The sequence below is a fragment of the Dendrobium catenatum genome, unplaced genomic scaffold (assembly GCF_001605985.2).
Source record: "Dendrobium catenatum unplaced genomic scaffold, ASM160598v2 fragScaff_scaffold_205, whole genome shotgun sequence".
NCBI lineage: Eukaryota > Viridiplantae > Streptophyta > Magnoliopsida > Asparagales > Orchidaceae > Dendrobium > Dendrobium catenatum.
The window spans coordinates 758,023-830,111 of NW_021318667.1; the positions used below are offsets into that span (position 1 = coordinate 758,023).

Here is a 72,089-nt window from a genome sequence, read left to right on the forward strand (position 1 = left end):
AATGTCCGTGAGTTGGGGTGGCCAAGGCGGTCATGCCAGTGGGATCGAAGTTCGCTGGAGGCTTGAAATGCAGACGGAGCAGAGCTTTTTGTTGATGGTGGCGCGAGTCGGTAGAGGCCGGAGCTACATGGACCGCGCAGAATGAGTTGATTTGTCTTCAGATCCTTAAAAGCGAAACCCATGGGATCAAATGTCACAGAAATATTATTATCTTGAACAAGATTAGAAATAGAGATAAGGTTGTGAGAAATGTTGGGAACGTGTAGAAGATTAGATAGAAATAGCTTACGGGTCGGGGTGGGAAGAATGCCCGTGCCCGAGTGAGCAATAGGGATATTCCTTCCATCCCCGATGAAGACGCCGTCAGATCCAGAGTAGGCAGTGGATTGAGCGAGATTCTCGGCGGCATTGGTCATGTGAGAGGATGCACCTGAGTCCAGGTACCAGTCGTAAGACGTTGTGTCGGAGTTAGCCACTAGAGCATTATTCGGTTTGGTTGTTGAGGATTGAGGAGTGTAATTTGCATTCATACGATGCCAGCATACGTCTGCAGTATGTCCTCTCTTGGCGCAAATTTGACACGTTGGAAGAGATTGCTGTTGAGTCGTGTTACGTCCGTTAGAAGATTGAGGCTGAGGGGGAGGACGTCCCCTGTTGCGACGACCGCGGCCCCGATTCGCATAGAGGGCCGCTTGCTGTACAACATCCGCGGAGCTTCGAGCGGCATCGGCGTTGATGTGAATTTCCTCACTGATCAACATTGCGTAGAGATTTTCCAGACGAATTTGGGTGGGAGCATTGCGGACGTACGTCTTGAATGATTGATATGCCGGCGGCAAACCATTCAAGGTATAAAGAATGATGTCCTCCGAATCGACGGTTGATCCGGCTGACGCGATCTGATCCACCAACTTCTTGATTTCAGTGAGATATTGAACCATGGAAAGATTCTTCATGGAGATGTGATGAAGCTCATTTTTGAGCTGGATGACCTTGGAACGGCTGGTGGCTTGGAATTGATTTTCAAGAAAGTGCCATATTTCGTGCGTAGTGTCCAGGTGTAGGATGTAGGGAAGAACAGGTGGAGAGATCGTCGAGCAGAGTGCGGCCTGTAGGTTCTGATCAACTATACGCCAGTTTTTGATCGAAGCGGCTGCGGAAGAATCAGATGGATCGAGAGGTGGATCCGGAGGGGCAAGAAAGTTGTCGAACTCATTGGCGCGAAGAAGTTTGATGATCTGATGACGCCAGATCGGATAGTTATCCGATGATAACTGATTTGGAACAAGAGTCTTGAGGTTGGAGACGATAAACTTAAGCGACGGCGAGATAGGTGAAATTTCCGTTGAGGTACTGGATAGTTGCTCGGCGATCGAAGGAGAGGCGGAGCTGGACGTCGGCATCTTGAGGGCAAGAAAGGAAGGAGAGGCCTGATACCATGTAGAAACTGAGAATCAAGAATTTCTCATCGCGAGCATCGCCGGAGAGAAAGAAGACGAACAGAGAAATGAGGAGAAAATGAATTGTATTTTCATATCTGTCACTGGTACAGGAGAGATAATTATATAGGTGCATAGATTAGGGAACTAGGTACACGTGTCCTATTCTAAGTGGATAAAGCTAAACAGCTAAGTAATTACATGGGATTAACTAATGAAATCGCAGATTAACTTCTCTAATACCCACATATAGAACTTAAGCATCCATTATGGTACAACTCCTTGTTGGCTTTCATTTTATTTATTACAGTTTTTTTCCATTTCAAGTCTTCAATGCACCTTCTACTCGGACTATGCAATGCTTTAGCTGTAGAGGTAGAAAGACTAATGGGGTAAAATATTGAAAGAGAGAGGGAGGAATGACTTTCCATTGTGGACGAAATGATGAAAAGAGATTTTGGTCAACAAGTTCAAGAGATCTCCTTTAATGCATTTGACTAAAGCTAAAACTGAAAGCCTAAAGGGGCTTAAGCTGATTGTTTTAGTGGCTTAACAAATCAACAAGTTCGCCAACGAGGAAGTGTGCTCTAATTTTTGTAATTCTTGCTTTTAAAATTATTTATTAATCCAAAGAAGCTACCAACATCTTTTTTTGTACACATAAAATCATCAATGGTTTGTTTTCCCCTTTGCTTCTTTCTCGCGACTCGCGACTCACAACCTCGAGCATAGCTTTTGTTTTCCCTTTCGCTCCTCTCTTGCCCTCAAACGAAGATCGCCCGTGCAGTGGTTTATGTCTTCTAAACTCCAAGGGCCATGTTATTTGTATTATCCCTCTTGGATCCGGTAATCAGACGACAAACAGAACTATTTTAATGTATTCTAATCTTCCAAATGAAATGACAAATATAAATATTTTAATTTAGATCTCTCTGAATAAAATTTCTAACTCCGCCACTGATTAAAACATTTATAAATATCATTATTATATCTAAATAGAAAATGAACCATAAACTTTTTTTTTCATATGAAATCAATATTTTTTATTAAAATTGCCATGTAATTGTTTATCACGCTTGTTACATTTTCATATGAAACCGAGAATTCCCAAACACTTTGAAGAACGCTACACATATACTTTCACTGACAATTCAACATTCACATTATAAGCTTCTTATGGCATTTAATTTTTCAATGCAAAACAAAATACTTTATAGGAAAATTCCACCAAAATTAGCGTACAAAATACGGGTGAGAAAACTTTTATGGGGAATTTTTATTTTAATTCTATTTTGAATTAAGCTTGAGATTATATTAATCAGTTGTTTACTTTCTAATCCTATTTTGTGCTGCCTAACGGTGTAGCTTTATACAATTTTTTTTTTCTATTAAACCACCATAAGACTAGAGAAATTATTATGTGTGGTGTGCGGACGTAGAGCTGCACTCGAACTCCAACAAAAGCATGACACGCATGCAGGCTTGTAGACACTGTGTATAATTATGTATAAGGTGTATACAATTGCGTACAATTTTGTATAAGGTGTGCACAAGCTTATACATAATATGTACAAGCCCACATCAGTCTTTCGTTGGAGTCTGAACCTGGTTCTAAGTACGCAATACATACGTAATAATATCTCATGAAACTGGAGCTGGTGTTGATGTGCGAGCTAGCAGGTCGTCAAGATAGAGAGGGTTTGTCACAGTCTAGATTGAGGATTCATTTGGGGTAGCTTTTTAACTTCTTTCTAAAATAGCTTCTTAGTAAAAAAAAAATTATACAAAAGATGAAAATTGTACTAATAAGCTGCTTCAGCAAGCAGTAAGAAAGACGCCCTAAATGAAGCCTAAGTAGAGGGTATTATAGAAGAGACCAAGAGCAAGGTTGGATAGGGCTAGTAGAAGATTTCCCCTTGTGATTATTTAATTTTAACATAATAGATTCATCTCCAATGAGCAAAGTTCTCATCTTCAATGAGCAGAATATGATGTTAGCTGATAAATGAATATAAATGTATCACTAGCGAAGCTATCATTTTCAATGAACAATATATGATAAATTTTTAGACTGTAGGAAACGATCAAAGAACCACAGCTAAAACTGAGGATTAGTGAATTGCAAGAAGACAAATATACAGATGAGTTTTGTTGATGTGACAAAATATCAAATAAGGAGGAATACAGTAGCACCTAAATGATTTGGTTTTGTTGATGTGACTGATTATACTTTTACTATCGTAAAACAATTATCACATGTACCATAAGGTGTGCAACTGATTAAGATTTCGTTTGGGACAACTCTTTTACTGTTTCTTAAAAAAATTGTTTTAAGAAGCAGTAAGAAAGTCATCTCAAACGAAGTCTAAATATATCTTATGTGACAAGTATAATATATATATTTATGTCTAATCTTGGGAGAGAGCGACGAATACGATATATAGATATATGTATAATCTTGGGAGAGAGCATTATAAAGATGTCAAGTTAATCTTTAGATATTTGAAAGGATCAATGAATGTCATATTGACATAAAAAAGGAAAATTGAGGCAGATAACATATTAGATGTTTTGTAAATTTTGATTCTTCAGGACATCTAAACATATATAAATTATTGACTTAATATGTCTTTATAATATAGGGGTTACATAATGAGATGGAAAGCATATCCTTAATGTATTTTAATTTTATCAAGAAGTAAAATTCATATTTGTTAATGAAACTATAAAAGAAAGCATATGGATGAAAGAGCTAAAGCTAAAGAAGAATAAAGTATTTCATGAAAAATTAAGTCTAGTGTGTAAAGATTACGGTTTTGTTTGAGACGGCTTTCTTCTTGCTTCTTAAGCAACTTTTTAGCGGAAAAATTTATAGTTGAAGAATTTTTTTAATTAAAAAATTATTTTAGAAAGCAATAAAAAACTATCCCAAAGGAAGCCTATATTTCAGAAAAAAAAAAGCTATTGGCTAAAAGAACCATTGAAGTTAAAGAAAGTGCATAAATATTATAAAAATTGTGGTTATGCTAAGTTTGGTGGTGTCTAGAACCAAATTCTAGCACTACTTGATCTTTCTTTAGGTAGGTAAACTTGTTGGTTAAGGATATATATAGTGAGAAAAAAAAAAAAAGATTGACTTATCTAAAATTTTATTTAAGTTGGAGATTGTTATTATTATCTTAATTAAGTTTTATGTTTTATTAATCTTTTAATTACTTCCTATTTCCCTTGGATTAGCTAGCTTTTTATTCTTATCAGCTAACCTTGTTTTTGTGTTTCCTTGTGTGCGGCTTCTTTCTTTTTTTCTCTAATTTATCCTCCTCTTTAAGACCAAATCTAGGAAAATATGTGATTTAATGAGGGCATCAACTTTAAGAAGGGAATCCCTATCTAATTCAAGAAAAAGATGAAAGATGAGACTAAGGTTTCGTTTGGACAGCTTTCATGCTGCTTCCTAAAACTATTTCTAATATAAAATTTTTTAATTCAAGAATTTTTTGTACTAAAAAATTGTTTTAGAAAGCGACAAAAAAACTGTCTCAAACGAGGCCTTAGATTTCGAACGTTGCTTTAGAAAACAGTAAGAAATTAAAACTATCACAAATGAAGCATAAATGTTGATTTGGGATGGATGTAGTTTTTTATGCATGTAATTATAAAGTTATTGTGGAGAAAATAACTTATTTGAAAGCTGCTATAGAAAATAATTGGGAAAATTTTAAGACTAAGCATAATTATAAATTGTATTAAGAGCTTAAGCATGTTTAAAAAAAAATTTAAAAATAGGCAAAGTCGCCCATCTAACGGGCGACTTACTAGTCTAGTCAGCATCCAGTCAGCATTCAAACAAATTAAAAGAAAATTTAATATAAAAATAAAATTACTGTAGTAAGTCGCCCGTTTAACGAGCGACTTGCTACAGTAATTTTATTTTTATATTAAACTATTTCATAAAATTTTTAATTTTTAATTTCTCACAAATATGAACGAATAAAAATATTATATGGTGTATCAAATCCATTTGACTGGATGGAGCTATGTGTGCCTCATTTAATATGACTACTGTAGAAATCAATGGCACTTTCTTCGCTAGGACGGTAAGAGTTAAGAGAAGAAGAAGAGAAACATTCCCTCGAGAAAATGCCATTGATTTCACCTGTAAGACCTTCTTTTCTTGGTTTAATTGGTTTTGTAACAAGAAATATCAAGCAAATGTCAACTTGCTAGAAGTACCCTAAAGAAAAAAAAAAAGCATCTCTCTTTCTAGCAAAGGTAAGCCTATTTCGTATGCTTTTCATGAAAATCTGACGTGCGATCGAGAAGGAAGCAGGAACTGCCAAATGCTAAGAGGGAGGGAGCGGAACTAGGGAATATTAAAAATAATATTATACTGTAGTAAGCGCAAAGAAAGAAAAAAACATCTCTCTTTCTAGCGAAGGTAAGCCTATTTCGTATGCTTTTCATGAAAATCCAACGTGCGATCGAGAAGGAAGCAGGAACTGCCAAATGCTAAGAGGGAGGGAGCGGAACTAGGGAATATTAAAAATAATATTATACTGTAGTAAGTCGCCCGTTAAACGGGCAACTTACTATAGTAATTTTTTTTTATAAAAAAAAAAATTTAATTTTTTTTTAATGCTGACTGGATGCTGACTAGACTAGTAAGTCGCCGGTTTAATGGGCGACTTTGCCTATTTTTAAATTTTTTTTTAAACATGCTTAAGCTTTTAATACAATTTATAATCATGCTTAGTCTTAAAATTTTCCCTTCTATATATGGTCTGATTTTTATAACCTTGCATAAAATTCCTAAATTCATAAGTTTAAAAATAACTAAAAAAATACACAAGATCTTAATACAAAATTATGTGCAATGACTATAATTGTGGGCATTCTAAACATCAAAATTTGTGGTGAATACAATAGGCTCCTTTTATAATAAGAGTTAGATGGAGTTTGTTATAATAGTACAGGTTAATTTAAAAGTAGTGGCTATGATTGAGCTTTTTTTTTTTCTTAGCGATGACTATAATTGCCAGTGAGTGATGATTGATTTTGTGTTAGAGTATAGTTATCACTCCTCTCAAGTTGAGAAATCCGATCATAAGTGTTAACTTGTCATAGTTTGCTTCAGCGAGCTGTGGGCAGAGCTTTGGTAAAATTATCAACGAATTTCAACAGTGATGCGACATGATGAACAATGTAAACTTGAAACTTTATGCAATAACAAATGGAGTGGCAATCAACTTTCCATGTATTTTCTGCAAGTACTAAAAATTAGATTGTTGATTGAGCAAGAGCTAAGATGTTGTCATGGTACAGAGGTATTGTTGAGGATACCAACAAGTAAAAGTCCTAAAGAAACCAACAAAGCCACATGAGGTTGATGGCTGCAATAGCTAGTGTGTGGTATTATGCTTCAATCGAAGATCAATCTATGGTCAATTGCTTCTTGACGACCAAAAGATGAGAACATGTATGAGGAAAGCATAATAGCCAGTAGTAGATTTCCTCTCTAATTGATTTCTGGTCCAATTGAAATTTGAATATGACTTAAGCTACAAACTATCATTATATATAGGGATGTCATAATTGAGACATAAAATACTTTTGAGTTGGAATAGTGTGCCAGTGGGTTATGCATGTGTTAGCAGGTTCAATTTACAGCTAGAGATATGATCGACCACATGATGGTTAAGTATTGGAGTGAGCTAACGAGATGGCGGTAGAGTGCGGATGTGTGAAAAGTCATGGTTGGGTTTTCAGTGAGCACAGGTTTAGCGGGTATAGAGTTGAGAAGTGATTTGCAATTTAGCAAGGCAGTTCGATTGAGAATGGTTAACATATATTTAGACTGGTAAAAGTAGAGGCCATATGATTAACTAGTGGCCTATATGCCAATAAAATACGATATGGGGGCCAAGTTGCGCATGTGAAACTGGGCTTGCAAATTGTGGAGAAGGTTTATGATGGTTGTAAGAGTGTTACTAATAAGAAGTATATAATCGACATAGATGAAGAAGTACACCTGAATGACCATAGTTGTATAAGTGAGGAGAGAGGAATTGTCTTTAATGAATCGAAAGTTCAAGGGTTGTAGGTGATCAAATAATGTGGTAAATCATTGGTGGGGGGCTTACCAGAGGCGCTAAATGGCTTTTTTAAGCGGTATACATGATATGGTCAATGAGGATCTTGAAACTCAAGGGCTTGAGCCATGTAAATTTTTTTAGTGGGCCTAATATGGAGGAATAAGTTGGAGACATCTATCGGATAGTTAGCAAATTATGATGATGGGCACAAAGAGAAGGACTTAAATGTTGGGCATTAGTAAAAGTAGTCGATGTAATATTACTCGTTGGGCAACAAGTGTGGCTTTGTAGCTAGTGATGGTACCATCTGAGTTGAACATGGTTCTAAACGTCCATTTGGTGTCAATGACATTTTGGTTAGAAAATGGAGTAAGGATTTAAGAGCCTTATTCGAGGATAGCATTGAATTCTTAAGACATGTCATGTCCCCATTTCTTGTCTTTCATTACGATCAAGTAGCAAGAAAGGCCTATTATGGAAGCATTGGTTTGTTGGAGGAAGAAGACAATTTTTTAATTGAGGGAGCCGCTTTTGGCAGAGTGTTCATGGGATGTCTAGGTAAAGTAGGGACAATAATTGTTTTTTTGGTGTAGGGTAGGGATTGTGAGATAGGTAACTGAATAATAGAAGCTATAGTAGTTAATAGCGGGTCTTGAGAACAAGGTTGCACGGGTGATAGTAGTTTGGTATGGGAAGATGTTTTCATGGAATAGAATATGATAAGAGAGTATGAATTTGTCAATGGTGAGATTGGACATTTGTATCATTTATGTGTACTATAAAAGAGTAGCCTAGAAAGACGCAATGAACATATTTTGGTGCAATTTGTGCAGTGAGTGAGATTGCAACCATGAAGCATTGACATCCAAATGTTTGGATGTGAGAATAATTTCACGATCTTTTGTATATGCTAAAGTGAGATTTTTTATGATAGAAGAGGGGAGTTGATTAATTAGATAAAGTAGGATTTGTAGAGAGTCAACCCATAGGGAGTTAGGGAGATTGGTGTTTAGCATAATTGTGTGAGTAGTCCCAATAATAAGTTGATGTTTCATTTTGAAAAGCCACTTGGTTTTTGGGTATATGGACAATTGTACAAATGTAATATGCCAGATTGTGTGAGTAGGATTTGGAGGTGGGAGGTTGTGCATTCATCTCCTTCATTGGATCGGAGAATGTTGATTTAGATGTGGAGCTGATGTTCAACCATTTGTTTGAATTGCATGGATTATGTAAGATTTAAGTTTCATTGTAAAAATCCAACAAAATCAAAATAAGTTTTCAATAAAAGAGATATATTTGTAGCTTTGCATAGAAAGAATGGGCGATGGTCCCCATACATCCGAATTTATAAGTTATGGAGGAGCAAATGCGTGATTTAATGATGCATAAAAAAAAGTGTGACTCTTGGTAATTTTACATAGAATACATTGAGGAAATTTGATGGAGATACATAAACTTAGGTTAATTTTCACTAGAATGGAGAGTTTCCAAGTTGAGGATGCCATGTGTTGGTGGCAGTAGACGTGGTCCAAAGCAGTAACGTCAAATTGGATGGAAATGATGAGAAGGTTGGAATCAAGTAAAGACCTTTGGAGCAGGAAACTCTAAGAAGAGATTGATTGGACTGGAAGTCAATGATTTTGTATCAAGTGACATCAAACAAGATAAGAAGATGAGTTGTCAGCAATTAATTTTTGGACAGAGATTAGGTTGTTCGGTGTAGAACATGGAGTAACTTAGAATAAATTTATAGTTAAGTGTGAGATAGATGTTGTGAACCATAGTTTAGATGGAGAGGCTTAGCCATTGTCGAGTAGAACTTATTGATCATGTTGATAAGATTTAGAGTTCTGCAGTTAAGAGTGGCCTGCAGTAAGATGAGATGTAACTCTTGAATCCAAACACCATGGCATAGAAGGTGAAGGGTTGTCGAATAGAGCATGTACGGTAGAGTTATGATTATGCTAGTTGAGATCCATGCAATGCAAACAGGTGATGATCGAGTTGTTAGGAATGCCACAAATTTGGCATTCCACTGGGTTGAAGTATCTACCTTACCAGGAGGAGGCAATGGGTTGACAGTAAAACTTGGTATTGAAGTAGTTTGGGTGACCTCTACTAGTGGAGGAAGTGGGAGAGTGACCACAGCCGCAACCCTTTACAATTGTAAGCGCAAGGTGAGGGTCCATGGATGGTGTGATTTGTAGCGCATGGTTGCTTCTTAGATAATGTTGATTTCCACACTGCAAAATAGGGAAAAGAGATCATCGAGAATGACCAATTTAGGATTCTAGGGAAGAACCAACTGTTGGACCCCATGAGCCCGGTGAGATAACTAGGATTTTAATGATCACAAATATTGTTGGTTGTAATAATTAGGCTAATGAATGTGTGTGTGTTTCTTTTTATTTAAACTAACATTTTAGGTAAACCAAAAACTAAAAATCAAATGATGTTGGACACACAATGGATAACAATCATAAAAATGTGATCGATCAAATACTGAAATGATTTTGTTGCTAAAAGAAGACAATTAAAGCAATATAAATTGTAAATTTATTTTTATATTCGAGTCTTCTTGTAATTGTGCTAGGTATATGATTTGCTAAACAACCAAGCACATATACACGAGTCAAATAGGTTAAAAAATTAAAAATAAAAATTATTTAAAACACTTAATTTATTGCAATAATTGCATTTTAAACTGATTCGTACAAAAAGATGCACATGGTATAATGATAATTTCTAAGAATCAAGTTGTCTTAATTAATAAAAAATACAAATAAAAATTATTAAAACTAGTTTTATTGTATGACTAAGGTCGGGTCGTACAATCAATTATATTTAAATTAAATCTGCCATTCACCTGTTATTTCTTTAAATAGACAAATTCAAAATTGAACACATCATATTGTATATTACATGTTGTATAATTATTTATAATATTTACTTATTTGATACCCAAGAATCCATGAGACATTAAAACTGAACCAGCAAAATTTCATATTGTACAATACATATCGTACAGGCTGAACAACAAAGAATACTTTTGTTTCATTTTTAATCGTAGAAATGGATCCAATATCTTGCTACGAGAAAAATGAACTAATCATAATGTAAGATATATATAGTACTGTCCGATAAAACTGAGAATTATTTTAGGGTTTCAGCGCAATAGAACTAATCATATTGTATAATCTTCTGATAATTAATCATAATGTATGACCATGCCGCCAATTCTAATAATAAACCTTTTTAAGGTTTCTTTTGGAGCTACTCAATAAATACATCACCTCTAAGAAACCAAACAAGTTGAGTAAGCTTCTAAGAGTTTTTGAGTGTTTTGGAGAGTTCTTAGAGCTATTGAGAATCCCTAAAATCTTTGAGAGAGAGTTTTCACATATTTGAAGATTGCAATTAGTGATCGATCATTATCTAGATGTTAATGCAAGAATCGAGGTTGAGAATATAAGGGGAAAGGAAATCCAATACAGCGGAATAAAAGGCATCTACCAGGTTCTGGTCAATAAGTGTCCAAAGATGATATTAGGCAATGAGAACAATGGTACCATTGTCGGCCACAGTTTGATGAGCTAGGCGCAATGTGGAGCCATCAATATAGCCTTTGAAATACTTGCACGAAAGAGTTTGAGGATCTATGAGTATCAGGCTGGATGGTTGTCAAGTGTGAGTTGAGTTTTTTTATTTCTTGCCCACTAAGAATTTGAGCGGCTAGGGTATGGAGATGTCGACCCGGGTAGGACAGAGACTAGATTTGGTGGTGGTTGAGGTTGAGGGGTCCATGTGTGATGTGTAGATTGAGGAGAGGGTAATTAAGGTTTAGAGAAGAGAAGAAGAGCTATCTTGAGGCTGATGCTCTAATATCATGATGAGCTCACAGTTGCAGGGTATAGAGAAACAGTGAAAAAAAATAATAGAGTAATACTCTATGTATTGTATTAATTGTCGTAGCATGAATACACTAGACTCCTCCATAATGAGATCTGTACAGAGTTTGTTATGATAGTACATGTTCGTTTGGAACTAGTGACTGTGATTGAGTGGGTTTGTTTTGTAGCAATGGTTGTGATTGCCAGTAAATGAGTAATAGTTGCTCTTGTGTTGGGAGCATTGTTATCAGTTTCAACAAACGTGTTGAAGTTAGGTTCGATCACCTCTAAAATAGATGGGTAAATTCCTTTGTAAGTTGATCTATATATCATATTGGCAGACAACCAAAATTCCAGAATACTGCCACAAAAAGCAAAAAAAGAAGAAGCATCCGACCTAATAAAATTGAACACTAAATCTAAACCAAGTTACAGAAAAATACCGAAATAAAATACCAATTATCAATATCTTGTCCAGTAGCATGAGTGCTCTATAACTACATTTCCTTTTTCTTTTACACTACAAAAACAAGGGTTGGATCTCAAAACCTAATGATCTGGAAAGCATGAGATGACCATCTACAGATGGCCTTAAAAAATTTACTTTCTCTTATCATACTCACTGATACAACAAAGAAAAAAAAAAACAAACCTGACACGTGAAAGCTCAAAGATTTAACAAAATATATTTTAGCAACTCAACGTGAATAAAAGGTATCAAAAAGAACCTGAGAATTAGAGCTAGGTTGCTGGTCCGGTATCCCAGAAGAGCTGCGGGGCATCGCAGAGAAGGGCTGGCTGAATGAGGGCGAAGGTGCAATGGAGCCTGAAGATTGCTCAGCCAAAGGGACGGAACCCCGAGGAAATCCGCCTAAGGGCTGACTAAAGGAGGGTGATGGAGAGCTGGAGCTCATTAAAGGCTGGCTAAAGTTCGACGACGAGCCGTAGGAATAGCCCAATGATGGCGACGGCCGAGCGTGATGGGGAAGGATAGCCGGGACGCCTATCGCAAGCCCACTTCTCTGGACTGAAGGGGCAGAAGACGAGGCGGAGGAGGACGTAGATTGAGTGAAAGCGGATTGCCCCAACTGGGTTTGGGATCGAGTCCGGGAGGCGACTGGCTGTCGTTGATGCAGAGATGATTGGGATTGGGGCTGCGAAGGAGAAGCGGTAGAAGAAGGCGAGGGCGAGGACAACGAAACAGAGGGCGCCGATGAAGACGGCATCGTTGTTGTTATTGAAGTTGGAGCTTCGGATGGGAGTTGTAATGTTGGTTCGTCCGGAGGCGGATCCGCCGCCGTGCGCGTCGATGGATTTGTAGATGATGGCGCATCAGTTGCTTCCATGGAACTGAAGACAAACAGCGGAGATCGGGTCGTGACCGGAAAGGCGCGACTGGACTTGAGAGGCAGATTAAATTGCTAGCGAAAGTGTGGGAGAGGCTGCAGCGGTTTGTAAGATGTTCTACATAGGGAAATATTTTTGGAAGTAGACCATCGCTTTTTAAATTTAGTAATATGGCTTTTTCTTAATGTTTTAACAAAGATAACTGGGCATTTAAAATGTATTTATTTAACAGAATATTCTAAATAGCTATTTTTTAGAAACTATAGACATGATTCATATCTAAGTTGTTTGCAATAGCTTCTATAATAGTATGTGACCTATTAATAAGGTATTATTTTATATTTGGAGTGTATGTGTTGAATAAATGTCAAATATGAGCTATGGGTCATTCAAATATCTTTTTTATGTAATTATGTGCCGCATCGTTTATCACACCCAGCACATATGTATCACCATAATGAAAATAGTAAAGGGGACAAAGCTTATTTCTTCTTACTTAAAGCTTAAGTGATTGTCATACCACGTTCCATTTACAAATCTATGATTTTTTCTCAAAATTTAACATCATGTACGTGGGCTTAAAATTTTTCTTTTTAAAATACATAAATAAATCACCAATCTAAAAAAAAAATATTTCCAACATAACATATTGAAGGTCATCAGGTATTTTCAATCTATGATGATTTTGAAAAGTCCTTCCCAACCTCAGAGATGTTATCACGGGGACTTCAATTTCTTATGATCATCATACTCATGCCGTGTATATCTCTGGATTGACTTCATTGCATTGCTTTCTCAAAATCGTATTCTTTTTGTGATCTCAAGAATTTACTAGACTACTTGAGATCATCTTCATCCCTAAACACGGATCTCACTAACCGATTATATAAGGGATCTCTGATTTGCCAATTCGCTCGATATTCTTTGAGAGCACCTCTAATTCATTATTTTTGAAATAGTTATTATACATTTATATCCTTTTTTATAGTTTGATTTATATTCATTGTTGTTATTTTGATCATTATAGCTTGAGATAATTTATTGGTAAGAGATTGGAAATAAAATATTATTCATATTCGTGAAAACGTCTTTGAAATGGAAGAAGGCGTTGGGTTATATTAAGAAATTAATCATAAACCAATGAATTGAAATGGCAAAAATTTTGAAACAAAATCAGATCTTTGGGGGTTTCATAACTCAATAATCATAACTTGGATCAATAATTTAGTCTAGACATCAATATGGATACAATTGAAAAAAAAAATTGAAATAGCTAAAGAGATTAGAGATTATTTAAAATGCACATGCACCCAGTGTAATTTTGTAAAATAATATCAATTATAGATTGGTGTTAGATCACTTCAATAAAATAATATGAGTATTCAAGATTTTATTATTTCATGGCCAATCTTTGGACCATTTGCCTTATATGTAATCCACAAATCTTCAAGGTTTACTCCTTCTGTTGTTAGTATGAATGATTGGTTCAATTTTTTATGACCCTTCATGATGATTTTGAAATATTGTGGTAATATTTCTTATGTCATACACAGCTCACCTTGGTCTACTGGTTGGGAGCTTGGGCTACCAACTAAGAGGACCTGAGTTCGAGTCTTATGTATGTGATGTGTGTGTGAGTCTGCCTTAATTGGCCTAATATATTCCTTATGTCATTCTTCTTCCCTTTATTGATAGTATAATTATATCAGCTAATGAAATACATCATCAGTTTCAAATAGAAAAAAGTGTCCTCTCCACTCCTAATCATTCATCTATTTTGGTTGACCCTACTCGCCCATCTTTTATCAGTAGAAATAAGCAAAATTTCAAAGTTTATAGCAATAGTGTTTTTTGGCAATTAAAAAAAAAACATTGTAAACTCAATGTCCAAAATTATTAAAGGAGGAGGCTCAACAAAAATTTCAATCATCTTAATTGCAATGTATGTTTATAAGCCTCTACAACATAATATGATAATTGTTGCATTTAGTAATTCCATGATAGATTCACTTATTAATTAGTTTTAGAAGTCCTTTACCATATTGTCATGTGTTATATCTACTTCAAGTTTATTAGCCACAAGTTCTTTAGACATATCTCTATGCATTTGGGTCTTAGACTCTAGTGCCTCTCATCATATGTCCCCAAACTCCTTATCATTTTTTTTATTGCCTACACATCCTACATCTATGGTGAATGCTAATGGCCTTTTTATGCCCTTAATATGTGTTGATTCTATTGCCACGTCTAAACCATCACTTATTAATATTTATTAATTTCCTCATTTTAAATTGTATTTGATTTATTTTAGTAAATTATAAGATTATATTTATTCAATCTTATTTACTTCTACTTCTTATCATAAATAAGATTTGCATCTTATAAGGGCATGTCGTAAGCAGGGAGATTTAGATGTGTAAGATTAACTAAAAGTAACTAATATAGTAACTTCCACTATTTTTTTTTCTTCTTTTTGTTTAAGTTCTTCATCGTTTATGTTTTTTTATGACATTATCATGTGGATCATATATCTCAACTTCTCATTTGAAATGTTTTGTTTATTCATGAGCACTTTCAATCACATGATATTTTATAGTATATAGATTACAAATTTATAAGGGACTATGCATAACCTTTTAATAAAAGTATTTTCTCTTCTAATGCTCCATTTGATTTAGTTCATTATAATGTATGGAGGTCTTCCTTAATTGCCATAAGAAAGGGCTCTCAATATATTTTATGTTTCCTTCATTGATGGAAACACTTGCTATTGTTCAGTAATTTATAAAGCACACACTAATTCCTTGAATATTTATAATACACTTTATAATACAATATTATGTTTATAATAATTAAATCTTATATTATATACATAAAAAATTATTAGTGTGAATGTTTATAATAATTAAATCTTATATATATATACATAAAAAATTATTATCATGAATCTCGAGTCATATCTTAATTAGCAACTTCTAAAATTAAATTCAAAATCATTCGAACACCAATTTTAGCAAACGTATAGTCAAACTAAGACGAATCCAACAATATCAAAATCAGTCAAATCTGAGCTCAAATGGGCTCAAATCAAGGAACCGAAGCATATTTGGAAGCTTCAAATCTTTAATTGGGTTACCAAGTGATATCCAAATATAGCATGCTTATAGTAAAATTGAGCGACTTGACGAGACGAATCCAACAAGCTAAAATCACTTAATACTGACATCATTAATGCGCTTAAATTCTTTATGAACACTCTAGAATTGAAGGAATTGATATGGGTCATCTGATGGAGCACTCTGAATTTGCTCTTGAACTTCTCCATAATTATAGAGCATGCCACTAAAAAAATTTATAAATAAGCACATGCTCTCTTCATGAAATCACCTTTTAGCTGAAGATTTGAGAGAGCTCTGAGGCTTCAAGGATCCTAGAATTCTACCCAAGCACAACCACCGTCGAATAACCGTCTGGCTGTCGATCATCAGACCACCACCCGTCCACCTATTATTATCGGACCATCGTCGATCCTCCAACTGTCACCAGACCTTCATCTACCACCGACTATGATCCCTCTATCGCCCGTCTGGTCAGTCCGACCACCGTCACCCACCAACTACTATCCCTCCGACATCCGTTTCCCATCGACTATGGCCCTTCTGACCACGGTCGACTAAGATCCTTCTGAACACCGTCAATTATGGTCTCTCCGACCATCGTTGTCCGCCGACTACGATGCCTCCGACCACCGTCGCACACCGAATACTTTCGCTCGCATACTATAGTCCCTCAAACCTCTGTTTCCCATTGGCTACGATCCCAACAATCTTTGTTGCCTACTGACTATGATCCATAGACCACCATTTTCTAATTATAATCCCTTTGACCACTGTTATTCGACTACGGTCTCTCGCACCACCGCGTTCTAATTGCGATCCCTCTGACCAGCATCACGCGACTTAGACCTCCATCGCCCGTAGACTACGGTCTCTTCAACCTCCATCGCACGTGGATTATGGCCCCTTCGACCACTATAACCAGCCAACTATGACCCATTTGATCACAGTCACCAAACTACAATCCCTTTGACCATCGTTGTCCAATTACAATCCATTTGACCATCGTTGTCATAATATGATCTCTCTGACCTTGATCGCCAGTGGATTACGGCCCCTCCAACTACTGTCGCCCACCAATTACATTCTCTCCGACCATCGTTGCTCGCCAACTACAGTGCCAACTACGGTCCCTCTGACCTTCGTTGTCTGCTGACTACAATCTCTTCGACCACCGACTATGGTCCCTGCAACCAAATGAACATATTAACATTCTCTTGAGAATATCTCTCATATCATAGTCTATTTATATTTTTTGAGAGAACTATTTTGATAAATTTGATCAAAATTCTTTAATACTATATTAAAGAATCCATATTAAATGTTTTGATAATTTATCATTTATATCTATACTACTATTATAAAAGTCGCTCGAGTTTTTTACCAAACAAAATCCAAGCATTTCATTTTAATTATTCAAATAGAATAATGACCTTTGATATTTTTTTCTTATTATGATTAATTGGTAATTTTAGAAAAAATTAATATATAAGTACTTTTCATTTAAGCAAATAAATGAAAAAAAAAATCTTTTGAATTACCTAATACTTTGCCAACAAACACCGTCAGCCACCACCATTATACAATTATCATCCTCTAGCATTTGTAGCTTGATTATCATTGTCTGAACACTGTTGTATGCTGTCATTGATATCTGTTGTCCAACAGTTATCACCTGACCACACCCAAACATTCATCCAACTATCATTGCCCAATTATTATCATGTGACAATTATTTCCCAACTAACATCATCTAATTGTCATCATCTTCGCTTCGCTTATTTTCTAGCAAGCTTTACTATAATTATATAAGACTAAGCTCATGTTCATTATTTAATAATATTGTATTCCCTAACAGAGGGAATAGCAAATCTATGTAATTTTAGTTATATAGTGGATATTTCATCTAAATCAGTTCCATGATTTTTTTTTTCTTTTTCAAAATTTTCATGTATAATGTTAGACTTCCGATGACTTAATTAGAAGAGTACGTAGATTATTAAAATTGACCTATGTTAAAAAAGGCACATATAGACTTAAAAAGACTTAATTAAAAAATCTTTATTTATTAATTTAAAATGAGAATTTAATTCTTAATAGAATTAAATAGAGAAAAAATACATAAAACTAAGCCTAGCGTAGTGGAATAAGGGTTCTGATATCGTTGTTATTGTTACCAAAAAAACAACGGAGATTTATATAGATACCATTTTATTTCATGTTATTTACATATTTAACATCCAGAATATTAATATTACATAACTACCATCCATATAAAACTTTAATATCAAATATACAACTTCTATAATTCATTTCTATCATTCATAGCATCCTATAAACTTTAATATTTTATTTCATGCATCCAAATTTATTTAATGAGTGTTAAGTATATAATATTAATATTTTAAATATTAGATATGTAAATAACAAGGAATAAAGAGATATGAATGTAAATCCCAAAAAAAAAATGTTTAATTAAAACGTCCGACTTAGTATAATTTCTTCTTCCATCAAATATGAAAACAGAACGACGGCTACAGCTGTAAAACTTATCCTTATTAAACTTCCTGCTACCCCCCTCTTCTCTTTCCAGGCTGGAGAACTTATTTTCCAGATCGGAACCAGGCCTAACGCTCTGCCTTCCTTTGCTTCAAGTTATTGTGGAGAGCCGAATCCACTTCTCTCTCGGATATCCAAACCTTTCTCAGTAGTCCCAACGCGCGCTAATTGCTCTTCAGTCTTCACTTTGTAAGATCTCTAATCGATTCGAAGTTTCCTTCATATTATTTCTCTTTACGAACAGATCGTCAATTCAATCTGTCCTTTTCTAATTTATCAGGCTGAGTTCAAGTAATCTCGAAAAGATGGCCGAAGAGCAGCCATGTCCTGAGGGACAGAGATGCCAGGAAGGGCTGCGGTGTGCTAACAACTGCGGCTTCTTCGGGAGCTCGGCTACTCTCAATCTCTGCTCTAAGTGCTACGGTGACCATATCAAGGCCCAGGAGGCTCTACTCGCCGTCGAGAAATCCATCATCGCTGCCTCCTCCTCTTCCTCGGAGTCGGCCTTTTGGTCATCATCTCCGTCCTCCGACGCCGCCGTGGCCGCGCCGGAGTCGGCGATGGAGGTGGCGGGGGAGGCGGAAGGGCCGATGCGGTGCTCGGCTTGCCAGAAAAAAGTGGGGCTTATTCGGTTCAAGTGTCGGTGCGGGTCGACGTACTGTGGGGCCCACCGGTACCCGGAGCAGCACGCGTGCTGCTTCGATTTCAAGTCGGCCGGCCGCGACGCCATCGCCCGCTGCAATCCTCTAATCAAGGCCAAGAAGCTTGACAAGATCTAGACCGTTCATTTCGCTGCTGGCGAGCATTGTGATGACGGTTATGATCGTGTCAAGTGATCAGGAGTCGGTCGATCGCTCTTTCTTTTCCTTAATTTCAACGATTTACTTTGAATTTGGAGTCCAGTCACTGAAATATTTAGATTTGTTGGACACGTGTAAATACATAAGTGGTCCGTTTATGCTGTTATATATTTGACGCTCAAGCTTAATCACAATGTTCTATTTTTATTTTTTTCTAATTTTTTAAATGATTTTAGAGAAAAACAACCTTTTTAAGACACCAACATAAACAAATTTTTTAAGACACCAACATACCATTTTAGCATTTATATTATCATATTTATATATCTAACACTTAAAATATTAATATTAAATATATACAATTATATATTATTTTAATATCAAATATGTCACTCATATATTTCATTTCTATCATATTTGATATAAAAATGAATTATGGTTGATAAATATGAATTATTAAAATTTTAAATGTTAAATATGTAAATAGAATAGTATATGATGGGGTGTATGTAAATTTTCCTTTTTTTTAAAAGAACTGGATGTCTACCCGCTGACACTATGAAGGAGCATTTCGTGGCGTAACTAATTCCTCAGCAGAATCTAACGAGGCCACCCACCAGCATCGAGCCCACACTTGCTTTGCCTCATTGAAAATGTGAGGTCGTAATAGTAGGATTCGAACCCGAAATGAAGGATCTCAACTGTGCTCGCCTACCAACCACCCCAAACCTCATAGATGAGCTACGTCACAACGTTTTACTTCAGTTGATTGTTGAAAGAGTAATTTCGTTTCACGCCGTTAGTGATAATTCTAAAGGTGGGTATTGTTTGGCATCATAAATGTATTATTTATCGATATTTTCTTAATTTTACATTATTAGTATGTTGTCTTAACTCTTACGTTACGTCATCTTATTTTTATAGCACTAAATTAACTGTGATTATTGAATTGACTTATTAATGTCGTTATAAATTCATTTAATTAATTATGAACGTAGATGCAATTCTAGAACTTTAAATTGCTTACTATTTTAGCAAAAAAGAATTTAAAATTAATTGTCGAATCATTTAAATAAGTGTTTCAATGGGATGAATCTAATGATATCAATGATATTTTTATTTAAAGTAAAACATGTGTAAATCAAACACTCAAAAATAAAATTAGAAATTTTATGAGATCATTAAGAGGTCAAATAATTTTTGAAGCATATATGATTTTAGAAAAATGAGTTTCTTGATGAGATAAATTTATAAAATTTAAGCTAACTCAATTTCAATGTTATAAACATACTAAAAAAAATAATAGGTGTAGGACACTACCAAGGATCAAAAAGGTTGTCGGATTGAGTGCCTTAAACTTTGGTTAAGTCATAAAAAAATGTCTGCTATAAAGATATATAAATAAGATTTATTTCAAGACATGCCAGGGTGGCACGATGAGGCTAAAATAATTCCAGTGAAGATAATCAAAGAGTTATGTTTATCAAGGCAGGCATCACCAATAAGATTATTATACACCGTGTTCAATGATTATCCAAGATGTCATTAGCACCAATACTAGTATATGTCCTCACTAATGAGGGTAATATCACCATTGCCAACAAGACCATACTTTTTAACACTAATATCGAAATGAAATATTCGCTAGTACCAGCTCTCATTGTTGTTAACAAGATCATCCCTTATCAATGACAACAATCCTGACAATATCATTACTAGTAAAGTTGACACCCATCATTAACATGAACAATGATGTTTGTCATTGCCACTACGGTTGATGCCCGTCTTTGTTAATAGCCTTAATGCTCATCATAACTAACATGCCCCACAATCTATCGTAGCCATTAATAACACCTTTATTGCAACCAAGGCCAACGTTTGTCATTACCATGATAGGTTAATGCCAATACTAGACAATAACCTTGCCACCCATCTTAGTTATTGACTTATTGTCAACACCTGCCTTCGATGCCAATAGTATTGCATCTTGTTACCGTCAAGCTTACATCCACCATCAGTCAATAACCCTAATGGCTAATGCCAATTGTCATGAATAAGCTCCATGTTTGTTATCGCCACAAAGGCAGGCACCATTAGTACAGTTGTGAATCTCCACATCTATAAGAAAAATATTTAAGTGAACCACTACTTATTTCTTGTTGACAATTATGACGCTTTAAGACTCATATTATATTCATCATGGAAGCCATATTCCACAAGTCATGCCTACCATATAATACCAAAGCCTTCTATAGTTATGAGGAATCGCTTCATTTGAATTATACAACTCATATTAGTGGAATCATTCTAACAGGATTAGAACCTATAATTTTTTGTCTTTTTAAGTTTTTTCACATAGAAAATGTTATGCTACTATGATTTATAATTATCTTATTTGTGTGATAATTTTATTTAATATTAAAATTATAAATTCAATACAAGTAATCACAGCATGTTCAGGACTAGCTCATATTTACACCATCATTTATTTGATTTAATAAATATGTTGGAGAACTTTGATTTCTACTCACATAATATTAAGCATGCTTTCTGACAGGGGCAAAAAATTATTTCAAATATGATATTGATAAGGAGGTTGTTGATGAGCCATAAAAAGCCTCCCTAAATGGCAAAAAAATGTGGAATCTATGAAGGGACCCAACTTTAATGCATGAGAGCAAATTCATCGCAAGAACTACAATAATCAGATAGAAATTAAATATTAACAATTCTTAATAGTATTTAATCAACACCTAATTTATCCTTAAATGTTTACTATCTAATAGTTTTGATTTCATTTTATAGGTTCTAAATGATTAATTCATCTAAATCGTTCTCATTCATTACATATTTTTGTCATTAATATACTTCACGATGGATTTTACCAAATATTCTTTCTTTTATTATATATGTTAGATTATTGTGATGTCATATATTGATGTTATTAAAAAATAGGAGTATTTACATACGTAACACCTAAAACATTTGTATTTATACGATTAACATCTAAATTTTATTCTTTATATCAATTAGCACTTCATTAACTTCATGAACAAATTTGTTATATGTCATCGTTGCTAGTCACGATACCCTCTCCTATTGATGCCTTCATCCGTGATGTCTTGTCGAACACCTATCAATGTTTACTCCCAGTGATTCTCTTGTTTATAATTTCACAATCATTGTTGTAACTCATCTACTCTCGTCATCACTAGGCCCCAACGATCTTGCAATCATTATTGCAACTCACTAGATCTCACAATCAATCATTAGGCCAATCTATATCATCACCTAGGAGATCCCATGTGATTTCCTTGATTTTCGGATGGTAAGTACAACTTGTGTGTGAATTAGGATGATATGAAGGCAACCATCAACACATAAAGGATAACAGAAGCAATAGTGTTAAAGGTAATAGAATCGATATTGAGTGATGAAGTGATAGAAATGGTAATATATATATATATATATATATATATATATAGGCTAAATATTTATTTTATTTTTTTAGGCTAAATATGTAACTACTAATATTTTAGGTGATATGTATGTAAATCCCCTTAAAATATCGAGATATCTTAAATGTATAATAATCTTTTCAGATATTTGAAATTTCTCTATTTGATCATTTCAATATATTTAGAATTTGCATGATTTGGTGAATTCTAAATATATTAAAATGTGAAGCTTTATCGGCAATCATGGCCAAATACCACATCTAATATCGTTAATAGTCACTGTCGTCACTGTTATCATCAAAATTGACCATTGCAGTTATCACCATCACCATCGTCAAGCCACCACTGTAACCATTATCATTGTCATTTTTGTATTTCAAATATTAGTTCTATTTGGTAAATAACCAAATAGGGAAAAAATTAATAAGCTCATAAACTTCTTTATAAGAAACTAGAAAGTCTAAATTTTTTTTTAAATATATGATTTTAATTTAAAATATATTTAAAACACTCATAAAATTCAAATTCCTCTAACCAAATAGAGTTATTGGAATTAGTTGTTGCCATATAACATTTATAACTAGAATATATAGTATTTATTCATACAATAAATTTTCATTATTGAGAATATTTTATTTTATTATATTTCCTCTATTGTTTTTTACTTTCCTTTATATATGTAGATTTGTATTAGTATGAAATCAATCAAGCAAATATTCACCCTTTTATGTTTTTTATTATTATAAGAAACAAAGGCCATTTTAATGACAAAAATTAGCAGACCAGAGCCATGGAATTTCTTGTATTCTATATTGGCAAACTCGACACCTAAATATTTTTTGGTTGTATTGCTATCAATTTTAAATCCTGATCTTCAGGTTCTAAATGATGGAATTTTTTGCTTTATTTTTTCACTAAGAAGATCAAAATCTATCCACACCAACTCAATTTCTCATTTGCAACCAAAAGGGAGCATGAAATCATATATATACATATTACATGAATTATATATTAATTATCAATCTATTATTCAAGATAAATGTGATCTAATTCATGAATAATTGCCGAGTCTTTTTATTACTCTCATTATAAAATAGATTCAAGAGATTTAAAATTTCTTTGACCATATGTTTATCTATATATCTTCACCAAATTTATTTCATTAAATTCTTTTGACCATATTATTTCAATAATTATTTTTATATTTTGATTCAGATTTGAGACTTTATCATTTTTTAAAGCTAAATCAGAAAAGCACTTTCTTATATGGTGCATACATAAATTATAATTGAATAAAAAATCACATAATATTTCAAGCTTCTCTAATTTATTGATCCATACATTCTTCTAAAACCAAGCAATTCTAATTTGAAGTAAAATGGTTGTAAAGTATTTGATATAAAGGTCAAGCAGCACTGCACGTAGACACGCTCATGGTTTCGATTTCCTGAAATTTTTGGCCTTCAGATTTCAACAATTATTGATAGGCACGTGGAATGCAAATATAATTAATTTAATAACTAAAATAACCAAACAAGTTAAATGGAAAGTGCGACTTACATTGGACTCTGCAGCAGATTTGAACCTCTTCACTTAGCGAACATATTATCATAAAATTTGGCAAACTTGTTGTTATAATCTTTCATTTTCTCCTTCAAGCTCCTATATTTTAGCTTTACATCCCTACAACAAAGTAACACCACACCAATAAGAGAATTGTTCATGACAAAAGAATTTGCTCTATTAATGCCACAATTAATACTTGACAGTGACAAAACTTGGCTCTAAAATTAAGCTAATAAATCAATCATTCCCTCTTATCAACATTGCTAATATTAATAATAAAAAAAAAACATTGCTAATATTAATGTTCCTCATGCGCGCCTACAATATTAATTAGTGTAGCCATCTTGTTGGCACATCATCTACTTTCTTCGTAAAAAGTTTTGCATATACAGAGAGAAAAGAACCATTCAATCAATTAATTTAATGTGACTCATATCATTCTTGCTTTTGAAATTAATGATCATTAATTTATAATATATCATATTAATTTATTGAAGAAAAAAAATCATAAGATAAAATTTTTATCAAATGTCAAGCCATATACAATCGTAAAACATTATTCTTAGTCACATACAAGAAGAATTGAAAACAAAAATCCCAACATTTTTACATGGAACATACCAACCAAAGAAGCACAAGTAATATAGTGCCATACATCAACAATAATGTCACTTAATTTAAAATATATGTGACTTTTAACATTCTTCATGCACATAACATAACATGCTAATAGATAAATAACCAACATGAATATTTATATTTTGTGTAAAATAGGACAGTCATTACTCTACTATCATAAATTATATATAGATGTCTGTCATATTTGATTACCATATTTGTATTTATTTAAGCTTGTTGAATCTCAAGTGGAATTACCTCGGCTAAAGGCATCTCTACAAGTCCTAATTCACCACCAACGACCGGCACACCAGATAAGCATGTTGCCGTCATAGCCACGAATCCACACATGTTACATGAAATAAATGTTCACCTCTCGCAGAAACCTCATTGCCTTATCCTCCCTCTCGTCCTCCTTATAGTCAACAAGACAAATATAACATCAAATGGCATTGACCTCTCGCGGATCCCGGCTCTTGGCTTCAGCGTAGGTGAGCGTAGGCCAGGTACTAAGCGTAGCATTGTCGATCTCAATATCGACAATGAGTTCAGGCTGAAGGGGAGGAGCAACAATAGAGTAATTCCACATTAAGTAGGTGATATAGGTGATGGTAGCAATAAGAAAAATGATGAAAATGAAGATGACGATGGAGTAGATCATTGTGGAGTGGGCAGGAATACAGAAACTTAACCATGGGAAAACAACACCATATTCACTTATTATTTATAACAAAAAAAATCTGCTAGTTAATTTTGCAATTTTATGTAAGCTAAACAATTTCAAATCTTCGAAATGAGAAATGAAAAAATAAAAAGAACAAAAAATGCAAGCATAACTTCAGCATCTTAGTACAAAAAACTAGAAAATCATGACTTTAATCCCTTTAGCATGACTACTTAGAAGAACTCAATCTCCCCCAAACAATGCAAGCAAGTTTTCGTATTCATTTTTGCATTCCAAACGTTCAGGAAAGGGAAAGGGAGAAGAGAAATAATAGAAGAAGTAGTAGCAAATAGAAGAAGAGATAGAAGAACAAGAAGGGGTTGAAGAAGAGGAAGAAGAAGAAGGGGAAGATTACCTGTACGCGAGAAAAGATCGGCTCGGCCTTCGGCTGAAAGGCTTTTTTTTTTCTTTCGTCAACCCTATGTCCCTATCACTCTTATCTAAGCACTGGTAACCAGCCGCTATAATACCTGCTTTTAGTCTCTCACTATTATTAAGAATAATATTTCACGTTTGTTAATTAATGGAAAAAAAAAGACTGTGATCAGCTAAATCAACACATCATTATAATATAAAAAGCTTTATAAAATGCAGGATAATCTATATAATATTATTATTTCAAGAATTGGGACTTATAATTTAGTCCACTAAATTAAAATGCTCAAATATAAAAAGTATATTAATAATTCCATATCACGTTATTTTTTTTTGGAAAAATTCTATATCACGTTAGTCTCTAAAACTTAAAATTGATAACCTGTGAGCACAATAAATACAGAGAAGCATGAAAATACAGATAGAAAGTAAATTGATTTTCTTGTCTTATTACACGACCAAAGGTCTTTATTTATACAACATATCTTAAGTTACATTATTTGAGTTTCTGCCTTCCGTACAATCCAGGTTAGCTCTTAACCGTTTGTTCAACGTGTCATTCGCTGATCGTTTCGGATTGGCTGACACCCCCCTGCAATCTGATGATTTAGTAGAATCAATCAGTTTGGATGAAATGTGACGAAAGCGAGCGATTGGTAACGATTTGGTGAATAAGTCAGCTAGTTGATCCTTGCTTGAAATATGGTGGACTTGAATTGTTTTATCTTTTGATGCAATTGTGTATGAAATGACAATCAACTTCAATGTGCTTTATACGCGCATGATAAAATGGGTTGTTTGCAAGAGCTATGGCTGAGGTATTGTCACTGGGGGTGTCAATATTCGACACAACACGAAAACCCGATCCGATTTCAAAATGGGTTCGGGTTCGGGTTTTCGTGTTGATTCGACTCGTTTGAAAAACGGGCCGGGTTTGGGTTGACCCGGAGGGTTGTCGAGTCAACCGGCGAACCCGTTTAACTTGAATTGCAAGTGATGCCCCGCTTGCCCATGCACCGCCCGCGGCTGCCTGGACCCTGCTCGAATGGTGTGGAAGTAATTTGTGGGCAACCTATTTCTTAAAGAAGATGTATTAGCCAAATGATTTCTGCAGCTGCTGAAGCTAAGGCCCGGTATTCCGCCTCAGTAGATGAGCGAGCTATTGTCGACTGCTTCTTTACACTCCAAGATATGAGGGAATTTCCTAAGAAATTACAGTAACCAGTAGTGGATTTGTGATCATATTGATCGTCTGCCCAATCTGAATCCATATATTATGTTAGTTGGAGTGAATCACCAGAGACAGGTAGTCCAAATTGAATTGTACCCTTGATGTACCGAAGTATTCATTTTAAAGCTTCAAAATGATTTTCTGTGGGATTATGCATGTACTGACAAACCTTGTTTACAACATAAGATATATCTGGTCTAGTTAAAGTCAAGTATTGAAGAGCTCCTACTAGTTGGCGGTATAGTAGCGGGTTCGGACAAGGTGTAGAATATGAGGTTTTTGTTGGTGTTTTAATGTGAGCTGGAGTAGCCACTGACTTGTAGTTTAGCATGCCAGCACGATCAAGAATTGTCTATGCATACTGACTTTGATTTAGTAATACTCCTGAGGAAGTATATACTATGTTTATGCTAAGAAACTGAAAAAATGTCCCAAATTACGCATATTACATGTATTGTGCAGTTTGTCCAACAAGATCTGGATTGCTTCTTTGCTATTACCCATTAACATGATATCGTCAACATAAATCAAAAAATACAATTGAGCATTGTTTTGGTTATAGATCATAAGGGAAGAATCTAATTTGCTTGTGTGAAATCCTAATGTTTGTAAATATCCTAATAATGTATCAAATCATTGACGGGGGAATTGTTTTAAGCCGTAGAGTGCCTTTTTGAGCTTACACACATAGGTCGGATGAATGTCATCTAGAAATACTGGTGGTTGCTTCATGTAGACTATATCAGTGAGCTTGTCATGCAAAAAAGCATTTGATACATCTAATTGATGTATTTGCCAATTGTAATGAAGAGCTAGTACAATGAGAACTCGCACTGTTGGTATTTTTGCAACGGGACTAAATGTCTCGTTGTAATTCAAACCAAATTCATGTTTATAGCCTAGTGCTACCAAACGAGCCTTGTATATGGCTATAGATCCATCAGAGTTGTATTTTATGCGGAACATCCACTTGCAACCAAGAAAATTTTGATTTGTGCTTGGTGGAACAAGCTCCCAAGTGCCCTGTGATTGAAGGGCTTGAAACTCTTTATACATAGCTAGCTAGGCGCCAATGTTTGTGTTTGACAGCTTTGGTATACGAAGTAGGATCTTGGGGAGCAATTTGGTGAGTGAGATTTAATACTTGTTTAGGCTTGAGATGACCGATTTGGTAGCGAGTTTTCATGGGATGTATGGATTGTATCTGAGATTTAGTGGTGTCTGGTTCTATATGTTGCATAGTATGAGTGATTTCAGGAGGAGTAGGTTGAGTGGTATTGAATGTGGTAATAGTAGGTGTAATCTGACTTGAATTTTGTGGGGTTGTAAGATATGAAGGTAGTTGTGGAGAAGAAGTTTTGGGTATTGCTGCAGTCGGTACCAATAGTAGAGGAAGTATATTAGTTTGTGAAGCTAAAGTATTGTCTGAGGGGAATTGTTTGTGATACGAGAATTCTTTTTCATTGAACAACATATGTCTAGATGTGTATATTTTATGAGTGATAGAATGAGTTTCATCTGTGGGTCTGAAGAGAGCAAATTTTGATGGTTCTTGATATGTATTATCATGCTTGTACCAACATTTAAGAGCTCAATGACCATGTTTTGTGCAGATCTGACAAACAATATTGTGGTTTGATTGTTTGTCTCCTAGTCTCGTAGAGTTTTGAGGATTGTTGTTGTTGGAAAATCGTCCATGATTGGTGCCATAACGACCGTAGCCTCGCCCGTGAGATGCGGCTAACGCCATGGTTTTGTCTGAAATTTGCAATAACTACAGATCTCGGGCCGCTTCTTGAGCTAGGGTCAGTTCTTCACTACAAAGAAGAGTATAAAGTTCATCAAGACTCAAGGGTTGGCGGCTGGTGCGAATGGCTGTCTTAAAGGCCTGATAGGTTGTAGGTAACCCATTTAACGTGTACCGAATGACATCTTCAGGATCAACTTGACATCCCGCAATTGCAATTGCATCAACTTTGGACTTAACAAGAAGCAGGTACTAAGTCATGGATTCATCACCTTTTGAGAGGGAGTGGAGTTCATTTTTTCAACTGTATAATGCGTGACCTGGTCGATGCTTGAAGGCGGTGGATGAGAGTAGCCCAAATTTCAGCACATTGGGTTAAAATACAGAACATATGGGAGTATTTATGGTGAAATAACAGACAATAATGTTGTTGCAAGGTTCTGGTCAAGAAGAACCCATGTATCGTGTGGTGATTATGTATTAGTGGTGGTAGTATTTTGTTATACGACGGACATGGACAAGAGCCGTCAAGAAATCCCTTGAATCCGTTTGATGTGAAAAATTTTTCCACTTGAGATTGCCATACATGAAAGTTGTCGGATGTTAGAGATGACGACACAAGATTCTTGATGTTACTGATCAAGAATTTGAGTTGTGAAGGTATTTGGACTGAACTGATAGAAGAAACGCTATCAACTGAAGGCGGTGAGGAGGTGGATCGATCCATTTGAGAAAACAGAGACGGAGAAAGAAAAAGAAGAAAAACAACTGTACTCTGATACCATGATAACCTATGAGCACAAGAAATGCAGAGAAGCGGGAAAATGCATATAGAAAGGAAATTGAATTTCTTGTCTTATTTCACGACCAAAGGTCTCTATTTATACAACAGATCTTAAGTTACATCATTTAAGTTTCTGCCTTCCGTACTGGCCAGGTTGGCTTTTAACCGTTTGTTCAACGTCTCATTTGTTGATCGTTCCGGATTGGCCAACTAAAATAAATAATAAAAAAGTTTAATAACGAGATTTTTTTAATTTCTTTTTAAAATTTTGAGATATTAAAATAGTTTTTTAATATAATTGATTCAACTACTATTAAAAAAATTCAAAATTTCTTTAATTCCGTATGGATTAAAGATTAAAATAATCTTCAACGTCCGAGATTAAAGACATTTTGAACATTTTTTTAATATTAGATGGGTCATACTTCTCTTACAATTTGCTGCCGCATGGATTGAAAGGAATCATATCCAATCTAAGTCATTGTTTTCCAATTCGTTACTGGAAATCATATTTATTTTCAATTAATTTGGAATATATGAATCATTTAAGTAATGAAGAGACATAACTTGAATTGTTTTTGCCTATATACCCCTTTAGTGCCCACCAACTTCGGATCAAAAATTTCAATAAATGTTCAGAGAATAATATTATAATTATAATTTGAATTTATGGAATCTATGGGACCCATGCATTTGTATGTCAAAAAAAAATAAGATTTATTTTTTTTATATTTGGATGAGAAAAATAAAAGATTGTGTTAGATAGTTGACAATCTATATAAAATTATTTGAATAATTATGACATGAATTTTTTAATTTATTGATCATATGCAATGAGATAGAGGCTTGATATTGTTGTGATTGGTTTTGCTTAAGCTTGTTCTTCATTACTTAAATGATTCATATATTCCAAATCAATTCAAAATAAATATGATTCACATTAATTAACAAGCGTGTAATATTATTCTGAATAATTATGAGAGGTTTAAAGACGATGTGATAGCGGCTGATCACTAGTGCTTAGATAAGCGTGATAATGTTGACAAAAGAAACAACAAAAAAGCATTTCAGTGTCTGTAGATCATCTCGACCCCGCTCCCACTCTTGTTATTAAAAGCAGATGGAACTCAACCTCGTTCTTCTTCCTCTACCTCACGCGACTGCAGCCGACTACTTTCTCACGAGCTTCCGGCCTACCCCTCATCCCCTTCCCGATAGCCACTTGCCCGTCGCCTTGCTCTTCCTCATCCCACCGAGCCTCCTATACTCAGACCCGGCCAAACCCGCAAGCAAGCCGCCTGCACACGAAGGCTCCGACCTCTTGCCGTGGCCGCAAGATTCACGAAGCCAACTCCCTCTCCTCCTTATCCGTCGCCAACACCTGTTCTTCCGAAGCCCCGATCTGCCCTAGGTCCAAAGCCACATGCACTCGACTGCCAACGCTGAGCTCGACATTCGCCTCTAGCCGAATCGACCCAGGCCGACGGACCGCCATTGTTCGTTCGCTATCGTGGCATTCGCCATGTACCAACTCCCTTCCCCGCTGCACGGATCCTCGCTGAAATCCCAACCATTGTTTCCAATCTTCTGCGCGATCTTCTTAAGGACTTGCGCTGCCCAAATCAGAGCAACTGTTTTCTCAACACAAACCCTTGAGCTAGAAAAGCAGAAGAAATTAAACTTGATTTCCTACCTTCGTTGCTGGAAAGAACAGCAGCCCCGTATGCTTGAACTCCCAACTCCATGGACAAGACAAGGAAGAACAGAGCAAAATGTAAAAGATTGAGAACTCCCATACCGCTTGTGCTGGATCTGAGCATTGCAATCAATCAAGTCTATAAAGATTAGAACTCGAATAGAAGATGTCGAGAAAAAGATTACGGTACCTTTTTCAACTAGTAATAAGTCAGATAAGTAATAGCGGTGGTGAATTCGCTCCTTCTTCTTCCCCTGTTTCTGGCCCGGTGTGCCCTTCTCTGCTTTCTATTGCGTCTGAAATACGATCGATGCGACCATGCATTTCATTTAAAACAAACCTTTAAATCAACATTTCATATATCTACATATATAAGAAAAACAATTTGTATTTTAAATATTAAATATAATCTTTATTTCATGTTAAATATAAATGGGAAATAAAAAAAATTAAAATTCGCAAAAAATTTATCCTCAACTTATCCGTATTTATGTCATCTAGAATACGAGTGACCGCCCTCTCCTCTCCATCGAATAAATCACCGCTCTCTGCAAATTCTTCGCAGGAATTAAAACAAATATCCTGCTTTCTTTTTTTCTTTTTCCTTTCGAAAATAAAGTTCGGTGAACATTAATTAAGTTCACCAGGGGTGATGCCAGCCTGCTGTCTCAGAAAAATTCGTTGTGGGGTGAAGTTGATAGCTACAGTTGCTGTATCTCCATGCCAGCGTCTACCTTATCCATTTAGGTACAAGGATTAAAATCAGAAGGGCCCACGGCTCGGATATTTTTTGGACGAGGGTGTATCGCTTTCTGAACTCGGGGTGTTATAATGTGTGATAGATTTCATGATTATTTTTATTTTCAAGTATTCCACTTAAAAATACTAATTATATATGTTCATTTCTTTATTTTGTATATATGTAAGATCTTCATACAAAATTAGTACATAAAAATATATTTATTTCTTAAATTTTTTTAGTATGAAATCAACAAAAACTATTAAATTTCTTATAATGCCGATTTGTCTTAGATTTTACTTCAAAGCGGACAAATTGCACGGCACAATTCCCTCTAATCCAACCGTTCATTTGATTCCGATGGATTAGCGTTTGATAACGCTGAGACGATGTTAAAATGGATAATGCCAAATAATACATAAAATAAAATGGCTATAATACCCCTCTTATCCATCTCTCAACGGCAGAATTAGGAGAAAGGCCAGGGGATATGTAGAGGAGTGGTGTTGACCATCCAGTGGATTCAGGTAAGGGAGGACTTTCTTCCACGAGAGTTAGGAAGTACTGATGTCTTCTTGGGGATAAAGTGGTTGCAAACCTTGGGGGAAACCAAGGATAATTGGGGAGCACTCACAATAGAATTAATGTTGGATGAGAGAAAGATGGTTATAATGGGAGATGCAGGGCTATCTAAAGCCATGATATCACTTAAGACCATAGTTAGAGACCTACAAGAGGTGGGGGAAGATTATCAGGTGGGACTACACAGGTTGGAGGTGGTCAGACTAGAGGAGGGAGGGGATGTTTTTCTTTCAGTGCAGCCCTTGATTCAATAATTCGGCAATGTTCTTCAGCCTAAACCCTAAACCCTAAACATGCACTCTTTTTAATGACTTAATCACCTAATATTACAGTCCCATCATCAGATCTATTACTAATACAACCTCTTAAGAATGCTAAGGTCTACTCTCTCTCCTTTGATTCCCTCAAAGAGGTCACCGGCTGCCTTCTCGAAATGAACCAGGAAGTTGTCAAGATCATTCTCGACTGCAAAAAGGATATTTGGAAAACCCCTGAGCTCTTCCAACTCGTCGAGGATTACTTCGAAAACAGCCTCCAAACCCTAGATTTCTGCAAGGCACTCGAACGCTGCCTCAATCGTGCCCGCAACTCCTAGCTCCTAATCCAATTTGCTTTTCAGCGATTCGAGGAGGAGCCTCATTATGAAAGGACATTGGAACATCTGAGGCAGTTCAAAGATGCTGGTGATCCCTTCACTAAAGAATTCTTTAAAGAGTTTCAGGCGGTTTATAAGCAATAGATATTAATGCTGGAGAAGCTCCAACTCAGGAAGCGAAAGCTTGACAAAAAGCTCAAGTCTGTCAAAGCTTGGAGGAAGATCTCCTCCAATCTTGATGATTACGGGCTCCAGCGAAGCCGTGCTGCAAACCCTAATTCCCAGGGATGGTGTTTCAGGAACGCTGACGAGGTAATATCTTTGATCCAGAGTAAGAACGTGTCCTCATCCTTGCTGGTAGATTCAATCAAATCTGAGCTTCTGAATATGGATTTGAGGTTTTTCGGAGGGAAATCGCTTCCCGAGCACTCCGCAACCAAGAAGTCCTTGTATATCCATGGTCCCAAAGTCCTACAGGCATGATCTCGTTCACGCCGCTCGCTACAGCAGGCATCCTCCCATTCCCGCGCCCGTCCATACCCGTGTAATCCTTCCCGCTCGCGCTCGCTTCTGCTCTGGCACGCGATTTCCCCTCAAATCCACTCGCGCAGTCTAGCAACCCAATCCTCGTTGTTTCCATCCCCAACGACCAGATCCATCCCATCGGACAGCTTCTCGCAAACTCGTGGATCCGCCTATCGTCTCACGTACGAGTTCGACCATGGTCCACACTCTCGTGTTACTCTTCCGCCTGTCCGACCCCATTTCCATTTTCTGACTACGTTGATACCTAGATCTCTGACTCTATTTCTGCTTCGATTAGCCGCCTCTCCAATCTGTAGACTATCTAATGCATAGCGATGCTCTTAGAATCCACATCACCCGTGCACAAAGCCGTGCTCACTCGCGACCATGCTGCCCTAAAGCAAATCCTTGCCGCTATTCCCCGCATTTCCCTGCCTTCTCAAAGCCTAACCGAGGCCGAATCCATCGCCGAGGAAGACAAGGCCAACACCATCTCATCTGTTGTAACGCCCCAAGATCTAACTTGGAAAGAATTTCGAGCAATCCATTAACAATTTACCAGAGCTATCTATAACCTCAATCAAACAGTCTAGCAAAAATCAATAACATTTAAAACATCAATGTACAAGTCGATTTATATCTCAAAAGATCATATACAATACTCAGGAACTACACTATGACCACAAGAAGTGAAATCTATCCTGTCCTGAGTACAAAAGAAACGCTATAACCAAAAGAACAAAAACCTGGAGCTTCCTGATCGACCTCAATCTCCTGCTCCCTTGCCATGACCTGAAAATATTAACCACATATAATAAACTTCAAAAAGCCCAGCAAGTCACCTAATATCTATAACTGAAATCAAAGCACGGTACTGGAAACAATATGCATGTCAGTCAATCAAATCCATAGCAGTCTATTGCACATGATCAATAAACCTATGAAAATACGGAAATCAAATCAGTAGTCAATGCAGCGGTAAAAGAATCAATAAACAGTAGAAAATCAGTCGATCAGTCAAATCAATCGTATTAAATCGAATCAATCAAAACAATACTATCAGGTCAATCGAATCGATCGAAATCAATACAATAAAGCCCACTCTATACCACCAATGAATCAAATGCAGCAGTTCAATACAGTGTAGAATAAATAGTATTAATGAATCAATTACAGTATCCATATACATACAGTATCTATAACAGTAGCAACGCACAGTGACAGAATCTAAATATCAATGAAATCGTACGATAACAGTAAGTCCATAAATCCGTTAGTAAATCCAAATCAATAAAGCAATAAATCCATCACGAGTCAATACCGTACACATGCATTTCAATACAATAGTCTTACTGAACAAGTACAGTCATTGGCTATTCGATAATCCATAGTGCTGTTGTAGAAATCCATAGTGTTGTTGTAGTTGTAGATATCCATACGTTGGTTCAATAAGAGTCGTCACTCTGTGCCCGTCGGCTGCCCATCGGCATATTAAACTTTTTATGACTCCTAATCGTTATATCAATGATCAATAGTTTAAAGGAAAGCCCGTCGGCCCACCATCCTGTACAGGTCAAGTCAATCTCCAACCAACGGTTCAACCAGGCTCCACTTGTCTTTCAGTATTCAGTATTAGAACAGTATATCAAATCATATTCACATTCATATGCATATCAATTCAAATTATCAATTTCAGAAAAAATCGGTAATCATACGAAAATCCAGCGGCATAACGGCAGTATACAGAATTTACACAAAAATCACCAAATCAGAAATTTATCAAATTAATACAGAATGTGCACAACAACATTATAAGACTTCTATTTTACTGAAGCAACATCAATCAACAACCTGATATTTATCTATTCGATCAAAATCGCACAGAACCCAAAATAACCTGTAGAATCGTTACAGAAAATACTCAAAACGTGCAGAAAAATCATATCAATAATATATCAAAAGTTGTGCGGTGAAAGTTTCGTCAATACAAAATGCAGCGCGTTTATCGGTAATGAAAACACAATTCTGTGCACAAAACGACCAAAACTCAACATCTTCGAAAACAGAAATAGGATTCGGAGTCCTTACCGCGAGATAAACAATCGTTCCAACAACGGCGTCGGATGAAAAGCACTCTGCGGCCTCCAAAATCCGGCTTTTTCCTTCGCTTTTCTTCACTTTCTCTCTCCTCAGATATTTTGTTTTATAAAAATATTTTCTCTCTCATCAAATCGAGCTGATTTCCTTATAAAACAAGTCTGATCGGCCCGGCCGATCGCCACATCGTCCAGGATGATGTGAACAAAATCCAATCGTCCAGGACGATATCTCAGGACGATACAGGACGATAATTAATGTTTTGCTCTCGGGATTTTTGTCTTATCTGATCATCCCATGACGATTCAAACATCGGCCCGGACGATCTTACTACAGAAAAATCAGCTGTTTCACTGCACTGATCGTCTTGGACGATCTCAATATCGTCCCGGACGATCCTGGGAGGAAAATCAGATCTTGGAAGGCAAATCAAAGGAATGAGTTCTCACATCTGTCATTGATCGTCGCGATGTCTACGAGCGTGAAACCCCTCTCCACCTTGCCATCAAACTCGGCGATGCCACCGCCGTTGAGATGCTCATGGCCGCCGGAGCGGATTCAAGCCTCCAAAACATGCAGGGATGGAGCCCTCTTCAAGAAGCCATTTGTGCTCGAGAGGAACAAATCGCAAAGATCATTGTTTAGTATTACCAGGCCTTAGCCTGGGTCAAGTGGTGTCGCCGAATGCCACGTATTGTGGCTGCCATGAATCGGATGAGAGATTTCTATATGGAGATCATTTTCCATTTCGAGAGCTCCGTGATCCCTTTCATATCAAAAATTGCTCCATCTGATACCTACAAGATATGGAAGCCGGGATCGAATCTGAGAGCAGATATGACGCTTTCCGGCTTCGATGGTTTGAAGATTAAGCGAGCCGAGCAGAGCGTTTTGTTTTTGGGACCAGGTTCGGTTGATGGAAAGGTAAAGCCTGCTAGGTTGTACGTAATCTCGCATAAGGATAAGGAGGTTCTCGATGCTTTGGATGGAGCAGGGGACTTGGTTTTTGATGCTGAATTGCAACAGGAGGTTGCAGCTCTGTTTAGAACCAATGTTCTTCGACCAGGGCTTGATGTTACCCGTACGGTTCTAGTTCCACTGATGAATTGGAGAAAGCAGCAAAGGTTGGAGATGGTTGGGCCATGGAAAGCTAAGGTCTACAACATGCATCATGTAGTTGCTAGTATAAGGTCACGACGGGTTCCTGGTGCCATGACTGATGATGAGATATTCGCTGTTAAGAATGATGGAGAGGATGTTGAGTTAGGGAGAGAGGAAGAAATTGGAGGCAACTTTAAAATGGAAAATTCAGATTCTGCCTATTTCACTCAGCAAAATGATCAGAGCCCGGTTGTTGATAAGAGCTCCACAATCAATGCAGTGGTGGGTGGAAAACACACTGGAGTTACTTCTACTCCTAAAAAGACAAAGCACTTTCAGACTTTGATCATTTTAGAAGAACTTTGATTTCCCTGGTTTAGTTTTTCCTTCTTTTTCCAGCTCTAGATGCACAGAGAAGGTGTGCAGGTTGTGGCTAACAATGTCCCTCGACATTTGCTTGAGAAAATCTATAATATCAAATAGCCAAAACCAAAGCTTTATGAGCTGCAATCGAGGCCACTGACAACTGTTGAACTGTTGAAGACTTGCTCAACAGTGAGGCCAGAACCTTCAGATGGAATCTTATTGCAAATGTTGCAAAGACTAATCCTCAAGGATCTTACAAGTATGGTAGCATCACGGTCCAGATCCCTGAACTTTGCAAGCTCAGGAGTTTCAACACCAAGTTTAAGTATACACAATTTTTGCCACGACCCATCTCCAGCTCTCGCCCGCATCCGTGTGTTCCATCCTGACTCCGCCCTAGCTTGGCTTTCTTCATACCGGAGGAGAATGATGTAGAGCATCTTAGCTAAATTGTTCCTTAAGCATATGTTAGTTGTTTTGTTACAAGTTTGTTATAGGATTCTAGAATATTCTTGATTTCTCTAGGTTTCTTTGCTAGCTTATAAATATAGGAGTTGTGAGAGGAAAGGGATATGAATGAATATTTTTGGATTTTAGAATAGCTTGGCTGTTTTGGTCTCTTGGAGCTGTTGAGCTCTTCTCCATCATGCTTCTTTGGTGATTCTCCCCACATCATTCCTCCCTCTTTTGCTACCACTTCTTCTACTATTTCTTCTTCTTCCTTTCCCTTTCCTGAAAGTTTCGATGGCAAAAATGAATAGGAAAACTTGCTTGCATTGTTTTGAGCTCTTCTAAGTATTCTTGCTAATGGGATTAAAGCCATGGATTTTTGGTTTTTTGTGCTAAGATGTTGAAGTTATGCTTGCATTTTTTGTTCTTTTTATTTTTTCATTTCTCATTTCAACGATTTGAAATTGTTTAGCTTACATGATTAAATTTGCAAAATTAACTAGCAGATTACCTGTTTCTATAAATAATAAGTGAATATGTTGTTATTTTCCCCAGGTTAAGTTCCTGTACGTATTACTGCCCACTCCACAATGATCTACGCCATCGTCATTTTCACTTTTATCATTGTTCTTATCACTACCATCACCTAAATCACCTACTTAATGTGGAATTACTCTTTTGTTGCCCCTCCCCTTCATCCCGAACGCAATGTCGATACTGAGACCGATAATGCTACGCTTAGTACCTGGCCTACGCTCACCTACGCTGAAGCCAAGAGTCAGGATCCGCGAGCGGTCAACGCAATTTGCTGCTATATTTGTCTTGTTGACTATGAGGAGGACGAGAGGGCGGAAAAGGCATTGGGGCTTCTGCTAAAGTGTGGACATTTATTTCAAGCAACATGTGTGGATCCGTGGCTATGGCGGCAACATACTTATCCGGTGTACTAATAGTTGGTGGTGAATCGGGACATGCAGATGTCTTTAGCCAAGGTAATTCCACTTGAGATTGAACAAACTTAAATATATACAAATATGATAATCAAATATGACATACATTTATATATAATTTATGATAGTAGAGTAATATCTTTCCTATTTTACATAAAATATAAATATTCATGTTGGTTATTTATCTATTAGCATGTTAGGTTGTGTGCATGAAGAATGTTAAAAGTCATATATATTTTAAATTAAGTGACATTATTATTGATGTTTGGCAGTATATTACTTGTGCTTCTTTGGTTGGTTTGTTCCATGTAAAAATGTTAGAATTTTTCCTTTCAATTCTCCTTGTATGTGACTAAGAATAATGTTTGACTATTGTGTATGGCTTGAGATTTGATAATAATTTTATCTTATGATTTATTTTTTGAGGAAAAAAAAACTAATGACAAGTCAACCCAAAAATTGTTTTTTGACTTGAGGTGCATAAAGCGGCAGAGGCGAATCAAAATTGATTAGTTTTAAAATCAAATTTAATCTTATATATTAATAATTATATTAATATAAATTAAAATATGTTGATTTTTAATAATGGAGCAATGTGGATCTGTGCCCCCAGCAACCCACTGTAGACATGCCCCTATAAGCTGACAATCCTTTTTTTCATTGATTAACAAACGTGTAAAGAGACTTAAAACATATATGATGACGGCTGGTCACCAGACAACACTGCAGATAAGCAAGATAATGTTGCACAAAATAAACAAAAAAAGTATTGGTTCTGCAAACGGCAAAGGTTCTTTCATCCCTGCGTAGGCAGTAGATCATCTCAACCCCGTTGGCCTGCTCCCACTCTTGTCATTAAAAGCAGACGGAACTCAACCTCATTCTTCTTCCTCTACCTCACACGACTGCAGACGACTACTTTCTCACGAGCTTCGGACCTCCCCTCATTTGACCCCTTCCCGATAGCAGCCTCCTATACTTAGACCTGACCAAACCCGCAAACAAGCCGCCTGCACACGAAGGTTCCAACCTCTTGCCCTAGCCGCAAGACTCACAAAGCAAACTCCCTCTCCTCCCTATGTGTCACCAACACCTGCTCTGTCGAGGCCCCGTCATGCCCTTGCTCTGGTCGCTAAATAAAAAATCCGACACTCAACGTTTGTGCACTACAAGAAAATCGCTTACTACTGGAAGTTTTTTCTATCAAAAATTTGTGATTTTTTTTGTGGAAATTAAGATTTTAGGTGGCTTTCCGGCGGATATTTTTTTATCGGTAAAAAGACGCGTAGGAAACGACAATCGGCAACTAATGCTGCTGGAAATTAAAAAAACCATGCCGCCCGCTACCTGCTCGCTGCCCTCCCGAGCTGCTCGCTCGCCTCTAACGTTGCATGCTGCCTTGCCTGCCAGCTTGGCTTCCCTGCTCGCCAGGCTTCCAACTGCCCACCCACCTCATGCGCCACTCACTATCCCATGCTACCTAGTCGACCGCGCTACCCGCATGCGCTGAGATTCAAAGTGAGTATGCTTTCAATGACCCAACCAGTTTTCTCGAAAGGCAAAAGTGTGTAACTATCACATTTTTTTTATTTAAAAATATAAGAAAAAAATATGACGGAAAAGCCGCTGGATAGCCGCCCAAAAAATATGTAGAAAAATTAGTCAAACATATTCCTCTGGAAATATGTTGGAAAGCCGCCGGAAAAATCTGCCAGTAATAACGGATTTTCTTGTAGTAGTGGTAGCTGGTGGGCCTCATATACGCGCTGTCGTATATTACGTTAGATTATTGTGATGTCATATATTGTTGTTATTAAAAAATAAGATTATTTACATACATAACACCTAAAGCATTATATGGTTAACATTAAAATTTTATTCTTTATATCAAGTAGCAGTTCATTAACTTCATGAACAAACTCGTTATATGTCATCATTGCTTGTCACGATGCACTCTCCTGTTGATGCCCTCATCTGTGATGTCTTGTCGAACACTTATCAATGCCTACTCCCAGTGATTCTCTTGTAATTATCCTGAAGTTAACACAACTAATGGCTCAGCTCCGGCGTCACCTACTCCCAGTGATTCTCTTGTTTATAATTTCACAATCATTGTTTGTAACTTATCTACTCTTGCCATCACTAGGCCCCAACCATCTTGCAATTATTAATTATTGCAACTCACTAGATTTCACCATCAATCATTAGTCCAATCTATATCATCACCTAGGAGATCTCATGTGATTTCCTTGCTTTTGGGGTGATAAGTACAACTTGTGTGTGAATGAGGATAATATGAAGGCAGTTATCGATGCCTAAAGGATGACAAAAACAATAGTGTTGAAGGCAATAGAATCGATATTGAGTGATGAAGTGATAGGAATGGTAATGGGATTATATATATATATATTGAAGTTTATAGGCTTAATATGTAAATACTAATATTTTAGGTACTATGTATGTAAATCCCCCTTAAAATATTGAGATATTTTATGTTATTATATTAAGATATTTTTTTTTATATTTGTTAAGACTATTTGATAAGATGTGGTATTGCTTGTGAAAATAGTTGATGTTGAGCACAAATAGTGAGAAAATATTGTAAACAATAGAACTTTGAATGTCAATGCTTTCCAGAAAGTTAGAAGATCATAATGTCTAAAGTTCCTTATCATTGATGATTTAAATCATCAATATACCAAAGGATCAAGGATGCTATTATGCATTAATTAGCACTTATATAAAATCTTGATGCTTAAAATGTCACTATATGATCAACAATATTTTTTCAAAGCACAGCTAAAATATGTTCGACACTAAAACAATTGTAAAGAATCAAAGATTTTATGCACGAGTATGCATTCAATATAATGATGCTTAAAACGTGTTATTAAATAATCAACTGACGGTTTTTCTAAGCTTTGCTAGAATAGTTTTGGCACTCAAAATTTTAGTCTTTGACTAAATATGTTTATGCAATTTTCTCATTTTTATGGGCAAAAATAGGATATGCTTTTTATTTCTATTCCTCTTATTGTCTTTGAGGAAAATACACGACCTCATTATTATTATCACTTTGAGGAGCATGATCACTCCTTGCATAGAAAATGGCCTCAATGTTGTCGTTCATAGTCTCCTATAATATAAGGGAAAGATCAACATTGTTGACCCTTACATATTTGTATGGGTTAGGGGTGCAACCGAGTCAAGCTGACTCGCGAGCCGGTTCGACTCGACTCGGTAACAGGCTCGGCAAGTCGAGCTTATCGAGCTCGCTAGTCGAGCTTGAACACAGTTTCGTGCTCGAAGGCTTATCGAGCTCGAGCTCAAACAGGCCTCAGTCTCGACTCGTCGGCTCGACAAGCAGCTCGATTGGGCGGGAACAAGATCGAGACGACGACGGATGGGCATGCTCTTGCAATTCATATCTCCTAACCTCACTTTTAATGAAGTACAAAGCATCCTTCATAAAAAAGAAAACCATTTGGATTGTTCTCGAATTATTGTCTTGGACCAACTTTTTAAATGAAAAACTTAAGTTCTAATGCGCTCACTTTTGTTTTAAGGAATTATAGTGTTTAAATATTATAAAAAAATGAATTATAGTGTCTAAATATATTTTTCTTTAAGATTTCAACTTGGGAGTTTGGTTTCTATAATTAAGATATAGTTGAATTTTTTTAGCAAATATGAATATATAAATATGTTTTTCTATTGGTATTATTCACAATAATATACTCAAACATAGCTAAAATGAAGTACAGAACCTCTGAAATATCTTATTAAAGGGATTATCCCAACAAATAACTAAAAAAGTTAAACAAAAACAAAAACCACAAAACTTATAACAACTCTATAGCTCATCATCATTGTAATGAGTTGCATAACTCTGTACAGTCATGCACGAAGCTGAGGAGCTCAAACTCTCTATCCATAGCTCATCTCCCACATCCGGATTAGAATTATTGTTACGATGCCAAGTCCAATGAGCTCGCTTCTTATCCAATACTTTAAGTCTTCCATGGCCGAAGCTTGCTTCTCTAAATACGGAGAGATTGGCAGAGCTGTGTTTTTCGTTAAAGCTTCAAAGTATCACACAATAGAGATAAGTTAAAATGATAGTGACAGCAATAGTTTTTATAATTTGGATCAATTAATGTGAGAGATATTGGGTGTGTGAAGATGGTTTTGTTACTTGCAATGTGTTATAAGGTAGAATGTTGGTCATTAAAAGAGAAGCATAAAGTTAAGTTAAAGGATGAAGATGTTCAGGTGGATGAGTGGCATTACACTTAGAGATATAATATGAAACGTTCCGTGAAAAGATTCGAGTAGCTCCAGTGATAGATAAAATTAGAAAGTGTTGTCTTAAATAATTTGATCACATAACATCTTCCTTTTGTTGACCCAATTAGGAGAATGTGTGTATTAGTTCAGACACATTAAGAAAGACAGTGGTAGACCTAAAAAAACTTGATTAGGAAATATTAAATATGACATTTTTTCATTAGAGAATTTGACTTTTAGTATGTCACAATGGATAAAAAATATTTATGTATCAGATTCTATGTAGTGGGATAAAAAATTGATATTTTCATTATTTTTGTTATTGTCCGATCAATGTGATTTTTTTTTTTTTTAATTTAGTGTTTTTGCTTACTTGTAGGCAAGGCCTTCTCTGTTTCCTCCATCCCCAATGGTTATGTATATAGGACCGCAAGGATTTGCCGCGTTGTCGTATATTCTCGTCTGTTACAATCATAAAGCAGAAAGCAATAGATAGTTGCTAGTGTTAATTGTTTATGTAAATCCCCTAAATTTAAAAATTGGTACCGTTAAAATCTTGATTACACAAGAAGTAGTTGCTAGAATTAAACAAGGCTTACAAATCGCTCGTAGGCGTGAACATGGCCGCCGAAGACAATGTCGACCTTCGCATCAAAGAGGAGCTTCTCGACATTCTTCCTCATTCCCTCTCCCTCCCTCTGGTGCGCGTCGTTCGTGTTATACCACGGCGCATGAACAATCGCCAAAAGCCAGGGCGTCTTCCTCCTGTCAAGCATTGCTAGATCTGCCTTCAACCACTTGTATTGTTGGGACTTAACGCCATATTCAGCATAGGAGCCGAGCATGAGCACGTGAGCTTCACCGCCGGCTGCATCGAAGGAGTAAAAGAGGTTGGAGGTGGAGGAGCTCTGTTCAAATGGCATGCGCCAACGGGCGTTGTAGGCGGCGAAGGGGTGGATGCGGAAGATGGGGAAAAGGGATTCGATCTCGTGGTTGCCTTGGGTGACCATCCATGGCCGGCGGGAGGCTTGCGGTTGTACGAGGAGGGCGAAGGAGTCCCAGAGTGGTTGTTGGGAGTCGGCGTAGGAGAGGTCGCCGGCGAGGAGGAGAATGTCGTAGTCTGAATAGTTTATGTGCGAGAGGGTGGAGGCTGTCCACTCGGTTTGGCCCAAGTCCCCTGTTTGCACACAAATTTAACTGTTTCAAAGATTTCTATAACTTTTTTTTTAATGATTTTACTATGAATACGAGTTATTATTGAAGAACCTATGAGCACGAACTCGATAGGAAGAGTTGAAGGCGGGGTTTTGAAGGTGAACTCCCCGCCAACGCCGCCACAGCGATAATAGTAGGTGGTGTTGGCATCCAATGGGCCGATCTCGACGTGGTGGATATTGCCGGAGGTGTAGAAGAAGAAGCGATACGAGGTGCTCTCGCCGGAGGCTGAACTATCATAAACACCTGGTGTTTTCCCGTATTCAACAAGCGAGGGAAGGTTCTTGTCTTTCGTGATCCATGAAATCCTCATTTGATCCGAATTCGCTATGGAAATACGCACCTATATGTTCATCATTGCAAAAACAGAATTTTTTTTTATAAAATAAGTGTTTTATTGACTATTAGATCATATTCGAACTCTTATTTTTTTCCTGAGTTGTTGGGAATGGATTGGCAATCTGATTAAATCGCTGAGAAAAATTAAATGAGAAAATAAAATAAAAAAATATTTTAGATGTTCACTCGATTGTGATGATTATATAAAATATAAAATTATATTAACAAAAAAAAGACCTTTTTGAAAAATATAAAAATATTTTGGTTTGTTGTCATTTTCTTAAGAAAATACAAAAAATATTCAGAGAGAGGAGAAAGAGAGAGAACGGTACTGTATGTACCTGCTGAGGTTGGGAATCGGACTCGGAACTTTTCACAGTGAGAATTCTGCCTGGCGGTGGCCTCGTGTAGGCCGACGCCCCGACGCCGGAGAAGACGATCACAGCAAAGCCGAATGCCAGTGGCCATACCTGCGTCATTTTTTCTTAAATTTTGTTGAAGGATTCTGCGACGATTTCACAAGAAAGAGATTTATCTACCGAAGTTGTTGAGCTTTTAGATCAAGAAATAAAAGTTTAATAGATTGAAGTGGATGTTATTGAAGCGTTCAAGGAATGGTTGCCGTCGAGAAACAAACAAGCAAGCCCATTGGATGTTCTATCACTGTCAGCGTTCTGAATCAACTCTACCGAGTCAGCCTTCCCTAAGCATGATGGGCTTTTGCGTTCATATTAAATTGATATCTTTTCTTGGTAGTTGAATTTACTAATACATCATACATATAAAGTAATTACCACATGACTCTTTAAGATTTTTTTTTTTGAACGGGTATCCACTGTAAGAGTTTGCCAAGAGAGGCTGGAAGGAAGAAAATGAAACAGAGAAGGAAACAGAGACCGAGAGATAGAGAAAAGTAATCCTTGCCGTAAACAGCTTAGATACAAATGTATATATATAGACTAAAGAGAGTAAAACAGTAAATACAAGTGGGAACCCGATATGTAAGAGTGAACCATATGCTCACAGCCTCCCTCAAATTAATCATTCGGGTTTGAATGATTAATTTGGAGCGAAAGTGGGTAAAACGAGTGCATGAGAACGGTTTGGTTAAGATATCAACTATTTGATCTTGAGAAGGAATATGATGAATATTAATGTCGCCGGAGGATATGTGTTGACGAATAAGATGGTAATCAATCTCAATGTGCTTTGTCCGGGCATGAAAGACGGGGTTCTTGGCTATGACAATAGTTGAGATATTGTCACAGTGAATAGTCGTAGGGGAGCTTCGTTCAAGTTGAAGTTCGACAGATAGTCGACGGAGCCAGAGGACTTCCGATGTTGATGCTGATAAGGCCCTATACTCGACTTCTGTGAAAGATTTGGCTACGGTGACTTGTTTCTTGACGGACCAAGAAAAGAGGTTTGGACCCATGAAGGTGCAGAAATCGGAGATTGATTTCCAATCAGAATTAATTGAAGCCCAGTCGACGTCCGTGTATGTTCGAAGAAAGTATCCGGGTATGATAGGAAGGTCAAAGGTCAATGTGCCTTTGATGTAGCTTAAGATGCGTTTGAGGCCTTGGAAGTCTTGAACTGTGGGTTGTTGCATATGTTGGCAAGCCCAGTTTATTGCAAAAGCTATGTTAGGTCTTGTGATGGAAAGATATTGGAGCGAGCCGACGAGACGACGGTAAAGGGACGGATCATGAAAGGGCATGATGTTGCTCGTATGGTGTGTTGATGTTGGAGCAATCTGGAGTGGGAGATGCCTTGCAGTTTTCAAATCCGGCTTCTTGAATGAGTTTGGTGCATAGTGTTCTTCAGTGAAAAAGTTGCTTTTTGTAGTTTGGAGAACTTTTATGCCGAGAAAGAGAGATATGTCCAAGCTGTTTGAGAGCGAATTGTGAGTGTAGGTCTTTGAGATGTGTCTGAATGCTACAAGAGTCGTTACCTGTGACAAGGATGTCATCTACATAAATTAGTAGATAGATATAAATGTGATGCTTTGAAATAATAAGGAGAGAGTGGTTGGAAAGATTGAATTCGAAGCCGAGTGATTGTAAGAAACTTGTGAATTTCTGGAACCATTGACGGGGCCACCTGCTTAAGACTGTATAGAGATTTATGTAATTGCAGACATAGTTAGGTTGGTGGGGATCCTTAAAGCCGGATAGTTGACGCATGTAAATATCATCAAGAAGATCGCCGTGGAGGAAGACGTTGGAAACTCTAACTGGAGCATTGGCCATTTGCGGTTGGTAGCAAGAGTGAGTTTGCGAATGGTAGGCATCTTTGCAACCATATTGGAGGTTTCGGTGTAGTTCTCGCCGAAAGTTTGGTCGTATCCTAATGCGACGAGACGAGCTTTGTGTCGATCTATTTTTCATGTGGGTAGCAATTTAGTTTTGTATGTCCATATTTGCAACTGAATATTCACTTGTTCGTCGGGATTCGAACGAGAGACCAAGTCCTTTGCTTCTGAAGTGCATTGATTTCTTCTGCCATAGCTGCTCGCCAGTGTCAAGTTTGGATGCTTGATGGTAAGTTGTAGGTGTGGGAGGAGGATTGGTGCTGCTGAGAAGGGTGAAGATGTGTTTTGGTTTGGGAATTACATATTTTGAGCGGGTTTGCATTGAATGAATAGGATGGTGAGGGAGAGACGAGTCCGTGATGGGTGGTATGGATGGGTTGTGAACTGGAGTGGGAGGATGAGAAGTTGCGGTTTGATGAGTGTGTGTGGGTTTAGTGGAAGATGTTGTTGAGGAGTTGTGTGGAGGAGGGGGAGTGAGAGACGGTGGAAGTTGGAACCAGTAGAAGGGGAGATTGAATGTGCTGAGTGAGTTAAGAGTTGGCTGTGTTTGATGAAATTTGAGAGGTGTAGGGAAAGGTACTTTCATGAAACACTACATGCCTAGATATGTGAGTTCTGTGAGTGGCCAAGTTATAGCATTTGTATCCCTTGCGATGTAGTGAGTAGCCAATGAAAACGCATTATTGAGAGCGGGGGGAGAATTTGTTGGTGGTATAAGGTTGAAGCTAAGGGTAGCAGAGGCAGCCGAATGTGCGAAAGGTGTGAATAGGTAGGGAGTTTGTTGTGGAGAGTTTGGTGAGGAGATTTGAGTGCCAGAGATGTGGAGGGAACCTGATCTATTAGGTTGTTTGCTGTCGAAAGAGCGTCGGCCCATAAGTGATCGGGAAGTTGAGAAGCATGCAAGAGCGTATGAGTAAGGTCTAGAAGAAGCCTGTGCTTACGTTCAACAAGGCTGTACTATTCTAGTGTGTGAGGACAGCTTAATAGGTGTATAATACTGTGATGCTCGAGAAAATATTCGAAGGCGGAGTTAGTGAATTCTCCACCGCCGTCGGATCGGAAAGTTTTAGGCTGGCATAGAATTGAGTTTGAACAAGACTACAAAACAATTTAAACTTGTCCGTGATAGGCGGACGGTTGCTGTATGTTCGAGCTGTCTAACGTCAAGTGTGTGGAAGCTCCGGAATTAAGGATCCATGCTTGTGGGACGGTCGGTGTCGGTTGAGCTAGCATGGCACAAGGGCCATTGGGAATGGTTGGTGCATATTTGAAACTGCATCTATGCCAACAATTGATGGCAATGTGGCCAATCCTGCCGCATATTTGGCAGGTAGGGCGAGTGTTATTTGCGGTCGAGGTGGGGAAGATTGAGTCTCATGTTTCGTATGGCCTGGACGTGCCAATCTTAATATTTGGAAAGCGTTTTTTACTGTGGTTTCGTGACTGATTGTGCGAAGTGGTGTAGAGAGCGGAAGCGAACGAAATTGCAGATTGATCTTTGTGAAGATCTTGATTGACGTGAATCTCCTCGCTGCAAAGTAGCAAGTAGAGCGTGTTGAGATCGGCGGGTAGGGAGGAGGTGCAGATGGCGGTCTTGAAGGAGTTGTAGGTTGATGGTAGGCCGTTTAGAATTTACAGAACAATGTCTTCCGGATCAATCTTCATTCCTGAAGCGGCGATGTTGTCCCCGATATTCTTGATTTGAGAAAGATATTGTTGCATAGTTATGTTGTTCATTTGAATGTGGTGTAGTTCGTTCTTGAGTTGTATAACATGAGAACGACTCAAAGATTATAGCCGGCGTTCAAGTACTGTCCAGACTTCTTGAGTAGTCGTGGACGCGATGATGTAGAGAAGGATTTCAGGTAATATGGTTGCAAAGAGAGCTGAAATGAGGTTGTTATCGTTTAGGCGCCACCGAGCTTGTTCTTGAAAGGTGGTATCGGCCAGCGAAATTGTTTTGCCGGTGAGGTGATCCGCATAGCCATTAGGAGAGAGGTGTTGAAAGATTTGGATTCGCCAAATAGCATAATTCTTAGTGGTGAGGGAATGAGGAATGAGATTCTTGATGTTTGAGATGATAAATTTGAGTGATACCAGTATGATGATGTCGGCAGACGTTCCAGCAAGCATGGAGGAGGTTATAGGGAGGAAAGAAGCAGATTCTTGATCTCCCATTTCCGACTCTTGATACCATGTGAGAGTTTGCCAAGAGAGGCTGCAAGGAAGAAAATGAAACAGAGACCAAGAGATAGAGAAAAAGTAATCCTTGGCATAAACAGCTTAGATACAAGTGTATATATAGACTAAAAAGAGTAAAACAGTAAATACAAGTGGGAACCGGATATGTAAGAGTGAACCGTATACTCACATCCACCCACTATCATCTTCGAAAGGGCACTTAGCGATGTGACTAATCTTCGGCCGACCTAGAAGAGGCACCCATCCTAGAAAATCCCTCGCTTGCATTTGATTGGGTCCCTCTTAAGATGAACTGCATTCGAGAGTAATCGAGCCCGGGTGGGGGGCCCGGGTGGGGGGTTCCCAACCGTACTTACCCACAAACCAAGCTAAGCATCGGTGGGTACTCTTTAAAATATTTCAAGCCATTTATTTATATTCTTCTGACAGTTACTCGAACCAGCTCTAATCTAATTTAGTTGATTTTTTTTAATTATTGTTTCTTTTTAATTAAAGTAGAAGCATAAAATAATCATCTTTATTTTTTTATTCATCTCTATTTAATTCAGACCTTTATATTAAAGTAAATTACGTCAATATATTATAATCAGATTTTTATTATGAGAAATTAAAAAAAAAATAGATTTTAATTTAAGAAAATTGTAATTTAAATTAAAAAAGCTTTTTCTATTATAACTATTGTAAAAAATAGACTATGAAAGACAATTAGAAATCGGCAAATAAATAATATTTTAATCACTTATATTAAAAAAATATTTAAATATAATACTAATAAAATAATCATTCAATTCTTTCATAATATTAAAAGTGGCATTATAAATTATAATTTTTTATCATCTTATATATACATATAATAGCTTTTAAAAATTGTCAACCGGTTTCAAGCACGAATGAAAAAAAAGATTCATAGGTATTTTTTAGATATTGGTCCAAAATTTAGGTAGTTTCTCTTTTTTAATTTTTCTTTAATTGTTTGAATGGCTTTTACTGTCATTGATGTAGTCATTTGTATATACACCAACACTATAGGCTGTAATAGGAGGCATGGTTAAGGAATAAGGAAAATTGTTCAGCTCTCTCCCTCTCCCCTTCCCTCTCTCTATCCTCCTCTCTCAAGATGCTCAAGAGAAAGAACTCCTTCCCCTCATTCAAGTTTCTTACAAATGATATCATAACTTGGTGGAGGTGGAGCAAGTTTTCTTGTCTAAGAAAACAATTCGTAAAAGAGGAGGCAGTTAGGAGGCCTCTTGTGGAGACCGGTAGGTGTTGGGGAGTAGGGTGGAGATGCAAACGCGTCAGTCAGGACAAAGGCATAAAACTAGCAGTGTGTGCTGGCACTTGCGGGGCACGAGGAGGTGCGAGATCGTGTGAAGCATGAGGAGGACGCACAGGGCGGAGGCGCAAGGCACGGGTGCACGAGCCAAGAGGCTAGCATCATGATAGCCATAGTGGAGTGAAGATGGAGACATATTGATGCCGTGTGAAAGTGCACGAGCAAATTGGGCTCTGATCAATTGGCTCATGAACAAAGGTCAGAGCAACGAAGTCAGGCCACGAGTATGCTATTGGACCATGATCACAACCACAAGCCCGATTCCACAGTCGAATCTCTTTCACCCGATCTTTCTCACAGCACATCTGACCTAGTTCTCAACCAGCCAACACTCTCCCTCACATCACGTGAATAAGCCTAACCATACATCCAGCCGGCCCATCTCTTCCAGGTTCCACTTACCAAAATAGCCTAATAACTTTCTCTTCTAAAGTCCGGTAACAGTCTTGGCCCGTGGATAACCTAAGCCCAGTTCATTTCCACCCTCTAACTTCCTTCAGAAGCCCATAACTCCACATCCCTCTAATCTCATTATCCTCCAAGGCCCATTCCACTTAATATCAAATAGCCCACTTCAAACACCTCTTCCAATCCACTTCCAAATCATCCCATCCAACCATCATTGTGCTCATCTCTCTCACAACTAATAGCAATATAATATGTCTTCAAGATTTATTAGTATCAAGTATTTATCATTATTATTATTGTTATTATGTATTTATGTAATATATAAGAGAAAAAAAAAATTCAAAAAAATTTGTGCAAGTTTGATCATCGCCTAGACCTCATCGTCACCATTACATTACAAAGGTATAAGTTTCTAACTCAAAAATCCCACATTGAACATTTGCGGCAAGCTGGCAGATCTCCTATATGCGCTCTCGTTTATCACGTTAGATTATTGTGATGCCATATATTGATATTTTTAAAAAAATTGGGAGTATTTACATACGTAACACTTAAAACATTTGCATTTATATGATTAACATCTAAATTTTATTCTTTATATGAAGTAGCACTTCATTAACTTCATGAACAAACTCGTTATATGTAATCATTGCTAGTCACGATGCCCTCTCGCCCTCATCCATCATGTCTTATTGAACACTTATCAATGCCTACTCCCAATGATTCTCTTGTTTATAATTTCACAATCATTGTTGTAACTCATCTACTCTCGCCATCACTAGGCCCCAACGATCTTGCAAACATTATTGCAACTCACTAGATCTCAATATCAATCATTAGGCCAATCTATATCATCACCTAGGAGATTGCATGTGATTTCCTTACTTTTCGGATGGTAAGTACAACTTGTGTGTGAATGAGGATGATATGAAGGCAACCATCGACACCTAAAGGATAACATAAGCAATAGTGTTAAAGGTAATAGAACCTATATTGAGTGATGAAGTGATAGGAATGGTAATGAGGTGTTATATATAAAATAATAATATTTTAGATGCTATGTATGTAAATCCCTCTCATTATTTTATGATTCAAGACAAGAAAAAATAAAACTATGATATTTATGTGTCTTCAAAAACCAAGAAATTAACATAGGCATAACAAAACTTCTTGTGCATATATCTCAATATACCCAATATTTTAATGGAATAATGTTCATTGGTTTCCAACACTAATCTTGCCTTCATCTTTCATTAACATTAACCATTGATAGTACGTGTCCTTCAACTATTTATTTTTAAAGGAGCATTTTTATCTTTTTTTTTTATATAAAAACTATTAAAATTATTTAGATGGTTGTCGTTTGATTGCAAGTAATTGTAGTAAAAAATAAACTAAATGAAAGTGGATTTTAATTCCTGGATATTTGATTGAAAGGAAAGTAAATGTATAATAATCTTTTCAGATATTTGAAATTTCTCATTTATTTCATTTCTATATATTTAAAATTTGCATGATTTGATGAATTCTAAATATATTATAATGTGAATCTTCTTCGGAAATTATGGCCAAATACCACCACTAATGTTGTTACTAGTTACCATCGCCACCGTTATCATCACAATTGATCATTGTAGTTGTCGTCATCATCATCGTCAGGCCATCACTGTACCCATTATCATCATCATTTTTGTACTACAAATATTAGTTCTACTTCCTAAATAATTAAACAGGAAAAAAATTAATAAGCTCATAAACTTTTCTATAAGAAACTAAAAAGTCTAATTTTTTTTTAAATATATGATTTTAATTTAAAATATATTTAAAACACTCATAAAATTCAAATTCCTCTAACCAAATAGAGTTATTGGAATTAGTTGTTGCCATATAACATTTATAATTAGAATATATAGTATTTATTCATACAATAAATTTTTATTATTGAGAATATTTTGTTTTATTATATTTCCTCTATTGTTTTTTTTTTCTTTCCTATATATATGTGCATTTGTATTAGTATGAAATCAATCAAGCAAATATTCACCCTTTCATGTTTTTTATTATTACAAGAAACAAGGGTCATTCTAACGACAAAAGTTAGCAGACCAGTGCCATGGGATTTCTTGTATTTTATATTGTCAAACTCGCCACCTAAATATTTTGTGGTTGTATTGCTACCAATTTTATACCCTAATCTTGAGGGTCTAAATGATGGAATTTTCTTCTTTATTTTTTCACTAAGAAGATCAAAATCTATCCATACCAACTCATTTTCTCATTTGCAACAAAAAGGGAGCATGAAAATGAAATCATATATATACATATTAGATGAATTATATATTAATTACCAATCTATTATTTATAGAGAAAATACATGTTGGAATATTCTAGTAAAATTTAATTAAAATAAATCTTCAAAATTTTAAATTTATTTTAAGATAAATGCAATTTAATTCATGAATATTTACCGACTTTTTTATTACTCTAATCATAAAAGAGATTCAAGAGATTTAAAATTTCTTTGACCATATGTTTATCAATAGATCTTCACCAAATTTGTTTCATTAAATACTTTTGACCATAATATCTAAATAATTATTTTTATATTTTGATTCAGCTTTGAGATTTTATCATTGTTTAAAGCTAAATCAGAAAAGCACTTTCTTATATGGTGCATACATAAATTATAATTGAGCATAAATCACATAATATTTCAAGATTCTCTAATTTATTGATCCATACATTCTTCTAAAACCAATCAATTCTAAAGTAAAACGGTTGTAAAGTATTTGAAGATATCTTCTCACAAAGTTTTCTTGTAAATTGTATCATGTGACCTAGAAGAAACGAGAGAATCTCACGGGGGGGGGGGAGAGACTGTAGGGAACGACCAAGAAGAAAGAGCTAGGAGGAAGAGTGTGGAGGTGTCAGATTATTCTCCTCATAAGAACACTAAGAGGTTGAACATGCTCGAGAGAGCTAACCCATGCAGCTTGCTGAAATAAAGAAGAAGCGTTAGAGTGAGCTTTTCTAATGTTCAGTAAAAAAAAACATCAGGAACCGGCTAAATTTCAGTATTGGAGTTCATTATAGACAATAAAAGAAAGAACCAAATAAAAGTATTTCTACAACGAATTAACACCACATTATTAAGAGAATTGTTCATAACAAAAGAATTTTCTCCATTAATGTCACAACTAATACTCGACAGACATAAAACGTGGCTCTAAACTAAGCTCAATAAATTAATCATTACCTCTTATCAGCATTGCTAATATTAGTGTTCCTCATCCATACATCATTAATTGGTGTAAAAAGTTTTCCACGCATATAGAAAAGAACCATTCAATCAATTAATTTAATGTGATTCTTATCTTTCTTGCTTTTGAAATTAACAAGGTTGTGAAAATCAGACCGGTTAACTAAACGGAAGAATGAGAGGTTCACGGTTTGGCCGATCAAACTGAATGACGTAATAAATAATAATATTATTAAATATTATAAAATGAGTGAAAATTTTTTCTCTATGCATTCACTCTACATTTCGTTCTCATATCAAACTAAAAATAGAGATAATAAATTCAAAAATTAATACTTATAAATTAAACTTAATATCAAACTCATCAATTGAACTTAAACGACACATATTGGGGACAGTTGCATACCTCAATTGGTCATAGTCTCCATTTATAATTAACCATAATCTAATATGTTTTAAAGTCTTCAAAAATCTAAAGTCTAAATGAGCTGTACACCCGATGGCAAATGAGCCAAAAGATCTTGAACTCCCGAGTCAACCCAAGAAGAGAAAAAAGATGCAACAATTAGAACAATGAAAACAACAAGAAGATACAGACTAAATAGACAATGCCACAACCCAAATAAAACGAGTTCCAACCCCTCACACCAACCCCGCGACCAAAACACACGGTTGCGGAATGCAAAGAAGATGCAAAAGCGAACTTTTTCAAGAGAAGAAGAGTGGTACTTTGGACGTCATCTATACGATGTTGACTTCATACGACACAATACAGTAAGAAAATTTTTAGTGATCGTCGGGACGAACTTGTACTTATCTAGTTTATGCTTTGGACGTCGTCTATACGAATATGACTTCATACAGTACAAATAGGACTTAGAAAATTTTCTTCATTGTTCGATTAACTGCTTTCTAGAGGAAATAACTTTATAAATCATCCCTTACAATATGAAATTATAAAATATGATTAGTTTAAAAATTTACAAATTTTTTACACTCCCCTAGTGTGTGTGCACGTGAACGGTTTCCTAATTACAATCACACTCTCTCAGACTAATTAAAAGTGTAAAATATAGAATCCAATTGTAATTAACCATAATCTAATATGTTTTAAAGTCTTCAACAATCTGAAGTATATACGATGTTGACTTCATAAGACACAATAAAGTAAGAAAATTTTTGTTTTTGCATCTTCTTTGCGTTCCACAACCATGTGTTATGGTCGCGGAGTCGGTGTGAGGGCTTGGAACTAAATTTATTTGGGCTGTGGCATTGTCTGGTTAGTCTGTATCTTCTTATTATTTTCATTATTCGTATTGTTGCATCTTTTTTCTCTTCTTGGGTTGACTCGGGAATTCAAGATCTTTTGGCCCATTTGCCATCGGGTGTACAACTCGTAGATACGTACAAGTTCGTCCCGACGATCACTAAAATCTCTGTACAGTCATGCACGAAGCTGAGGAGCTCAAACTCTCTATCCATAGCTCATCTCCCACATCTATATTTGAATTATCGTTACGATGCCAAGTCCAATGAGCTTGCTTCTCTAAATACGGAGAGATTGGCAGAGTTGTGTTTTTTGTTAAGGCTTCAAAGTATCACACAATAGAGAGAAGTTAAAATGATAATGACAACAATAATTTTTATAATTTGGATTTGGTTAATGCTGATGCCTGTTAATTCGTTGGTAGATTTGGATTTGGTTAATGCTGATGCCCCCTCGGGTTCCACTCTTTTTTATCCTTGTGCCCCTGCTGTTGTGGGGGGAGGGGATCCTTTATCTATGAAGAATAATGGTGCTCCTTGCGGTGTGAATTATGTTGGTTCTCCTTTACCTAATGTTGAGGTTGCGTCATGTGAGGCTTTTGTTGGAGGTGATGTTGTTAGAAGTGATGTTATTTCTGGTGAAGGTTTGGTTATTCTTAATTCTTTTGTGGAAGTGCCTGTGAATTTAATTGAACGCCAAACTTTGGTGTATCATGTGGGTGATAATTCTGGGGTGGATGTGCGGGTTCAACTTGATTGGCTTCCTTGTTCGTCTGATTCTGAATCTGATTCCTCTTCGGAGCATTGTGGCATGACCCAAAGTCATTAAGACCTTCAAATGCCTGCAAACGGTCCATGATCAAAATATTCAATATCAGTCATCCATCCGAACCACTCATATTTTCCCCTGATCCCTCATCTATTCATGGGCCATGCCACTTAAGAAAATCTATAAATAGACCCCTCATTTCTCTTGAGAGGTAGCCTAAGCAAGAAGAAGAGAAGAAGTAGAGAAGAGAATGATAGAAGGGAATAACTCTTCCTCGACCACTACCGGAGTTCTGCCCGACGCCCGAGTGACATCAGAATTCTACCGAATGCCCGAGTGACACTAGAATTCTGCCATACATCCGAGTGAAGCCGGAATTCCGCCCAAGTGACTCTGAAATTCTGTCTGACGCCAAAGTGACACAAGAATTCGGCCCGATACCCAAGTGACGTCGGAACTCTGCCCAATTTCCAAGTGACGTCGGAATTCTAAGTGATTCTGAATTCAGCTCGAACACACAACTTGTTTGTAATCGGATTTAAATCCGGAAGTGAAGCATTGTAATTTGATCGCCCTAAATTTTAAGGACGAGTCAGCCTCTTGTACCTCAAACAAACACTAGTGGAATTCTTTCAACTGGGCGTGACCCCCGTGGTTTTTCCCCTTTCAGGGTTTTCCACGTAAAAATTTTAGTGTTATTTTTCTCTCCTGTTTGGGTGCTGGATATCCGTACAATGCTGAGACGAAAATTTTCTAACTCTATCGCTGCGTATATTCTAGCCCGCAACAAATACGGAGGGAGAGAAACAAAGATAGTGCCATAAAATTATAATAACCTCATAATCATACATTTATTTTTTAGGCTTCATTTGGAATAATTTTCTTATCATTTTTTAAAATATATTTCTAATTTATAAATTTTTATGCTAAAAATTTTCTTTAGAAGATAGTAAAAAAATTGTCATGACTTTATTAATGCTTCTTAAAATAATTTTATAATAAAAAAATCAAAAAAGTTGTTTCAAAAATAGTAAATAAGTTATTTCAAATAAAATTTAAATCTAAATTTTTTTTCTCACTTTCTGGAACAATAGATATAATTCATAGAGCCTAAATTTTTTTTCCTTTTTATTATATTATTTCACTTATAAATTCTTCTTAATTTTATAAATAATCTGAATTTTGAACATGTAAATTATTTTAATATAATTTATATCAGGGTCACAATTTATATTACTCATTTCCTGGGCTTTGTTTTACTTGAACTAGCAGCCTATGAAAAACTATTGGGCTCTTCCGAATGGGCTTATAATTTAACTGAATAACAATTTTTTAGATGCAAGAAATTGTACAGTAATATGCAGTTCATTTACTTCTGATGGCACGTGTTGCAATTAATTACTGATCGCATCAGCACAGGCAGCAATGTCCGAAACTAAGGCTTTGTTTGGGACGGCTTTCTTACTGCTTCTTAAAGCGGGTTTTTAGTATAAAAATTTTAATTTTTATACTAAAAAGCAGTTTTAAGAAGCATGAAGAAAGCCATCCCAAACGAAGCCTAAGGCTCTTTGGGTGTTTTTCTTACTGCTTCTTCTTAAAGCTGCTTTCTAATTAAGAAGTCGTAAAAAAGTAGTCTTAAAGTTTTGTTTGGCATGACTTTTTTATTACTTTTTAAAGCAAATTTTTAGTGCAAAAATTTTAATATTGTACTAAAAGCTACTTTAAGAAATAGTAAGAAAACCCTTTAAATAAATATATAAATAAGATATTTCACTTTGTTTATAATTAAATATTATTGGATGGTGGTAATTAATTATCAATGTGAAAGTTAGATTTTTTTTTTGGTGAGAGCACAAATCAAACATTTTAAATATTGTAAGAATCTTGAATGAGAGGATGGAATTATTCCTCTTGAGCTTCTTAAGAGAGGAGGATATAGAGAGAGAAGGGGAGCGGGAGAGAGCAAAGCCAGATTATTTATTCCTTAATCATGCCTCATATTATAGTCTTTAGTGTCTATCTATAGATATAAATGACTACATCAATAGCAATATAAGCCATACAAGAAACTAAATAAAAGTACAAAAGAGAAACTACCTAAGTCTTGGACTAATATCTAACAAACTCCATATTGATCCAAGGTTTACAAAACATTTATGTCTCCATCTAATGCTTGAACTCATCTCCATTGCTCCAATCCACGCAAAATTGTGCATTCATGAAATAATCCACCTATGTGATCTTGCTACGAAAGCATACTTGCAACCTGGCTCTGTCGCTTTGACATTCGTTCATGAGTTAATTGATCTGAGCCTAATTTGCTTGTACACTTCCACATGACATCAACCTGTATCCAGCTTCACTCTGCTTCGGCTATCACGGCCTCAACCTCTCGGCTTCGAGCACCTGCGCCTTACGCCTCTGCTCGCACCCTTCGCTTCTTGTGCCCTCCACCTCTGCCAATGCCTTGGGCTCCTAAGCGAGCTCCTCGTGCACCGCATGACCTTGTACCCATGGCTTTTAAAATCGGACTGGACCGGCCGGTTCAACCAGTTGAATCGCAAACCGGTCGGCCTACCAACCGGTTACAGCTCTCTTGAGAATCGTTTTCGAGTCGAACTGGCCTCAAACTGCTGGTTTGACCGTTGAACCAAAAAACTGGCTCCGATTTTGGATAACCGGACGGTTTGCGCAATGCGTGTTATGTGCAGTTGTATTTAATCCTGTTATAATTGATGAGGCAAAGCTGATACGAAAAAAAACCCCTATTATACACATATTCGTTCGGCTTCTTCCCCCGTCTGCTCCCCTTTCGCGACTACAGCTCCCCGCCCCCTCGTCTCTTTCGTGAAGATGACAAGGAACTGAAGCTTCCCTCTCGTGCTCAAGTTATCTTCTCCAACCCACTGTGAATTCTTCACACGCTTCTCCTTCTACTTGCATTCGATAGTAAGCTGACCTATTCTCCATCTTTATTAAGCCTACGATTTTGTGGGAATATACAACAAAATGTGAAACAATTTTGCACTTTCAAAATCACTATTTAAAACTTTTGTTCAATGCCGTTCATCAAAGCTAGAATTCAAAACTCCTTCGATGATCTTTGTTGCTAGCGGAGATCGTTTATTCCGTTAGATTATTGTGATGCCATATATTGAAGTTTTTTAAAAAAATGGGAGTATTTACATACGTAACACCTAAAACATTTGCATTTGTATAGTTAACATCTAAATTTTATTCTTTATATGAAGTAGCACTTCATTAACTTCATGAACAAACTCGTTATATGTCATCATTGCTAGTCACAATGCCCTCTCCTTTTGATGCCCTCATATGTGATGTCTTGTCGAACACTTATCAATGCCTATACCTAGTGATTCTATTGTTTATAATTTCACAATCATTGTAGTAACTCATCTACTCTCGCCATCACTAGGCCCCAACGATCTTGCAATCTTTATTGCAACTCACTAAATCTCACCATCAATTATTAGGCCAATCTATCCCATGTGATTTCCTTGCTTTCCGGATGATCAGTACAACTTGTTTGTGAATGAGGATGATCTGAAGGCAACCATTGACACCTAAAGGATGATAGAAGCAATAGTGTTAAAGGCAATATAACCGATATTGAGTGATGAAGTAATAGGAATGGTAAATATTGAAGTTTATTGGCTAAATATGTAAAATATTAGATGTTGTGTATGTAAATACCCCTTAAATTATTGAGATATCATAAATAATTTTAGGTGCTATGTATTTAAATCCCTCTCGTTATTTTCTGATTGGAGATAAGAAAAAATAAAACTATGATATTTATGTGTTTTCAAAAACCAATAAATTAACATAGGCATAACAAAGCTTCTTGCGCATATATCTCAATATACCCAATATTTTAATGGAATGATGTTCATTGGTTTCCAACACTAATCTGGCCGTCATCTTTCATTAACATTAACAATTGATAGTCTGTGTCCCTCAATTATTTATTTTTAAAGCGACAGTTTTATCTTCTTTTTTTTTGTTAGAACTTTTAAAATTATTTAGACGGTTGTCGTTTGATTGCAAGTAATGGTAGTAAAAAATAAACTAAATGAAAGTGGATTTTAATTCCTGGATATTTGATTGAAAGGAAAGTAAATGTATAATAATATTTAAAGATATTTGAAATTTCTCATTTATTTCATTTCAATATATTTAGAATTTGCATGATTTGGTGAATTATAAATATATTAAAATGCGAAGCTTCATAAAAAATCATGGTCAAATACCACCACTAATGTCGTTAGCTAGTCACTATCGCCATTGTTATCATCACAATTGGCCATTGTAGTTGTCGTCATCATCATCGTCAGGCCACCACTGTACCCATTATTATCGTCATTTATGTATTTCAAATACTAGTTCTACTTCGTAAATAACCAAACATGAAAAAAAAAATAATAAGCTCATAAACTTCTTTATAAGAAACTAAAAAGTCAATTTTTTTAAATATATGATTTTAATTTAAAATTTATTTAAAACACTCATAAAATTCAAATTCCTCAAACCAAATAGAGTTATTGGAATTAGTTGTTGACATATAACATTTATAATTAGAATATATAGTATTTATTCATACAATAATTTTTCATTATTGAAAATATTTTACTTTATTATATTTCCTCTATTGTTTTTTTCTTTCCTTTATATATGTGCATTTGTATTAGTATGAAATCAATCAAGCAAATATTCACCTTTATATATATATATATATATATATATACATATTAGATGAATTATATATTAATTATCAATATATTATTTATGGAGAAAATACATGGTAGAATATTCTAAGTAAAATTTAATCAAAATAAATCTTAAAAATTTTAACTTATTTTAAGTTAAATGTGATTTAATTCATGACTAATTGCTGAGTCTTCAAAAATCACATAACATTTCAATTAAGCTTCTCTAATTTATTGATTCATAAATTCTTCTAAAACCAATCAATCCTAATTTGAAGTAAAATGGTTGTAAAGTATTTGAAGATCTCTTCTCACAATGTTTTCTTGTGAACTGTATCTTGTGACCTAGAAGAAACGAGAGAATCTCAAGGTGGGACAGTAGTGAGCGAGCCAGAAGAAAGAGCTGGGAGGAAGAGTGCGGAGGTGTCAGATTATTCTCCTCAGATGAACACTAAGAGGTTATTTGAACGTGCTCGAGAGAGCTAAACCATGTAGCTTGCTGAAATAAAGAAGAAGCGTTGGAGTGAGAGCTTTTCTAGCTTCAGTAAAAAAGCATCAAGAACCGGCTAAATTTCAGTGTTGTAGTTCAGTATAGGCAATAAAAGATAGAACCAAATAAAAGTATTCCTACAATGAAATAACACCACACCATTAAGAGAATTGTTCATAACAAAAGAATTTGCTTCATTAATGTCACAACTAATACCCGATAGATACAAAACTTAGCTCTAAAACTAAGCTCAATAAATCAATCATCCCCTCTTATCAGCATTGCTAATATTAGTGTTCCTCATGCCTGCAACATTAATTAGTATAAAAAGTTTTGCACGCATAGGGAAAAGAACCATTCAGTCAATTAATTTAATGTGATTTTTTTGAACCGTCCGGTTCTTTAAAATACAGCGGGTTCGTCGGTTCCCCGGATCAACCGGCGGTTCGCCCGATTTTTCGATCTGATGCAAGTCCAACTTTCAGGTTTGAACCGACCGGTTAGCCGGCCGGTTCCAGTTCAACTGGTTGAACCGGCCGGTCTGGTATGGTTTTAATAACATTGGAAATTAATGATCATTAATTTAAAATATATTATATTTAAAACAAAAAACAAATCATAATATAAAATTATTATCAAATCTCAATCTATACACAATAGTTAAATATTATTCTTAATCACATACAAGGAGAATTGAAAAGAAAAATCCCAACATTTTTACATGGAAAACCAACCCAAGAAGCACAAGCAATATATTATCATACATCAACAATAATGTCACTTAATTTAAAATATATATGAATTTTAACATTCTTCATGCCCCAACAAAACATGCTAATAGATAAATAATCAACATGAATATTTATATTTTATGTAAAATAGGACAGACATTACTCTATTATCATAAATTATATATAGATGTTTGTCATATTTGATTATCATATTTGTATATTTTTATGCATGTTCAGTCTCAAGTGAAATTACCCCGGCTAAAGGCATCTGCAAGTCCCGATTCACCACCAATGACCGGCACACCGAACAAGTATGTTGCCGCCATAGCCACGGATCCACACATGTCGCATGAAATAAATGTCCACACTCTGGCAAAAGCCTCATTGCCTTATCCTCCCTCTCGTCCTCCTTATAGTCAACAAAACAAATATAGCAGCAAATGGCGTTGACCGCTCGCAGATCTCGACTCTTGGCTTCAGCATAGGTGAGTGTAGGCTAGGTACTAAGCGAAGCATTGTCGATCTCAGTATTAGCATTGCGTTCAGGTTGAAGGGGAAGGGCAACAACAGAGTAATTCCACATTAAGTAGGTGATGTAGGTGATCGTAGCGATAAGAAAAATGATGAAAATGAAGATGACGATAGAGTAGATCATTGTGGAGTGGGCAGGAATACATGAACTTAACCCTGGGAAAACAACACCAAATTTTCAGGAAAGGGAAAGGAAGAAGAAGAAATAGTATAAGAAGTAGCAAATAGAAGAAGAGATAGAAGAACAAGAAGAAGGGGTTGAAGAAGATGAAGAAGAAGAAGATGGAGAAGATCACCTATACGCGAGAAAAGATCAGCTCGGCCTCGGAGGTCGCGGCTAGAAGGTCCGTCAACTGTGGTCGGTTCAGTTGGAGAGGATGTCGAGCTTAGGGTGCGTTTGGCTCTGGAGCGGAGGAAGAAGGAGGTTCAGTTTTGTTGCCCGTTATTATCTAGTTTATCTGCACTCTACAATGCTGTCGGGTGACCCGTTGCCATCATTTATATTTTAGGGGATGGTCTATAGTGGGGCCCTGGGGCTCGGGTCCTCACTAGCTCAATAAATATTTTTTTTTATTTTATTCATTTGACATGTTTTAGAAGGGGGTCATGAATAAGTCGGTTTTGGATTATAGTTATATTCTTTTGTGATTTGATTTTGATGAATGTAAGGCATCTCCCACTCCAGATTGCTCCAACATCAACACACCATACAAGCAACATCAAGCCCTTTCATGATCCGTCCCTTCACCGTCGTCTCGCCGGCTCACTGCGTTTGGCACATTGACCTTTGGCTTTCCTATCATACTCGGAGACTTTCAACTTCGAACATACACAAACACCGACTGAGCTTCAGATAATTCCGATCAGAAATCAATCTCCGGTTTATGCACCTTCATGGGTCCAAACCTCATTTCTTGGTCCCTCAAGAAACAAGTCACCGTCACCAAATCTTCCTCCACAGAAGCTGAGTATAGGGCCTTATTCACATCAACATTTTATTCGTCAACACATCTCCTCCGGCGACATTAATATTCATCATATTCCTTCTCAAGATCAAATAGTTGATATCTTTAATAGAATAGAAAAAAAGAAGAAGGATACGGACAGAGCAGGTAAAAGAAAGTATGTTTTGTATATTATGAAATGGTAAAGGTACATGAGTATATATAGAGAATAAAGGGAAATAAGTAGCTAGTAATTATAAAGAAGCTTAGTGAGCGTACGGTTTTAGCCGTTACTCCTATTAACCCCCCGCAAACTGATCGTCCTGTAGAGGAAGGATCAGTTTGTCACAAAGAGTTTGAAATCTGGTGATGGCCAGTGGCTTAGTGAAGATGTCTGCGATCTGGTCAGCGGAGCAGATGTGATCTATGGTGATGGCTCCACTATCCATATGTTGGCGAAGAAAGTGATAATCCAGTTCGATATGTTTAGTGCGAGCGTGAAAAACAGGATTTCTTGCCAGAGCGATCGCAGAGGTATTGTCACAGTAAATGGTGGTAGGAGACGGTTGAGGTAGTTGAAGTTCCTCAATGGTGGTAGGAGACGGTTGAGGTACAGCCACAAAACATCAGAGGCAGAAGCGGATAGAGATCGATACTCTGCCTCGGTGGACGACTTTGCAACAGTTGTCTGCTTCTTGATGGACCAAGATATAAGAGTATTGCCAAGATAGGTACAGAAACCTTATACAGATTTGCGATCAGAGCTGTCGGATGCCCAGTCAACATCCACATACGTACGGAGGGAGAGATTGCCTGGGGATATCGGTAAGCCGTAGTTGAGCGAGCCTTTGATGTACCGAAGCAGTCGCTTGAGAAACTGAAAGTGACAATCTGTCGGAGCGTGCATGTGTTGGCAAAATTCGATTTGCGGCGAATGCAATGTCTGGGCGAGTAATGGATAGATATTGGAGGGCTCCAGCAATCTTGCGATAGAGATGAGGATCAGCAAATGGTTTATCCTCGGAGGTCGGAGCGGATCGATTTGGCGTAATCGGGGTTGGAGTTGCACTGCAGTCGTGAAGTCCGGCGTCTTGGAGGATCTTGAGAGCATAGTGACGTTGATTGAGGAGGTACCCGGAGGGAGTTTTAAGGATTTGAATTCCAAGGAATAGAGAAACATTGCCGAGTTGTTTGAGTGCAAAGTGAGACCGGAGGTAGTGAATGAGGGACTGAATCGTGGATTGATCGTTTCCTGTTAAAAGGATATCGTCAACATAAATCAGAAAATATAACTGAACGTTTTGTTGATGAAGTATAAGGAGAGAAGGGTCGGAACGACCAAACCTGAACCCGAACTGTTGAAGTAGAGATGTGAGTTTATGGAACCACTATCTCGGTGCCTGTTTAAGGCCATAGAGTGATTTGTGTAACTTGCATACATGGTGCGGACGTTTGATGTCAATGAAGCCGGCCAGTTGACGCATGTACACCGTGTCTTTGAGATTGCCGTAGAGAAAAGCATTTGATATGTCGAGTTGAAGGATAGACCAATGTCTTTGAATAGCCAGAGCGAGAAGAACCCGGATGGTCGGCATTTTAGCGATGGGGCTGAAGGTTTCGGTGTAATTGACACCAAACGTTTGATTGAAGCCTTGCGTGACCAGACGGGCTTTGTAGCGATCAATTGTGCCATTTGGTAGTTGCTTTATTTTGAACGTCCACCGGCAGCCGAGAATTGGAGTTTTATCAGGTGGTGGTACGAGTGACCATGTGCCTTGACGCATAAGAGCAACGAATTCCTCTTCCATAGCAGACCGCCAGTGTGGGATTTTAGACACCTGAGTGAACGTGGTTGGAGTGGTCATGTTTGAGGTGATAGCCGATAGATCATAAATTTGCTTTGGCTTATGAATTCTAGATTTTTCCCTTGTCTGCATAGGATGCGTTTGAATGGGTCTCGAAGAGGACAAAGGTAGATTTGACAGTGTGGGAGGAATTTGGTTGAACTCGGGTGGAGGTGGCATGTCATTGACGTGAGTAGGCTGGCTCAACCGAAGGATGGCATGAGACGCAGGTTGCGTAAGGAGCGTAGGCGTTAGAATCAGTGGGGAGATGAATTTGGCATATGCATCTGGAGAAGGAGCAGAGTTCTCCGCCGATTGTTGATATGGAAAGATGCGTTCCTGAAATGTAACATGACAAGAAATTTGTAGTTTATTGGTGCTAGTATTGAAACACGTGTATCCTTTTTGATGAGATGAATAGCCGAGGAAGACACACGGTTGAGAGCGAGGTGAGAGTTTGTCAGAGGCATACGGACAGAGCCACGGGTAGCAGAGGTAGCCAAACGTGCGAAGGTGGTCATACGTCGGAGTAGTACCGTGAATAATTTGGTAAGGAATTAGATTGGAAATGGCTTTGGATGGTAGTCTATTTATTAGGTAGGTTGCCGTTGTTATAGCTTCGGTCTAGAAGTGTTTGGGCAGATGGGCTTCATGTAGAAGAGCGCGGGTGAGGTTTAATAGGTGGCGATGTTTCCGTTCGGCGAGCCCATTTTGCTCGGGGGTGTGAGGGCAGCTGGTTTGATGAATGATACCGCGAGAAGCTAGGAACGATTTGAACTGAGTGCTGTTGAATTAACCGCCGCCGTCGGAGCGAAAAACCTTAGGTGTGGCATTGAATATGTTGTTAAGAAGAGAGCAAAACTGACTAAATTTTGAAAAAGTTTCATTTTTTGAATGCATAAGATAAAGCCAAGTAAATTTTGAGTAGTCGTCAACGAAAATAACGTAGTAGTTAAAACCGTTTAAAGATTGTATAGGAGCCGGGCCCCAAACATCGGAGTGAATTAATTGAAAGACATGCGAAGATTCGGTTGTTCTTTTATTAAACAGAAGTTTATGGCATTTTCCCATACTACAAGAATTACAATGAAAAGGTGTAGAATCAATTTCAGAAGACGGTAACAAGTGTCGAAGTCTGGTGAGAACCCCGGTGTGCGGGTGACCGAGTCTTGCGTGCCAGAGACGGGTGGAGTGCTGTCGGGCAAGAAAAGCGGCGGGAGAAGCCGTGGTGATGTTCTGCACGCAGTAGAGTCCGTTACGCATTTGACCACGAAGAAGAGGGCGGTGATCCTGACCATCCTTAATGACAAAGCCGTTAGCGTCAAAGGAAATTGAGACATTGTTGTCTTTGGTTAAAGTGGAAATTGAAATGAGATTGTGAGTAAGCAACGAAACATGTAGTAATTTACGTAAATAAAGCTTACGAGCCGAATCCGGGAGAGGAAGAATTCCTTGACCAGCATGCTGAATAGGGAGAGATGCTCCGTTTGCGGTGGAGATGGTGTCTGGACCGTAGTAGATGGATACGTTTTGAAGATTACTGAAATCGGATGTCATATGGCTGGTTGCACCAGAGTCAAGGACCCAATCCTTAGTAGACGTCGGAGTCTGATGAGAAAGAAGAGCTCGCGAATTGGTTGATATAGGTGTGTACTTGGGGTTTTTCATGTGCTAGCAGTTCAAGGCAATGTGGCCTTGTTTGCCACAGATCTGGCATGTTGGTCGTTCATTTCTTGCGGGAGATTGATTTGAACGGGAGTAGGATGGATCCGGCGTGTTACGATTGTCAGATTTCCAGTTCTTGAAGTTTCGGTTGGAGCCATTACCTTTGTTGGAAACCGCCCGATTAACATAGAAAGCCGGATTATCTTGGCTTGCCACAACCTCTTTCTGATGTTCCCGCTGTTGTGCATTTTCTTCACTGCATAGCAAAGAGTAGAGAGTATCGAGATCTATGGGATGCAGAGACGTACGAATGGAGGTCTTGAAGGAGTTGTAGTTGGAGGGAAGCCCGTTCAGTATGTAAATGAGAATATCCTCAGTGCCGATCTGAGATCCCGAAACAGCAATGTTATCAACCAGATTCTTGATCTGCATTAGATATTGCTACATTGTAGAGTTATTCATCTTGATGTTATGGAGCTCATTCTTGAGCTGGATGACTCGAGAACGAATATTGGATTGCATTCTCTTTTCCAGAATCTGCCATACGTCGTGAGCAGTGGATGCGGTCAAGACGTATGGAAGAATGACAGGGGATATAGTGGAGAATAGTGCCGAGATTAGATTCTTGTCAATAAGACTCCATTTGAAGAGGGCGTCGCTGGAGTTGTCAGAAGGGCAAGAAGCCTCTCCGGTGAGAAATCAGGCGAACCCATTAGCGGAGAAATGTTGTAGGATTTGAATGCGCCAAACATGATAGTTGTCCGACGATTGGGAGTTGGGAACAATAGTTTTTAGATTGGATATTAGAAATTTCAGAGGAGCTGGTGCTGTGTAGGCAGAGGTGTCGCCGGAGGTTGAGAGAGGGGCGGAGGTGGGAGAAATGGCAGTTCTTGATCAGCCATAGAGCCGGGTTTGCTCTGATACCATAATAGAATAGAAAAGAAGAAGAAGGATACGGACAGAGCAGGTAAAAGAAAGTATGTTTTGTATATTATGAAATGGTAAAGGTACGTGAGTATATATAGAGAATAAAGGGAAGTAAGTAGCTAGTAATTACAAAGAAGCCTAGAGAGCTTACAATTTTAGCCGTTACTCCTATTGATCTTTACCAAAACGTTCTCATGCACTCGTTTTACCCACATTCGCTCCAAATTAACCATTCAATCCCCAAATGATTAATTTGAGGGAGGCTGTGACATATGGTTCACTCTTACATATCCGGTTCCCACTTATATTTACCATTTTACTTTCTTTAGTCTATATATACACTTGTATCTAAGCTGTTTACGGCAAGGATTACTTTTCTCTCTCTCTCTCTGTCTCTGTTTCATTTTCTTCCTTCCAGCCTCTCTTGGCAAACTCTCACAGTAGATACCCGTTCAAAAAAAAAAAAAAATCTTAAAGATTCATGTGGTATTTACTTTATATGTATGATGTATTAGTAAATTCAACTACCAAGAAAAGATATCAATTTACTATGAACGCAAAAGCCCACCATGCTTAGGGAAGGCTGACTCGGTAGAGTTGATTCAGAACGCTGACAGTGATAGAACCTCCAAAGGGCTTGCTTGTTTGTTTCTCGACGGCAACCATTCCTTGAACGCTTCAATAACATCCACTTCGATCTATTAAACTTTCATTTCTTGATCTAAAAGCTCACAACTTTGGTAGATAAATCTCTTTCTTCTGATATCCTCGCAGAATCCTTCAACAAAATTTAAGAAAAAAATGAAGCAGACATGGCCACTGGCATTCGGCTTTGCTGTGATCGTCTTCTCCGGCGTCGGGGCTGCGGCCTACACGAGGCCACCGCCGGGCAGAATTCTCACTGTGAAAAGTTCCGAGACCGATTCCCATCTTCAGCAGGTGCATTCAGTGCCATTTTCTCTCTTTCTAAAATTTATCCTCTCTTATAAAACTTCAATTTTTTTTCTCAGAGATTTAAATTAGATTGTCAATCCATTTCCAACAACTCGGGGAAAATAAGAGTTCGAATATGATCTAATAGTCAATAAAACACTTATTTTATAAAAAAATTTCTGTTTTTGCATTGATGAACATATAGGTGCGTATTTCCATAGTGGGCTCAGGTCAAATGCTGATTTCATGGATCACGAAAGACAAGAACATTCCCTCGCTTGTTGAATACGGGAAAACACCAGGCCTTTATGACAGTTCAGCCTCCGGCGAAAGCACCTCGCATCGCTTCTTCTTCTACACCTCCGGCAATATCCACCACGTCGAGATCGGCCCATTGGACGCCAACACCACATACTATTATCGCTGTGGCGGCATTGGCGGGGAGTCCACCTTCCGCCTTTAACTCTTCCTATCGAGTTCGTGCTCATAGGTTCTTCAATAATAACTCGTATTCATAGTAAAATCATAAAAATGGTCATAAAAATCTTTGAAACAGTTAAATTTGTGTGCAAGCAGGGGACTTGGGCCAAACAGAGTGGACTATTAGAGAAAGGATTAGCTTATGCTTACGGTGTACTCTAGATTACTGTACACAGTAACATATCATTTTGTATAAATAAGCCTGTAATACTCGGTTATAATTTGAAATAGATTTTTCCCTCTTCTTGTATTCTTGCTTCCCTCTGTTGGCGTCTCATCGACAAAAACCTTATCTCGGCTCTGTTCTCGACGATCTCTCCCGCCGTCCTTCCGTACGTCATCACTTCGACTACAGCTCAAGAAGTTTGGGCGGTTCTTGAACGCCGATTACAGTCGTCCAACCGTTCTTGCGTACTGCAACTAAAGAACGAGTTACATCACATTAAGATGAAGAACCAAATGATGCAGCAATACTTAGCCCAAGTCAAGAACATCGTCGACAACATCGCGGCCTCAGGAACTAAGATCAACCCTGAAGACATAGTTCTCTACGTCCTCAACGGACATCCGGCGACCTACAACTCGTTCAAGACCTACATACGAGCATCCTCTCTTTCGGCAGATATAGACGCCCTCTACTCTCTTCTCTGCAGCGAGGAGATCCACATTAATCAAGAAATCAAGAATGATCAACTCTCGACCACTGCGACATATTACGCCAATCCTCAAAATCAGACTTGGAACAAGAACCCAAAGCGTTCTTCAAAATACCGTAACAACGGTACTCGCAACCAGGTCATCTCCGAACAATCTACTTACCAGCCTCCTGCCGCCAGCTCTCGTCCAACCTGTCAAATTTGCAGCAAGATAGGACACACAGCAAACAACTGCTGGCATTGCTGCAACCTATCCTACGCCCCGCCCATGTCCGCTGCTCCTCGAGCACTTCTTGCTCAACCGAACCCGACGGCACCTCAAACTTGGGTTCTTGACTCCGGAGCTTCTTCACACATGACGTCGGACGGCACAAACATTCAATTTCCCTCTTCTTACCGAGGTCAAGACTCAGTCTCGGTGGCTAACGGCACGACAATACCAATTCTGAACTACGACCAAGGAATTCTTCCCTTGCTTGATTCGTCGCGTAAGCTTCATCTCTGCAATTTACTACATGTTCCAGCACTCACACACAATCTTTTTTCGGTTTCAAAACTAACCTCAGATAACTCGGTTTCAATCATATTCGACTCTAATGGTTTTGAAATTAAGGACTTACAGGACCAGCAACTTCTCCTTCGTGGACGCCTAATTGATGGCATCTACAAAATTCACATAGCTCCAGCCAAGTCGACAACCGCTCTTCAGGCTGCCACCACTCTCACTGCCACCTGGCACGGCCACCTGGCACGTCCGCTCGGCCACCCAAATAGCAAAGTTTTTAACAATTTAGCTCACTGTATTTCTGGTTTTAAACAAATTTCTTCAGACTTTCACTGTGAATTTTGTAAAATGGCTAAAAGCCATAAAAACTCGTTTAACAAAAGCATTACTACTACCTCCCATCTGTTCGAACTCATTCATTCGGATGTTTGGGGACCATCTACGCAATCATCGTTAAATGGCTTTCATTACTATGTTGTGTTTATTGATGATTTTATGTGATTTTCATGGGTTTATTTCATGTATCATAAGCATGAAACATTTGCAAAATTCAAGTTATTCTGCAGCTTTATACATAACCAATTCTCGGCTACACCAAAGCAGAGGAGGTGAGTTTGTAAGCAAAGAGTTTACAGCATATCTGAACAGTCAAGGCATAACACATCAACTAAGCTGTCCTCATATGCCTGAGCAAAACGGCCTATCCGAGCGGAAACACAGACATCTACTTGAACTCACACGTACACTCCTGATTGCCTCCAGTCTCCCCGACCAATTCTAGGCCGATGCCGTCTCGACGGCAAACTACCTGATAAATTGTCTTCCGACTATTGTGCTGTCCCTCAAATCACCACACCAAATGCTGCTCAACAACATCCCGGACTACTCCCATTTACGGACTTTCTAGTGTCTATGTTACCCGTGGCTTTGCCCCTACACCAACAACAAACTCGCCCCACGCTCTCAACCGTGCATTTTCCTAGGCTACTCCCCTCATCACAAAGGTTACAAGTGCTACAACTTAAACTCTCAAAAAGTTCACATCTCCAGACACGTTGTCTTTCAAGAATCCATTTTCCCGCTCCGTCCGCAATCACAAAACACTACAACCACATCTCAGCCAACCACCAGTCATCCCTCGCCTCTTCTCCTTGTTCCCGTTTTCGCCGTCTCTCATTCCCCTGCTACAACCAATACCACCTATACCACTAATCCTCCTTTCTAGCGCATTGATCATCTACCGCCTCCTCCAAGCGTCGATCATGCCTCCCAACCCGCCACACATTGTTCTCATCCAGTTGAATTTCATTAACACCCGATGCAAACCCGCTCCAAATCTGGCATTTCCAAACCGCGCCAAATCCTGTCTCTTCTGAGCAGTGACAACATTCTTAATACCCCTACAACATACAAT

The 72,089-nt window shown here is 37.2% G+C and overlaps 4 protein-coding genes, 1 long non-coding RNA gene and 1 pseudogene across 6 annotated transcripts in view; 3 read left to right on the forward strand and 3 right to left on the reverse strand.

Annotated features, from left to right (window-relative positions):
• Window positions 1–9,573: 9,573 nt before the first annotated feature.
• Window positions 9,574–12,887, reverse strand: LOC110101159 (putative protein TPRXL). The gene is made up of 2 exons (XM_020828950.2): window positions 12,153–12,887; window positions 9,574–9,777 (listed from the first exon to the last, which is right to left on the reverse strand). Exons 1-2 carry the CDS (start codon window positions 12,768–12,770, stop codon window positions 9,589–9,591), a joined length of 807 nt encoding a protein of 268 aa, XP_020684609.2. The 5' UTR covers window positions 12,771–12,887; the 3' UTR covers window positions 9,574–9,588.
• Window positions 12,888–18,410: 5,523 nt separating this feature from the next.
• Window positions 18,411–19,456, forward strand: LOC110101170 (zinc finger A20 and AN1 domain-containing stress-associated protein 5). The gene is made up of 2 exons (XM_020828960.2): window positions 18,411–18,635; window positions 18,727–19,456. The coding sequence occupies exon 2, from the start codon at window positions 18,752–18,754 to the stop codon at window positions 19,223–19,225; it is 474 nt and encodes a 157-aa protein (XP_020684619.1). The 5' UTR covers window positions 18,411–18,635; window positions 18,727–18,751; the 3' UTR covers window positions 19,226–19,456.
• Window positions 19,457–34,221: 14,765 nt separating this feature from the next.
• LOC110101161 (ankyrin repeat domain-containing protein 13B-like) lies at window positions 34,222–37,450 on the forward strand. The gene is given in 2 exon segments (XM_020828951.2): window positions 34,222–34,382; window positions 36,433–37,450. Coding segments are annotated over 2 exon segments (1,179 nt in total).
• A 5,151-nt stretch (window positions 37,451–42,601) lies between these two features.
• Window positions 42,602–45,265, reverse strand: LOC110101168 (purple acid phosphatase 22). Of its 2 annotated transcripts, none has more exons than XM_020828959.2 (5): window positions 45,033–45,265; window positions 44,404–44,695; window positions 43,737–44,314; window positions 43,511–43,599; window positions 42,602–42,932 (listed from the first exon to the last, which is right to left on the reverse strand). In XM_020828959.2, the coding sequence occupies exons 1-5, from the start codon at window positions 45,168–45,170 to the stop codon at window positions 42,704–42,706; spliced, it is 1,326 nt and encodes a 441-aa protein (XP_020684618.2). In that variant the 5' UTR covers window positions 45,171–45,265; the 3' UTR covers window positions 42,602–42,703. The 2 variants fall into 2 exon arrangements, with proteins under 2 accessions (XP_020684618.2, XP_028548814.1); XM_028692981.1 differs by having other exon boundaries at window positions 44,418–44,695; window positions 45,033–45,174.
• A 24,004-nt stretch (window positions 45,266–69,269) lies between these two features.
• Window positions 69,270–72,089, forward strand: part of LOC110101155 — a 6,172-nt pseudogene continuing 3,352 nt past the window's right edge.
• Window positions 69,487–72,089, reverse strand: part of LOC114579169 — an 11,566-nt gene continuing 8,963 nt past the window's right edge. The window contains exon 3 of the long non-coding RNA XR_003700043.1: window positions 69,487–69,499. This is a non-coding gene — a long non-coding RNA (uncharacterized LOC114579169). The remainder of the gene's footprint in view (window positions 69,500–72,089) is intronic.

Excerpts from the sequence above, each read along its gene's own strand:
- LOC110101159 (XM_020828950.2), bottom strand. The coding sequence starts at position 12,770 with ATGGAAGCAACTGATGCGCCATCATCTACAAATCCATCGACGCGCACG. Across the intron at positions 9,778-12,152 it reads AACCTAGCTCTAATTCTCAG|TGTGGAAATCAACATTATCT; the intron begins GTTCTTTTTGAT and ends CCTATTTTGCAG.
- LOC110101170 (XM_020828960.2), top strand. The coding sequence starts at position 18,752 with ATGGCCGAAGAGCAGCCATGTCCTGAGGGACAGAGATGCCAGGAAGGG.
- LOC110101168 (XM_020828959.2), bottom strand. The coding sequence starts at position 45,170 with ATGACGCAGGTATGGCCACTGGCATTCGGCTTTGCTGTGATCGTCTTC. Across the intron at positions 44,696-45,032 it reads CCGATTCCCAACCTCAGCAG|GTGCGTATTTCCATAGCGAA; the intron begins GTACATACAGTA and ends ATGAACATATAG. Across the intron at positions 44,315-44,403 it reads TATCGAGTTCGTGCTCATAG|GGGACTTGGGCCAAACCGAG; the intron begins GTTCTTCAATAA and ends GTGTGCAAACAG.